The 68,233-nt window shown below is 34.3% G+C and overlaps 5 protein-coding genes across 8 annotated transcripts in view; 2 read left to right on the top strand and 3 right to left on the bottom strand.

Annotated features, from left to right (window-relative positions):
- Positions 1-13,872: 13,872 nt before the first annotated feature.
- On the top strand, positions 13,873-14,535 carry LOC142628693 (uncharacterized protein At4g02000-like). The gene has a single exon (XM_075802739.1). It carries the CDS (start codon positions 13,873-13,875, stop codon positions 14,533-14,535), a length of 663 nt encoding a protein of 220 aa, XP_075658854.1.
- Positions 14,536-15,784: 1,249 nt separating this feature from the next.
- On the top strand, positions 15,785-16,474 carry LOC142628694 (uncharacterized). Its single transcript, XM_075802740.1, has one exon. It carries the CDS (start codon positions 15,785-15,787, stop codon positions 16,472-16,474), a length of 690 nt encoding a protein of 229 aa, XP_075658855.1.
- Positions 16,475-24,367: 7,893 nt separating this feature from the next.
- LOC142629305 (uncharacterized) lies at positions 24,368-25,037 on the bottom strand. Its single transcript, XM_075803265.1, has one exon. The coding sequence runs from the start codon at positions 24,913-24,915 to the stop codon at positions 24,520-24,522; it is 396 nt and encodes a 131-aa protein (XP_075659380.1). The 5' UTR covers positions 24,916-25,037; the 3' UTR covers positions 24,368-24,519.
- Positions 25,038-35,941: 10,904 nt separating this feature from the next.
- Positions 35,942-38,887, bottom strand: LOC142629874 (plasmodesmata-located protein 6-like). Its single transcript, XM_075803920.1, has 3 exons — positions 37,956-38,887; positions 36,585-36,710; positions 35,942-36,462 (listed from the first exon to the last, which is right to left on the bottom strand). Exons 1-3 carry the CDS (start codon positions 38,713-38,715, stop codon positions 36,452-36,454), a joined length of 897 nt encoding a protein of 298 aa, XP_075660035.1. The 5' UTR covers positions 38,716-38,887; the 3' UTR covers positions 35,942-36,451.
- A 23,249-nt stretch (positions 38,888-62,136) lies between these two features.
- Positions 62,137-68,233, bottom strand: part of LOC142627990 (putative peroxygenase 4) — a 6,384-nt gene continuing 287 nt past the window's right edge. Inside the window, exons 1-7 of one of the 4 annotated variants that reach the window (XM_075801904.1) lie at positions 67,977-68,233; positions 67,768-67,875; positions 67,583-67,668; positions 64,678-64,772; positions 62,970-63,095; positions 62,738-62,884; positions 62,137-62,598 (exon numbers count right to left, since the gene is read on the bottom strand). The exon at positions 67,977-68,233 is cut by the window's right edge and continues 287 nt beyond it. In XM_075801904.1, coding sequence (XP_075658019.1) covers positions 62,589-62,598; positions 62,738-62,884; positions 62,970-63,095; positions 64,678-64,772; positions 67,583-67,668; positions 67,768-67,875; positions 67,977-68,016 — 612 coding nt within the window. In that variant the 5' untranslated portion in view covers positions 68,017-68,233 and the 3' untranslated portion in view covers positions 62,137-62,588. Of the gene's footprint in view, positions 62,599-62,695; positions 62,885-62,969; positions 63,096-64,677; positions 64,773-67,582; positions 67,669-67,767; positions 67,876-67,976 lie in introns of all 4 variants that reach the window. The other 3 variants (XM_075801906.1, XM_075801907.1, XM_075801905.1) reach the window with 3 other exon arrangements.

Here is a 68,233-nt window from a genome sequence, read left to right on the forward strand (position 1 = left end):
TTTAATATTGTCCCATTGGGCCTAAAGCCCATCCTTTCCCTGATTGTCTAAACCATCCTTGAAATCTAGATTACAAACCCATCCTCTACAAATTTATTGTAAAGAAAGGCCTTTCAAGCCCATCTCCCACCAGTCAGAGTTTGGGAATTTGAATTGTGTCCTTACAATGGGAAAGTGTAGTTTTTTGAAAAAAAGAAAAAGAAAAAGAAAACCAATAATGATGATGTTAGCTTGCCTACTCTAGCGTTGATATCCCAATTTCTAAAAATCCTTAAATAAAAGACTTTGGTCAAAAATCCTCAAACAAAAGACTATGCTCCCCCCCTCCTCCCTTGAAGTTCGAATCATGTTTACGTCCCTACAAAGAATTGATAATGAAAGACATGGTGAATATGTGTGTGATGTGTGATAAACCCAAACCTAGAATATGTTAATTGAATTGAAAACCCAAATTCTAAGAGCAACCTAGATCTAACCATGTTAACAGTCAAAAACATGAGAAGAACTAGAAAAAAAAAATAATGCTTGAATCTAATATTGAATCAATGAACCAAAATTCAATATTAAAAAAAATCCTAGATGATGCAAGAACATTTGATTCTAGTATTATAAATCAAAATTATGGAAACATATTTACAATTATGAGAAACCCTAATTCTAAACATGTGAACATACTATTTGAATGAAAAACCCTAGAAACATAGAAAATACGAAAACCTAACCAAAACCTAGATCCAGCATGATAAATAAATAAGAACTAGCTAAGGACATGAAAATAAACCATGCTTGAATCTAAAAGCTAAGGCATAATTAAAAGGAGAAGGTTAGATCTCTAGGAATATGTGACATCAGAAATTTAGGTTTTATGAGCAAAAAATAGGCAAAGTCAAACTGAGTAAGAAGCAAGCTGAACTTTAAATGGAAGGAATTCTGGAAGGTTCTAACCTAAGTGCAGATCGACACTTGATTCCAAATCCTCTAGATTCTTCCCTTCTTCGTTTTGACTATTTCCGTTTTCAAATCAAACCTAATTTCCTCCAAATTTTTATTTTTATTTATGATTTTCTTGGTCATCAAGTTTAGCAAAGTAATTCCAAATATGTCTAATCAATTAATTAATTAATTAATTAATCAATTTTTACTTATTTTGCGACGAATCAATAAATGCTTAGACTTAGATTAGATTTAGTGCATGCAACCGTATCAATCCTGTTCTCAGCCAATAGGATCACGACGCATCACCTAATTAAATTGGACTAAAAATAGGACAATTATTCTAGGATAATAGCCAAATGCTCAAACAACTCTAGACTTGTTAGCTAATGAAAAAAAGAAAAGAAAAAAGGATAGCAATGTTTCAAAATTAGTAAAAACTATGCACAAATCCACGTAATGCGTGGGATAGTCACAATTTTTCTATGGTTATTTTTATTCAAAAATAATAAAATATAATTCAAAAATTTATATTATTTTATCGAAGTTACATCCATCACATTCATGATTAGTTTATAACAATTTCGATGTAATATGGATAATAATTTACATACTTTTATGTTTTTTAAAGTACAGTGGTTCTTTCAATCAGAATACCTCCTGTCTCTGGTATAAAGAGATAGATGGCAAAAAGGACCACAATATGCTAGATAGCTAACTTGACATGCTTGAATTACATTTTACAAGTCTTCCAAATTTAGAGGATAGAACTCTACATTTTGAAGTTATTGTTGTTATAACAATAACAATTACAATTACAATGACAATAATTAAGTGGAAATTTTTTATTTGCAATATATTTATATTACTTGTATTCATTGAGCAAACAAAACAAATTTTATTATATAAATTTGATGAAAATTTTTCTTAAAGAATAAAACTTCCTTTAAATAAACATGAAATGTTCCAAAATACTTTAAAAAAAATATGTATGTTACCTTAAATTGATCGATCTATTTTGATTTGAGTGTCTTTTATTTGTTCAGTAGTAACTGGTCTTTTAAGGTAAAATATCTTTGTAAATAATACTAGTCTCATATCAATGGGATTCTTACTTGTAAGTTTTACAACTTTTATATTTTAATATACACATTTGGTATGAAGATCATGTTGACAATAGTAAATGTAGAGTTTACCCAGTAAAATATAGGAGTCTTCGAATATGTATTGTAGCCTGTTAAGTTAGCTATCTAACATAAAAGTGAGGCAAACCACTGACTTATTCAGGCCAAATAGTTGTTTTTGAAAGTTGATAAAAGGATCTACACAAATTGTTACAACTATATAATCAAATAACACTATTTAACTTTGATCTAAATTTAATTCAATCTCCTAACTTCATTTTTGTTAGTTGAATCCTTTAAGTTTTAAATTTATTAAATTAAAGCCCTTCATTTCTTGAAAAAAAAAATTTTCCAATTGAAAAGAACTCATTAATCATAAATAAAAAAAAAAGGAAAAAAAAAATAGTTATGCTCCCAACAAATAGATACACAGATGTATTTGAACTATGCAAAAATATTCTACAAAAATTCAATCAATAAATAAAAAATTTCTTTAAAGTTGATTTTTTTCAAAAACAAATTAAGGAAAGAACACAAGATTTCAAATCAACCTCAAAACCACCAAACGAAGAGAGATATCCCATATTAGATCAAACAAAGAGCTCAAAACCACAGAACTCAACCTCAGATCCACAAAAATCCGAACTTGACAACCTAGAGAGAGAGAGAGAGAGAGAGAGAGAGAGAGAATACCCAAAATGTAGACCATTTTAGCATCGAAACCCAACACAACACAATGGACAGCCACTTGATTTTATTTCACAACTAATCCTTGGACTAATGAGGTCGAATCACTAAGATGGATGTGGATCTTCATCGTCAAGGGGTGGAAATCGGTGAAGGAAAATGATAGATCTTCATTCTTTCTTAAGCAAATTGAGGTTTTTAATTGAGTAAAACTAGGTTTTTCTTTTTTGACTGAAGGAGGCAGAATTTTATTAAATAACAGAAAAAGTACAAAAGTATAAAGAAGTAAAAAAAGGCCTAGGCCATACAGGCCTACACCTGACCGGGCTCTAGAACAAGGACAAGCTAGCCAATATAAAAAACCCCTGAAGAGGTAAACTACAATACTGATGCAAGGGCAGGAAAAAGCTGCCAAAACAAAGAAGTCATATCCTTTGGTCGGCCACCAGTGTTTGATATCCATGCAGTAGAGATTTTGCACCGCGTAAAATAGCCTCTGGATGAGTTTGTATATTCTCAAAGCAGTGCTTGTTACGTGCATTCCATATAGCCCACGTTAACATGCCCCACTGTTCCAGCTCATCCCGAGTCAAGCGTCGCATCACGGTCCGAGTTAGCGCGAAGAAGTCTGAGGCAGCAGCGGGGCTCTTCTGCGTTTTTCCCTTTACTAAGGCCCATACATTGCGTGCTAAAGGGCATTCCTAGAGGATATGCACCCCCGTTTCTCGCTGCTGGTAACACACGGTACATGACGGATCCACCTGCGTTCTTTTCAAGTGAAGGTTGTCGTGAGTGGGAAGGATATTTGAGCACGCCCGCCACAGGAAAGTACGCACTTTTGATGGGACGTTGAGGGACCACACTGTTTTCCACAATTTCCCATCCATACCTGCGTTTGAGTGATTACCCGTTGAAGGGTGTAGCATACCCAGTGCTACTGAATACGCTGACTTGACCGAGAACGAGTTGGCTTTGTTCTCCTTCCATACTAGCACATCGTTGGTCAGTATATTTGGCAACGGTATGCTTAGGATATCAGTGCATGTGTGGGGTTCGAACCAGTAGGCCACCTTAGCTCTATCCCACTGCCTCGTTTCAACATCAATCAGCTCTCTTACTTTCACCGGTCCAGGTCCTTCCCTACGAAGGCGTGGGGGTCTTGGCAACCACTGGTGATCAACAACGTGTATTAGGTCTCCACTTCCTACTTTCCACTTCGACCGAGCAAGTATGACGTCCCTAGCCCTCAGGAGGCTTCGCCACACGTAAGACGGGCTACTCCCAACTCAGCATCCAAGAAGGAGACATTTGGGAAATACCTTGTTTTATAAACCCGAAATAACAGCGATGATTGATGATTGGTCAACCTCCAAGCTTGCTTTGACAGCATTGCCAGCAGGGACGGAGCCAAGACTTGGAGTTAGGGGACGACTTTGCTGTTAGCTGTGTATGGTGGCTCCGACCCTTGAGTCTATTTTTTTACTACTAAGAATTTTTGTTAAAATTTTTTTAAATGGCCAAGTAGTTTGTTATGGGTAAAATATATTGATTGGACTTAATTTTTTTAGTTTTATTATATTGGTAATTTTTGTTGTTGAACTAATTTTTTTGAGTTTTTATATTTTGTTTTAGATTTAATCTATTAATTTTTTATGTCCTTTAAAAGGTGAAAAATGCTAAAACTACAAATTTTTTACAAATTGCTAATGTGATAAGTGGTTATTGATATATAAAAAGTTATGTAAGTGTACGAACTAATAAAAATTTACTACCTTAATAGTTTGTATAAATATTGTAAAAACGTTTTTGGCTATAAGATTACTCTCAAAAGAATTAATGGCATTATTAAGGGGGGCAAAGTGTAATTTTATTGAACAAAATTGTTAAACTTAGTACCTATTAATATAATAATATTTTAAAAAAAAAAATTAGGGGGGGCCATTGCCCCCCCTAGTCCAATAATAGCTCCGCCCATGATTGCCAGGTTAAAGGTGTGGATGTCTCGAAAGCCAATAACACCCACCTTCTTCGGATTACACAGCTACTTCCAGTTGATCCAGTGAATTTTTTTCTCGTTGCTCGTCTGCCCCCACCAGTATTTGAACATGATAGAGTTGACGTCGCTGCACAGTGTTTTGGCAGCTGGAATAAGCTCATTGAGTATGTCGGTATCGCTTGTGCTACGATTTTGATCAAGATCTCCCTACCCGCTTTCGAGATGAACTTTTCCTTCCACCTGGTGACTTGCTTTGCAATCCGTTCCCGGAGGTCTTTGAATGTACTCGTTTTGCTTTTACCTCCCACCATCAGCAATCCCAGGTATTTTTCAAATTCTGTCACAACCTGGGCATCAAACATTCTACGGATTTCCTCCCTCACTGCAGGTACGGTGTTAGGGTTGAAGAATAAGGCTGTTTTCTGCCGATTAATGGCCTGACCAGAGGCGTGCTCATATTTAGACAGAATGTTCAAAAGGCTAGTGCATTCTAGTGGGGTGGCTGGGCTAAATAAGAGGTTGTCGTCAGCAAAAAGGAGGTGGGAGATGTTCACACCATTACGGCAGAACTTTACTCCTTGGATCCGATTTGTTTCAATGGCTTTGCATAGTAGCGCCGATAAGCCCTCCACACAGAATAGGAATAAGTAAGGTGATAACGGATCGTCCTGTTTAATACCTCGGGATGGGGAGATGAAGCCTCTAGGTTCGCCATTAATCAGTACTGAGTAGCTTGACGACGATACACATTGCATGGCTAGCTCCACCCACCTGTCCGAGAAACCCATCTTCACCATTATGCTTTGTAGGAATTCCCACTCCACACGATCGTAGGCTTTACTGATGTCTAGTTTAACCGCCATATAACCCACTTTTTCTTGTCTTCTATTTCGCAGCCTATGTAGCATCTCGTAAGCCACTGCGGTGTTATTGGTGATAAGCCTGCTAGGGATGAACGCGCTTTGCGCATCCGAAATAATGTTTGGGAGGAAGCCTTTTACCCTATTTGCTAGCACCTTTGAAACCATCCTACTGACCACATTACTGAGGCTGATGGGGCGGTAGTTTGGCATGGCTTGGGGGTCTTTCTTCTTAGGTATAGGCAAGATATGGGTGAAGTTCATCTTGGTTAATATCTGGCCTGAGTTTAGTACCGATAATACCGCCTCCGTGGCATCACCACCTACTATGTGCCAAAATTTTTGAAAGAAGAACGGAGACATACCGTCGGGGCCCGGTGACTTTGACGGGTGCATTTGGAACAGGGCTTGCCGAACCTCTTCGCCTACAAAAGGTTTGAGGAGGGACTGATTCATTTCCTCCGTCACTACTCTGTCCACCGCATTTAGAACGTTCTCCATATTCCTCGGATTGGACGTAGTAAAAATGTCGTTAAAATACTCCTCTGCTATAACCCCAATGCCCTGCTCATCTGCTTTCCGAATCCCATTCCTATCCATCAGCCCGTCTATTTCATTTTTTCTTCGCCGCTGGGTAGCTCTTTTATGGAAGAACTTCGTGTTTTTATTGCCTGCGGGAAGCCATATAGCCCTAGACCACTGCCTCCAAAACACCTCTTCTTGGTGTAACAATGCATTTATTTCATCCCTTAAGGTATTAATTTGTGTTAGGTTAGTTCCATACCTTGTGGTGGACAAGGCCTTGAGTGCAGCTTGTTTATCCTCCAGACGAGTTCTAGTGTTGCCGAACACATCTCGTCTCCATGCCACCAGCTTCATCCGGCAACGCTTAATCTTTTCAAACAGCTTAAACATAGGGCTTCCACTAGGTGGGTGGAGGTTCCATGCTTCCCTGATCACCTCCTCACAACCCTAGTGCGCAGCCCATCGCTCCTCAAATCGGTGGAGCTTCTTGCGTCTCCCCCTAGCATGCTGGTCATTGCATAGAGTATCTAATAGAATAGGGTCATGGTCAGAGTAAGGTACCTGCAAATGCGAGACTTTTGCCGATGGGAAGTGTCCCTGCCATTCCATGGAAGCACAAACTCTATCCAACCTTAGTTCGATGAAAGCGTCACCCTGTCAGCCGTTGCGCCAAGTGCAAGGATAGCTGTGGTAGCCTATGTCCTCCAAGCCACAGTGTAGCAGAGCCTCCTTAAAAGCCAGCATGGGAGCCAAGGGCTTCGGGGTGCCCCCTTGCTTTTCCTCAAAAGTGTAGAATTTCATTGTAGTCCCCTAGGCAAACCCAGGGTAAAGAAGCTCTTGCATGTAGGTGTCTAGCATTCTCCATGATTCATGCTTCCTATGCCCTTCTGGTCGCCCGTAAAAACCTGTTTACCTCCACGGTGGTTTATTTGCATGCATGATGTGGGCGTCAATATGGTTAGGCAAGAACGTTTGAATTTGGAGGCCACATTCTACCTTCCAAAGTAAACCCAAACCTCCACTTTGGCCGTCACTCGGGACAGCCAAGACTGATTGAAAATTTAGATCATAGCAAAGTTTTCGCATTTCTGAGATAGACCGCTTTGTCTCCATAAGAAATAAAACGGTGGGTCCTTTACTTCTCACCATGCTAGTGAGTACGTCCACTGCACGTTGGTTCCCAAGCCCCAACAGTTTCAACTTATAATGATAATTGTGGTCAGTGGGGCTGCACCGCAGCCTCCACCGTTGGTATGTTTGGTACGCCAAGCTTAGCCCTTTTCTCATTCCTTAAGCTTACTGGTTTTTCTTATATGTCGTTTTGATTACTATTATCTTTTGTCCAACATGATGGTGATGTGGCAATTTTTTGACAACGCCAGACATGCCAAAGGAGTTTGAATTGGGTTTGAAGAAGGAGGAGTGAAGGACCCAATTGGTCCGAATTGGGTTAGAAGAGCGGTGGTAATCAAGGCCTATCTCTTGGAGCTTATCTTAGGTGAAATTGTCGAAGAGTGGGGGATATGTGAGAGACCACGTCCCCGACCCAAACCTTAAAGAATTAGGTTTTGGCACTTGGCCCATGCGAATGGGGTGGGGTTGTGTTATTTTCTCTCAAGAGCCAGTGGAGAGAATCCTACTGTTATTATTCTCCCTCCTAAGTCAAGGAATAATGGATTTGTCACTTGTTTGATTGGAAAAATAAGAAAACCTAATTGAAAAAGTGAATCGTTTTATTGATAAATTGAAATTGTACATCTATTTGATAATAACTAAAAAATTATATTGCTTTGGTCCTCTACTATAAAATACAATGCTTTGTTTCCTAGTTACCATTCTAAAAGAGAAAATTACAAGGATAAGTCTAATCCACTAACCCTTGATGTAAGTTTGGAGTGTTAGGCACCCAAACTACTTGGTAAAACCATTTTTCAATATCTTTTTTTTTTTTTTGATGAATTGATGGCCAATAGCATATCATATCATTCAAGAAGTTTATATCATTCAAGAATTAGTGATTGAAGAGTGAAACATACATCGATAAGTATGATAAAACCATATTCTAGACATGCAAGGAATCAGAGACGAACCTTCCTTAATGCTTGGGGGAGGGGTGGGGGACATTACACCCCTTGGTTTTTGGAAAAAAAAAATTAGTATATAAATTTAAAAATTTAAGATCTTGACCCTTAATAAATTTACACACTAGCAAAAAAATCACAAATCTGGATAATAATGAAAACCTTTAGACAAACCCAAATTACCAACAAACAAACAAACAAATCATTTATCTGGTCTATAACCAAAAAAAAAAAAACCAATAAAGCATTCAAAAATCACAAATCACAAATCCCTAACCAAACAAATCACAAAACCCTAAAAAACAATTACCAAAACATTCTCTCTGTCAAGAGCTCTCCATCTCCCCCAACGCTCCACCCTTCTTCCTTGGGTCCATTAGTGACTCCACAATCGACTGAGGAATGGTTTCTTGATCTCTGTCTTCTCTATTTTGATCTCTCTCTCTCTCTCTCTCTCTCTCTCTCTCTGTCAATGCGTGAGTGTGTGTGCGCACGCAATTATTGGGTTTTTAGGCTTGTATTATTTTCTTTGATGAGTTCTCTCTATTTTATCATTATTTTGAAGTTGTTGTGGGCCTTGTGGCGTTTATACTTGTCTTTGATCCCTATATGTGATAAGCACATAAAAAGGAAAATAAAATGATGCTAAAAATTTTATTTGTGGTTGTTACTTAATTGATGAAAAATATTTATTATGTATTTATTTAGTATAACTTAGCCATTATCATTTGATTGCTTGCGAGCTATCATCATTATCATTAGATTTTTAGACATGTATATCTCCTCTAATGCTATTAATTAGCCAATATTTCAGCGGATGTACTGATTTAGTAGTAGTTAACTCAATTAGTAAAGTCTTTGATAATTGAATAAGAAATCTGGAGTTTAATCTCTGTCTATACAAAAAACCGATTGGTATCTTGGTCTGATGATAATGAACACAATCATAAGAAACATGCAACATAGGTTGAAACTTTATAAAAAATAATCATATTTTTTGTCAAAAAATAATCATATTTTTTGTCAAAAAATTGACATGGGTTTAAACTTTGAATTGTAGTTATTAATATATAGAATTATAAAAGGTTGGTTACAGAATAATGCAAAAAGAATAAGGCTGAATTTTTATGTTTAAAATATTAATTGCATGATTATAATAGTTAATATGATGTCACTGTTTCGACTATCTATTCCATTTGAAAGAATTACTCATTTTCAATTCCTATAATTACTATGATTTTTATTTGATTCATAAATTATGGGAAAGTGTAGTTTTTTCAAAAGAAAAAATTTTGAAAACCAATAATGAGTAAAGATATTTAGATATTAAATAACAAAGTAGATGTTAAAATAATTTGCTTACACTTACAGCAAAGTTAAAAACATATATTTAAAATTGTAAACATATATGAGAAACATTTGTAAGTGTGAAAAGAGTGAAGCCAAAATATTAATGAAATTAGCATAAATTATGAATACTTAGACTTAATTTTTAACAATTCATGTCCAAAATAAATAACTTTTCAAAATAAATTATGATATTTTCTAGAGTGTGTGCTATTTAACAATGACATGATATTCATAAAATAGACCATGTATAAATAAGTAAACAATTAAACTTTAATGTATATTTTCAGTTTGAAATAAAGCACCAACCACAATTGCTAATAGGTTATAAAATTAGTTTTCAAGATTGTAAATTTCATATATGTTTTTATTTTTTGTCAAATTAGTTATTTAGTAAGGCATTAGTGATTTTGTTTTATGTTTTGGGATGTTGATATTGTGTAAAAATGAAACTTGTTTATTTGTTTTACTTATCATTTGTGCAATTTTTTTTTTGGTTAGTAACGTTGGGATTTATATAATTTTAAAATTATTGAACAAGTATTAATTTGTTTAGCTGAACTCATTTTTGATATAAATGACGAATTCAAAGTAATACATTTTATATTAAGTAATTTGCTGTGCGACTTTCCAAATGGCAAATACATGTTATTTTCTTTAAAAAAATATATGTGAAAAATATGGGTAAACCTAACTCTACCTAACTCACTTGCAATTTGATTATCTCGGCTCATTTCTAACTCGCTTAAAATAATCCATTTTTATCTGCAACTCAATCCGACCAACCCATTTGCGACGTCTACTCAATGGGGCACACTCTTTTTTTCTTTTCTTTTTTTTCTTTGGAGGTTTCTATTTGTTTTTAATAAATAGAATAGAATTTCAGCATATACATTGAACACATTTCAAAATCCACTGGTCTCCATCCTCCCCTTTACCTAGCAAAAAAAAAAAAAAAACCTCTTCACACGCACTTCGTGCATTCAATGAGGGTTTTTTTTTTGGGGGGGGGGGGTTTAGTGTTATAATTTCTCATGTGGCTAGTTTTTAAAAAATGAACAAATTAAAATGAGAGTAATTTGTAATATGAGAAATTTAAGATGCAGTGCCTACTTTTATGAAAGCGGTAGAATAGATAAAGAAAGAGAGATAAAGAGAAAGAACGAAGAGAAATAAAGCAATATAATGAAATTTATTATTAAAAACAAACCTGCTAGTTAGTATAAAGTTAGTGAGAATGTGAGAGTAAATATAATCAAGAGAAAAAAGAAAAAATTGTAGGTAACTTTTATTAAAAAGAAAAATCTTTTTTTGGTAAATTTCTTTTTAAATTTATAAAATTTAAAAAAAAAATAAAAAGCTTTTTGAGAGTGTTTTGGGCATAAAAAAAAAAAAAATACAATCAGAAAAAACCTCTTAAATAGTATAGATATAGATGAGTAAAGTTTAAAAACACATGTTTATCTTTCACAAATTCTTTAAGTTGTAACTTGTGAGCACTGCAAATGCATTTCATACTTTTGCGTATAAATGTTGTGAGCACTACAAATGCTTTTTGTTGAATGAGAAGATTTCCTAATTTAGTAGTGATGACTGACGAGCACTGCAAATGCGCTTCATACTTCGCTATAAACACTATCAGCATTGCCAAGGGCTTCCTACTCTGGCTTTATAGGTAGAAGTTGAGAATGTAGAAAGTTATAGTATGAATATGGATAAGGAGAAGATCATGAGACAGTCCAATTTGGCTACAAAAGTTGCTTAGAAATTGGTTAACCTTTTTCAAATTGAATGTCTGGTTCTATCTTATTTTGACGAGTAAATAACGTCATTGAAAGGAGGTGAAAACAACAAAACAATGAAAAAAAACCCACACGGGCAGTGTGCTATAGAAACAGAAGAATATCTAGGGCCAGCTAGGGCTGTAGATGAACCAAACCGATCATGAACAACTTGGGCTCGGCTTGATAAAAAGCTTGTTTATGTTTGTTTGTTTATAAATAAGCCAAGTTTGAGCCTTAGTTTTAGACTCATTTAATAAACAAGCCGAGCCCAAGCAAAAAAATTTGTTCAGCTCGTGAGCTATTAGGCTTGATACACAACAATTCAAGTATAGACTCATTTATAAGTTTATATGTGTTAGCTAAATACACTAATTACACATATCTTAATAATGATATGGCCAACATGAGACAACTACTTATATTACCTTAATTTTTTTCTTCTCTTTAAACTGATCAAGAACCACTTTAGACTATAGTTACATTTAAAAATAAATAAATAATTAAGTAGGCCACATATAATCATTCCCTATCAATCATCTAAAGCAAAGTTATGAAACATGTTAGTATTTTCTCATTCATAATAGTTACAAACATGTATTTTTCTAGTCCTTCACCATCTAACGTGAATGTAAAAATTGTATTTTGAACATGATGAATGAATGAATTTAATTATGTAAATTATTAATTTGAATAATAGTTAATCATAAGTAAGACTAGATGCATGATAAAATGAGTATATTATTTTCTTTTCTTTTTTTCTTAATTTTAGAGATTTAAGCATTTAATGATGTAATTTGTTTAGATCTCAAGCTCAAAAACATGACCTAAACTTGAGTTTGAGTTTGATATTAAGCTTGAGTTTGGCTTGACTAATTAATCAATTCAAGCCAAGCCAAGCTCAAGCTTTTTGGCTTTCCCACGAGTTCAAGTTCAAACACTATTTTTAGGCTTGTCACAAGTTCAAGCCAAGTTCGAGTTTTTGATTTTTTATGACGAGCCAAGCTTGAACATGCACTACTTGACAAAGTTTGACTCGTTTATAACCCTAGGCCCGGCTCTCTCTGTTACAAAACCTCCTGTCTTCTCAATTTTTTAAACAGACGAAAGACACGTGTTAAGTGAAAGATCTAAGGGCAGAAAATAAAGCCACCTAAAAACCCAATTTATTTCTGTCAACCAAACCTTTTAGCAACCCATCTCCCTTGGTAAGCCCATCGGACCACCGACAACTTCCCATGGCAAACCCACTGCCGTCCATACACCAATATTGCAAACAGATTCCAAATGTTTCTTTTAAAAGTTTGGAAACCTATAATTTTGGAATTGACAAACCCTTCGACACCAAATTTACAAACCCATTATTTGTGTTTCTTTCTTCATTCATTTCGTCTTCGTTGTCTTTAAAATTTTCGTACATTAGGTTTTTTCTTCTTGTCCACTTTCTATGACTCTCATAATTGCCACTCAACCTTTCATCCTATAGTACTGTTTATTGTCTATTTGTATTAATTTAGTACAAACCCACAAAAAAAGCAATTGAAGCTAAAGAGAATGTGGGTTACAAAAACAAACCAAACGAACCCAACAAACAATTTTAAAGCCGAAGGAAAGAAATTGAGAAATGGGAAAAGAAAAGCAGAAAATTACGTGGAGGGAGGAAACAAATCCTGGAGAAGTTTTGGTACTTGGTAACAGGGGATTGTCCTTGAAAGTGGTGAAGCAATTTGAGAGAAATTTGGTGAGGTCTAACCTAGAGCCTTCCTTCAAAGTGATGAAACAGTCTTGCCAGTGTACATCAACGACATTGGTGTATGGGCGGCAGTGGGTCTGCTATGGGAAGTTGTCGGTGGTCCGATGGGCTTACCAAGGGAGATGGGTTGCTAAAAGGTTTGGTTAAGACAGAGATAAATTGGGTTTTGGGGTGGCTTTGGTTTCTGCCCTTTGATCTTTCACTTAACACGTGCCTTTCATCCATTTAAAAAATGGAGAGAACGGGAGGTTTTGTAACGGGAGGGGAGCTAGGCCCGAATATCTAAACTAACTAACAATGAAAGTACAAAGGTCAATTAATTAATCATGCAAAGAATTAAAAATAAAAACATCCAAAGCATTTAGCCACCCAAACACAATCTAAAAAAATCAAAGCTTTAAATCGTGAATCGATTTTTCATTCTCTTCTCTTCAAAATTCTGCGCGATTGGGTTTCTGATTTTATAAGATTTTCTCTCCGTACTAGTATAGTACCTCTTCCCCTTTTCCCCTCTCATTGGAGCTAGTCTCCTCACCGTCCCTACCCTCCGCCCTGCTTTTCTCCCCTCACCTTCTGCATCCTTAGATCTGAAACAATCATATATAACCATACCCATACTTGAGTTTAGAGTCTCCATTATGGAGGTCTCAGAACTAGTGGCCAAGACAGAAAAATGTTCATGCCAAGAAAATAGATTAGAGCTCCCTCCAGACCAAGATACCAACCTACCTCCGGATCTTATCCTTCTAGCCAAAATTATAACCTCCAAAAATATTAGCTACGATATGGTAAAAGATGTCACTATAAAGGCTTGGAAGCCTGTGTTCCCAATGGAAATCAAAAGACTCAGCAAAGAAGTATTTATGTTCATTTTTCACCATGAAGTAGACCTTCACAAATTCTACATGAAAAGACCATGGTCCATCAGAGGGGGCCATCTAGTGCTTAAGAGGTGGAGTCCAGACCTTACATGGCAGGAAGTAGATTTCTCGACATCCTCAATTTGGGTCCAAGTTCATGGACTACCTCCTCTCTGGAGAATAGAGGAAAACCTAAGAAGACTTGGGTCTAGAGTGGGCGCTGTCCTGGAAGTTGACTTGATAGGTGAACCTGGTAGTGCATGGAGAAAATTCATCAAACTCAGAGTTGAAGTGGACATAGCCAATCCATTATCCCCAAGAGTTTTCCTTCCGCACCCAAACAGAAGTGATTTATGGATTGGATTAAAATATGAGAAAATTGCAGATCTTTGCTATCGCTGTGGTATCATTGGGCATGACCAAAAGAATTGCTTCGCTGAAGTGTTCAAACTCAATTACCAATCTGGAAAAAGGTTTAAGGCTGCTGGTCCTTGGCTCAGAGTGGAAAACAAAGATATTCCTAAAGAAATCGCCGCAACAAGCTTAACCTCAAACCCAGCTAGCTCATCAAATCCAAGTTGTCAATAGGCCAACGGCAACAATAGCTGGCAAAAGGCCAAGAGCAACCACGATAGTGGTCCTAGCCAAGAAAGTGACACTTGCACACCTGAGGATAACGTGAATATTGTTAGCAAGGACGATACAAGGACTAATTCTAGAAATCCAGGGATGGAGCTCTCACAGCTTGCAGCTGACATGCAAAACTTATCCTTCCAAGATGAGGTGGGCCTAGACAGCTACGTGACGAGGAATCTAATTCTGTTGACATTGGTAAAAATTGGGCTTCAAAAAGGACCCACCACTGTTGAGCTTTACCCTTCACAACAACATGGCCCATCTAATGACCCAATTAGTAACCATCCGTCAAACCCACCTCCAAGCAAGGAACAATTAATTTAAGGCCCAAACCCAATCAACCCAAAAATAGCTTTTCACTTGTGGCAACCTCCTAATATCGATCACTCCGACCTAATCACTCAAAATCTCCAAAACCAAAATTCCCTCACCGTCACCACTAAAAATGTTTCTCTCGAAACACAAACCTTGCATACCACAAAGCCTTCCCAAATCTTTCCAGAAGCTTAAACCACACATCTAAAGAGGAAAACATCAAAACCGGTGCTAGATCACTTCTCAAAGAGGCTAAGGATAGCAGTCAATGGATCATAACTGACATACTTCGACCCAATCTCGGCATCTTTCATTCCGTGTTCTAGATTGGAATCCTTTATGTTGGAAGAGAGGAAGGAAGCTGAAAATCATGGTGAGCTCCATCTTAAACCAATTCTCCCTTTCACCCCCATGGTATTTGATTGTGTTTTCTCTAACTCTGTTACTACGGCCGAAGAGGCAAGCCTTATCATGCCCCCAATATCGCTATGAGGATCCTGGGTTGGAACTATCGAGGTATCTGCAACGCCTCGACAGTTCAAGCCCTCGGGGTTCAAATAAAAGGGTAAGGCCTGAGGTGGTCTTCCTCTCTAAAACTAAAGCTGATGTAAATAGGATGGAGTTTGTTAAAAAGTTTTTAAAGTTTGATTTTTCTTGTGTTGTTGAGGCTAAAGGCAATGCAGGTGGTTTATGTATTATGTGGAAAAATTGCGTGGACTGAAAAGAAGTGGAGTTTAATAAAAATTTGATTGCAGTTAAGGTCTTTGACTAGCGTGTCGAATGGATGTTAGTGGACTTCTATGGTCCATCATACCATTCAAAGAAGAAGAAAGCATGGGGAAATCTTTTAACCCTTCTTGAATCTCACTAGGGACCGTGGGATGTTATGGGAGAACAATTGGGTGGTAACAAGGGTGGTCCTTCATCTACAAATTACCTTAAAGAACTACTTTTCAAGCTCAATGTAATGGATTTGGGGTACTCGGGGAACAAGTTCACATGGGCCAGAGGTAGATGGGATAAAGCCTCAATCAAAAGCAGGCTAGACAGGGGAGTGGCAAACATATCATGGCAGCTAGCTTACCCAAGGGCAACCATCACGCATTTAGGTGCTATCAAGTCAGACCATGCCCTAATCCTGATGGATACAAACCCAAGTGATAGTTTTGCTCACATTCCTTTTAGGTTTGAGATAGTTTGGCTTAGAGACGATAGATGCAGTGCTGTCATTGAAGATGCTTGGAAAGGAAAGGTCTCAGGCTCAGAGTTTATTAAATTGTACGAAAAGAAAGCTGCAACTAGAGAGGCACTTCGCAAATGGAATAAGGAGGTTTTTGGTCACTGCCAGGACAAGATAAACTCTCTTCTCAAGAAAATCAAGGAAGTCCAAGACAGGCAGCCTTCACATGAAAATGGACTTCTGGAAAATGATCTTCAAGCCGAGCTCTCAGAATGGCTCCTCAGAAGCGAAGTGGTTTGGAGACAAAAGTCCAGGGAATTGTGGCTTAAACTAGGTGATAAAAACTCAAACATTTTAATCTGTCCACCATCATTCACAGGAGAAGAAATAATATAGATGCCATAAAAAATAAGGAAGGAGCATGGATCCATGAGTTTGGCCAAATCAGAGCCCAATTTCGTGATAATTTCATAGATCTTTACAAAGAAGAAGAAGTTTGTTTCCCTGAACACCTTAATCATTTGGTGCTGCCTTGCATCACTGATGAAGAAAATGAGGGATTACAATGCATCCCAACCCCGGAGGAGATCAAAGATGTCATGTTCCAGATGCAAGACCTAAAGCCCTAGGCCCTGACGTTTACCCGGCTCTGTTCTACAAACAACTCCAGCTGACACTGGGAAACGATGTTGTAAAGGCAGTGACATCCTTCTTCACTGTGGGTTCAATGCCAAAAGAGGTAAATAGCTCCTTAATTTTTCTCATCCCTAAATTATCTAACCCCACTTTTGTCAATCATTTCAAAACTCAAAACTCAAAATAGCCTATGTAACGTGATCTACAAAATCATTTCAAAACTCTTGGTGGAAAAGCTTCGGCCTCTACTGGATAAATTAATCTCCCCCTCTCAATCGGCTTTTATTCCAAATAGGTGGATAGCAGAAAACCAAATAATTGTCCAGGAAATACTCCAAAACTTCAAGACTCACAAGAAAAAGCCAGGACTCATGGCGATCAAGCTTGACCTTCAAAAGGCATATGATAGGGTAAATTGGAAATTCTTGACTGTCATCCTTCTCACTTTGGATTCAATGAAACTTTCACAAAATGGATCATGTCTTGTGTATCATTAGTCTCATTTGAAATGGTTGTAAATAAGGGCAAATCCAAGTGCTTCAAACCAGGTAGGGGGCTTAGGCAAGGGGATCCACTATCCCCTTATCTTTTTATCTTGGTGTTATCCATACTTATAAAGCATGATCTCAGGCTTAAAAAGGTTGCTAGCATAAAGACTAGTATTAGTGGTCCTACTATTTCTCATGTTATGTATGCTAATGACATCGTTTTGTTCTCTAAAGCGATGATCACAACCAAAAGAGATAACCTTTGTATGAGGATTCTCAGAGCAAAATACAAGGTAAAAGATGATTGGCTAAGGTCGGAAGCAGCTAGACATGCATCCCCCATTTGGAAAGCTATAGAGAAAGCAAGGGAAGTGGTTCGGAAGGGAGCATGTTTCATTATTGGAGACGGGGAATCACTTGATGTATGGTTGGACCTGTGGGTACCCTGGATTAAAGGTTTCATCCCCTCCCCAAAAGATGGATCAATTGTTCAATCGGAAATGAAGGTATCTCAACTTATTGACCATGAGTTGCACACCTGGAGAACATCCATGGACTGGAATATCTCCAACCCCATATCGACCCAAGCTATTCTCCCCATCCCCATCCCTTCTAGGCCGAGCCCAGACAAGCTCATGTTGATTCCGAACTCAAAAGGTTTTTTCTCAGTTAAATCAACCTATAAAGAGATGCTGCCAAGCACCCCTTCCCAGGTGACCGTAGTAGTAAATTGGTATAAACTCTGGAAGATAAGGGGTCCCGAAAGAATCAAAATGTTTCTTTAGAGAGTTGCTGCCAATACTCCCCACGAGAGAAAATTTCCGAATGGACATTCCTGTGCCATGGTGTGTTCTCTGTAATCAGGAGGTCGAATTTGCCTCTCACCTATTCCTCAAATGCCCTGCTGCAAAGGCACTATGGTTCGCAGCATGTTAGGGATTCAAGTCAAAGGAAGTTCATTTAGTACATCCATGTGACATCATTAAGCTTATCTTGGAACCACCAGAAACCATTTGTCAAGCGCATGATCTTTGGCTGATATCACTAAAAATGGCACTCACTTTGGAGGAGATATGGTGTATCTGTAACGCTGTCATCCACCAAAAATGCCCTATCAACCTTCAGGCATCCATTGGCAGGGGAAAAGTTTGAGGAATATGCTAAAGTATTTTCTAATTCTCAAGCCTCTATAATGGTACAACCTATGATTCAATGGTCCTCACCTCCTCTGGGATTTATCAAGCTCAATGTGGATGTGGCTATCGCTCAAAACATCTCAGCTCTAGCGGTGGTTGCCAGAATGAACAAGGATCTATACTGAAAGCTTGGTCCAAGATTATGCCAAAGAGATCACCAATTTCAGCTGAAACTGAAGCTATCTTGTGGGCTCTGCACCTAGCCAAAGGGGAAAACTGGAGGATGATCATTGTGAAAAGTGACTCAAAAATCACTATTGATTCTATCCTTGACCACACGAGTTGCCCCCAATGGGCTATCTCCTCTCTAGTGTCTGACATTTGGTTGTTGGGAAAATCTTTTGTTTCGTGCTTGTTTTTTTGGGTAAAAAGAAGTGGAAACGTTGCTGCTTACACACTAGAGTCTTTTTCTTCCTTTTATTTTTGTTCGGACAATCTCCCAGCCTCTATGGCTTCTGTTTGTATGGGAGATGTCCAGGCTTTGTCTCTTTCTGGTTGTTTTTTTTTTTGAGAATCGTCTCTTTCTGGTTGTTGATGAAATATATTGAAGTTTATAAATAAAAAATAAAAAAATAAAAAATAAAAATAATTCTGCGCGGTCCCTTCAAGAGTTTGGTTCCATCTTTCAATCAAAAGAAAGTTTCTGGTTGAATTTTTGTGTTTTAAAAGTTGCATTCTAAATCCGTGTTTTATTTATAAAAAAAAAAAACAATAAATTGTTTGATAAAAATTGTGTAAGTGTTGTTTCTATAAAAACCTGCAGCTTAAAAACAAGTCCTCCCTTACATGGCAAAACCAAATATACTATTTGATAAGTAAGAGCAATGTTAGAGGCAAATTTTCATCACCTTTGTTAGCGCTGGTACTTGTTAAGGTAGTCAATTATTATTATAACAACACCAAATTCATGTGTATTCAATATATATACAAATTTTAATGTTGTACTTAAAAAAAAAATAGAACTTTAGAAGTTGTATCTAACTAATAAATAAAATAAACTAATGCAAATCGACTCCTGATAACTAGTTGCCACATCAATAGTTATGAAAGATACAAAAAGGCTTGCAAAATATTTTGTCATTAAATTTATTGATTTGGTAAAGTTTGTCATACTACTTGTTGCAATTGTAATCACTCTCTTTTCTTTCTCAATGGGAGGTTAATTGGGTTACACTTCCACACATGTATACAACATGAAGCATTTCTCTCTAAATAGCCTAATAGTTGAGGGAAATTTTAAAATTTTCAATGTCACGGAATTTGTTGATAATAAATTGTAGTAGTCAATAACCATCCATTCTAACAAAGCAACTAAATTAGAGGGCAACAACTAGAAATCTATTAAACAAAGCAAGTAAAATAAAGGGCATCCAACTAGAAATCTTGAATGTAATGGCCGCCTTAATCAAAATGTCTTTGAATTCTCCAATATTAACCCAACATAACAACATGTAACTTGGGGTTCCAGTTAGCTAAACAGGCAAAGTCTCTAGTTGATGAAAAGAGATCTGCTCATGTACTAGAAGTATAGAACTTAGTTAAAGAAAAGGTGGAGGAAGAGATTGGGATTGGTTAATAAATAAAGCTTCTCATATTGTAATTTGGGCTGAGCTAATTCAAGCTCATTGACCAGATTTAAAAGCATAGCTAAAAAAATGGACAAAAGATCAGTTCTCTACAAGTTAATCCCAATACACCAAAATTGGATACTAGGCTCTAAACCAAAAGATCAGAAGCAGCAAAAAAAAAAAAAAAAAAAAAAAAAAAAACAGATGGAATGCAATAAGGTAGGGGACTTCGTCGTCAGATAAATAAAACTACATTTTTTATTATGAAGAACCTTGGAGATCATACAGAGCATCATGTCTTTTTATCCGGATGAATCCCAGACCCATGTCATGCGCCCACATCACATAGATTAGGTAAGTCGTTGGCTTCACCAATGGGACGTGGCCCCTAGAAATTGATTGCACCCAAGGGGATTCGAACGTTAGTCTTGGAGGCAAGGTTGTCAAAATCGGGATCCTACGTAGGATCGTGAGAGATAGGTAAGATCGGAGATCGTAGGATCGGATCGTGGATCGTAAGATCCTACCTATTTTTAGATTTTAAACAGAAAACCTATTGATAGTGACTTTGTATGTTATATAATTACTTAAAATATGAATCCATCCATTAAAAAAAAATTGCATCATAAAATGTAATTTGCACGCACTACATCGTTCTTATGTCATTCTAACGAAACAAAATATATTTAACTTTTGACATAATGTATCTAAAAAGTTTAGTACATGTTTAATTAGCAACTAAGTACCAAAATATCATCTACATATATGAAAAATGTTTTCCAAATTCTAAGTTCCAAATCCAAAATAAGTAAGGCTAGTTAGCATATAAAAACTAACTACAATTTTACAATATGTAATCTAAAAGAGAATTCTCAATCTAAGGTAAACTAGCTAATTAAATAATGAAGATCATGTTTCATAATTTTTCAAATTTTAATTAATTTAGTTAACAAAATAGAAAAATAAAAACCTTAAAAGCTTTGTCAAAATCATATACACAACACAACAATATTGAATCAAGCTATCAAAGTACAAATAAATGATAAACTATTAAGTACTAACTACCAAAACAAATTACCAGAAACTTTAAAGGCAACAATGGCTCATAGCAACATTATTGAGAGGGCTAAGAGGTGCTGGGTTTTTTACTGAGTTTTTTTTTTTTTTTTAAATGTTAAACTTAAGTTAAGAAAGCTTAAAGACAGTGATGGCTCACCATTAACAGGGCTGAAAGGTGCTAGGTTTTTGACAAAGGGCTGAGGAGGCACGAGACAGAGGTGCGTGTTGGAGCTTTATATTTCTAAATAGTTTAGGTTTTATTTTTGAAAACGTTAAACTTATACCATAGGTTTTTTTGAGATTTTATGTTGACATAAGGGTAAATTTGAGACTTCAATTTATTATTGAGCTTCTAAAACCTGTTGGGCTTGTGGGTTTAGGTTTACCCAAATGAATCCCACTTAAAAAAAAAAAAAAATCAAGCCAAATGGTAGGATCGGTAGGATCCCATACGATCCTACACGATCCTAACATTTTTGCGATCCTGCTACGATTTAAAACTATTTGGTGAGGTGGAATCGTAAAATCGTGCGATTTTACGATCTGGATCACGATTTTGACAACCATGCTTGGAGGGAAATTTTTTATTTTTGATAGATAACAAATAAATTTTATTAACAATTACATTGGCGATGTACTGTAGGGGCAAAAAATCAAGACCCAAAATTACAAAGATTAAGTAAAAGAGTAAGAGAAAAACAAGAAAAATGCGACAAGGCTACACTCCAAACAAGGAGAATGTGTAAGAAAAAGGACTTAATCTCTAGCAATGACCGTTCACATCCCTCAAAACAGCGAGCATTTCTTTTCCTCCAAATACACCACATCAAACAGTGCGGCACAAGTCTCCAAAAATCTATATTGCAATGCCGCCCAAAGTTACCTTGCCAAGATTCAAACAACTCAATAACCTTAAGTGGCATAACCCAATGCAGCCCAAACAAACACAACACCAACGACCACAACTCACAAGCTAAGGGACAATGAAGTAAAAGATGATCCACCAACTCTCCACACCTCTTACACATGTAACACCAATCAAGAACAACAATACACTTTTTGCGAAGGTTATCAATTATAAGAATCTAACCTAAAGAGGTAGACCATGAAAAGAAAGCCACCCTTGGAGAAACTTTGATTGCCACACCAACCTCCAAGGGAAAGAAATGGAAGGAGGGTAGAAAGAAAGATAAAAACTACTAACCTCAAACCCTCTACTCCTAGTTAGCTTGTAACAAACCTTATCAGGACCAACTCCTAACACTTTCGAAGAGTAAACAATGTCCATGAACCGATCAAAAGATTCTTCCTCCCAATCTTGTGGTAAGTGACAAAAATGAAAATTCCAATGCAACTGCCCACCAAACCAGCCCATAACCTTTGCCACCGAAGAATCCCTTGCCCTGCTAAGACTGTAAAACTCTGGAAAGGCCTCTTTAAGGGAACAATCTCCACACTACACGTGTTTCCAAAATTTCACTCTAGTACCATCACCCACATCATACCATAACAGTTTAGAGAAGTTCACCCAACCACTTCTAATAAACCTCCAGAGGCTAACATCATACAGACTAGTCACCTTTTTCAAGCACCAACCACCCCAAATGTTTCCATATTTTGCCTCTACGACCCTCTTCCATAGTGCATCTGTCTCTAAAGCATAACTCCACAACCACTTGCCCAACAAAGCAATTTTAAAACTTCTCAATCATCTGATACCTAGCCCCCCAACCTGCATTGGCTTGCAAACCTTCGCCCATTTCACCAAGTGAAATTTAGAATCACCATTCATACCACTCCAAAGAAAATCTCTTTGTAGCTTCTCCATATAATTAGCAACCTTCCCAGGTACAAGAAGAATGGAAAGGAAATAAGTAGGTAAGGAAGTTAAGGTACTTTTAATAAGAGTGACCCTACCTCCCTTAGATAAATAAAGCCTCTTCCAACATGCTAATCTTCGTTCCATCTTCTCTAAAATAGGATTCCATATTGATACCTCCTTGAATTTGGCGCCCAAAGGAAGTCCCAAATATTTCAAAGGAAGGGAAGAATGCCTACAACCCAACAACCCCACCAGCATATCCAGGTTATCCTTAACCTACACTCACATTCATGAAATTATTCAGCAAGCTAAGAGTAAAGTCATAGTTCATATCCCGAATTAATTGAAGCCAAATAACTCAAATTCTATAAAATAGGTCCATTGACAGGGAAGGAATAACATGCAATTAATAAGAACAAGGAGGGGTTGGGAAGAATTGGTGTATAGGGTGTCTTGGGTAGTCAAGAAAAAAAGAGCTGCTCAAATGGTAGTTTGCTCTTATCTCATTTTGAGACCTGAATTTTCCTTTGCTACATGACTTGAGTCTGAAAAAAATCCAGATTCGGAGACATTTTCTCACCGGCAATAAGCAAAGAAGCAGATTACCCCTTTTGCAAACTATTCCGCTTAATACCTCAATGTTCAAACCCCAAACCCAAGCTCAAGCTTAAAATTGCATCAAGCCTTAACAAAAATTTTAGTTTGCAGAAAGCAAGCTTAAGCAACCGTAAAGCTTGAAGATAAGTACTTTGTAGTGACAATTAATAGATACTTTAAGAACATTAGGGAAAACAATAATCCCATATTCCTGGTAGCTGAGGGATAAGCCTTCTTTTTTAACACAAGGCATTCTGATGCAAGCATTTCAAGTAGCCATATCCTAATCCTCTTGTAAATAATTAGTTAGTTAGTTAAGACGATTTTATTAAACATAAGCCAATAGGATTTGGACACTTGTCAACCATCTAGAGGCCGCCAATGCCAAACAATTAGTATAGTTAGGCTATCAATTTGTTCTAAGAAACTCTCATTCCATCTAGTTCTAATACACCATTAGCCCAATGCATATCAGGCAATACAGAATAAACATTCTTCCACAATAAAACCCCCAACATTACCCAAAATCAATACAACAAACATGAAAAAGCAAGGCCTCAGTTTGTTCTTAGGAACAAAATCCCTAAAACATAAAACCCAAAGCCCCAAATCCATTTGCTATATTTGTCATCCACACACATCACAGAATCAATAAAGAATCCAAACAAAAATTAGGAACATAATCTGAACACTAAAAAGACTAATACAAGTTTTTAACCACTTCCATTTTCCATAATTAAACCCCAACACTATCCAAACTCAATGCAACAAACAGGAGAAGCAAAGCCACAATTTGTTCTTAGAATCAAAATCCCTAAAAACTATAACCAAAAAGCCCCAAATCCATTTGCTATTCTCATCAACCATTCATTCTTTATTTTGACCCACACCAAAAAAAAAAAAATGATCACAGAATCAAGAAATAATCCAAATGAAAACAACTGTAATTTGCATTAAATGAAAAAAAAAGTCCAAACCAGAGCAAGATCTGATTTTGTGAAACAAAACATTACATAACAGCGGTTAACTTATCTGTAGGACACGGACACGGACACGGACACGGCGAAATCGGAAATCAGTCGCGACTCTTGAGGCGTTCGACGCGTTGGCTGAGCTGGTCGATGCGAGTAACGAGATGGGTGACGGAGTAGAGGAGCCAGTAGAAGACGAGAGCGGCGGCGATGAGGAGGGCGTTGCGCTGGCTCTTCATGACGGACTTCTGGTGGCGGATGTGCTCGGTGGGAGTGCAAGACTCGGGGGTCTCGCAACTCGGGCGAGTCTCGTATTTCCAGTATATGTCCATCAACAGGAAGAGGCAGAATGGGACTATGGAGAGGAACGGTTTCAGGAGGTTGCGGGTCACCGCGACCAGGCCTTTACGGAGGCCTTCCAAGCCTGGGAGCGTCAGGAGTAGGACCATTATGGCCTCTGCGGCCGCCGCGTAGCCTAGAACAACCCATTCTAGTGCCATTTTCGATACTTGGAGTTGGATCTGTGGATGGGTTTTGGGATTTTTGGGGAATTTTGAGTTTTCTTCGAGAGCAAGTAGTTTTGGAACGTGTGATGTGTTTGTGTGTGTGTGTGAGGAAGTGAAACCTGTTCTATTCTATTTGGGAGAGTGATGACGATTGGGGCCTAGTGTGACACGTGACGATTGGATTTTACTTTTTAAAATTCTATTCTATTCTATTTTCTATCTATATTTTTGTAGAAATGATATTTTCACAACATTTTTTCAACAAATTCTAAGTGGCAGGTTATTAGTGATTGTTATTGTTGGGAAAAAAAAGTAATTTTCGTGTTAGGTTCAAATTTGAACCAATAACAACTAACCACCTATAATTTGTTGTGAAAATATTGTAAAAATATTGTGAACGTAACATCTCTCATATTTTTGTTAAGTGTTACTTACATTTGCCACGCGTGTTTACTTAATACAATAAAATATGTCACGTCATTTAAATGGAAAATATGGATAGAGGAGATGATGCAAACGGAATAAAACTTCAGTGGGTAAAATCTGAATTTTGTAATTTTAAGATGTAATATCAAAATACTCACAAATTTTAGATGTATAGTTTGCAATTTAATCCATTTTTTATTTATTTATGAAACAAAACATAGCTGCACACATTTTTGTGCCACTACTCTTGTACACATGATGTTAATGGTAAGGAAAAATGATGGATTTATGGGTAAATGACATATAACCAATTACATTCTCCTATATAGGATCATTATGAAAAATATGAGCAGTAAAAGGTGTAATCCTAAAACTAGCCTCATCATACGCACTTCGCGGTGCAATGAGACATTTTTTTAGTGGTCCTATTTTGTAAAAAAAACTGTTTTTTCATTTTTTATATATAATTTTTATTTTGAAAATCTAATTTATAAATGTATAAAGCAATTTGAAAATTAACAAGAAAGTTGTCCTATTTTTTAGGCAATATTTTAGTGGGAGTTAGAGTTGCATTTTTACCGGAGTGTCTTTTAGTTTTGTCTCTACTTAAACATAGAGGTGTAGGGACATTTTTAAACAAAAAAAAATGAGGAATCCAAACATGTGAAGCTTTTTAAATAATAGTATAGATAACTAGCCTCATCACACGCGCTTCGCGCGTGCGATGAGGCTTTTTTTTTTTTAGTGGTCCTATTTTTTAAAAAAAAAACTGTATTTAATTATTTTATATATATAATTTTTATTTTAAAATTTTAATTTATAAATGAATAAATCAATTTGAAAATTAATGGGAGAATGGTCCTATTTTTTAGGTAATGTTTTAGTGGGAGTTAAAATTACATTTTTACCAGATTGTCCTTTAGTCTACTTAAACATAGGACAGGTTGTTTAACTTATTTTTCTATTTAAAAAAAAATAAAATAAATGTATAGTTACTTTGAAGAAGTGGGTTAGTGGAAGAGTGTTCCTATTTTGTAGGCAATATTTTAGTGCAAGTTAGACATGTATTTTTATAAGATTGTCCTTTAATTTTGTCTCTACTTAAACATAGGACTGTAGGAGCATTTTTGAATTAAAAAATGAAGAATTCAAATAGGGAAACCCCTTAAATAATAGTATAGATAAGATATTGATAAATAACTTCAGGTAAAGTAAAGTAACGTTAAAGACCTAAAGCAATGGAGCACATCTCTTCCTAAACTTATGGCCACGATGGCCGTACTCCTAAAACTAAGACACCACTAACACTAATAACACAATCCAAATACAAATCAAATACTAACAACTTCCTACTCGCACAAATCCCTATCTTAACAAATACCTATAAACATGATAATTCTCGATAAACATGAAACAACTAATAAATAAACATTAATATTATTTCCTAACAAATTAACATACGTAACATTCCTTCGCCACTGAAATCAGCCTTTGTCCTCAAGGGCTTAATCTAAAATTTATTGTTTGATCTTTCCGGGTTGCTTCTCACACGCTAGATAACTTCTTGGATGAGAAAAGTCGAGGTGGTACAACTTTTGGTTCAACAAAAATGTCTTCAACCTGATCAAAATATTGCTCCATGAAAACTAAAACTCCAACAATTAGTCTAATGGACCCATAATTCTAAATACATGTACGTCTCATTCCTCCCCCATTAAAAAAGACCCTTGTCCATAAGTAATTGATCATTTATATTTTGATCTTTAATCGAATTTTCAAAATTACATTTAAAAAAAAAAAGAAAAAAAAAAGAGTTAACGTGATACATATAAAAAAAAGTAGAGCTCAAAGAAAGTCATTCATAAACCAAAGAAAAGAAAACAAAGAGGAACTTGCAAAAGATAGAACTTGAAAATTTGTTGGAGTCTCTGACAATAAATGTCTTTAATTGAAGAAAAAGAAAGGAGGATGTAGAGCTAAACTAAATATCTTCAATCTGAAGAAGAATGAGAGATAGAAAGTGAGATAGAAACTACAAAACGTACGTGAGTTTGTGGGTTTTAAAATGTAGGAGTTTTAATTTACATATTTATTCTCGTTAGTTGAAAACTTGTAAGTAGATATGATGAGGGTACTTTAAGTATCCAAAATGTGGAATCCAAACAGGGGAAGCCCCTTAAATAGTAGTATAGATAATACTAGTGTCATGCATTTTTTTATAATATTTTTTAGCAATAATTATTATATATGACAAAATGTGACTAACATTTTATCACTGTCACATAAATCAATTAATTTTTCTCTTAGTCAAAAAAAAAAATTTAATTTTTCTCCACCACTAAATTTGTTGCTTGCTTATGGCTTGCAGCAAGCAAAGTGTGTGTGAAATTACATAATCCTAACATTATTGGTCCTAGAATTACTTTCTTCTTTTTTTTTTCTTCTTTCCTGTTTTGGTATCAGATTCCTTAATTAATTATCGAAGCAAAGTTTGGCCAAGCGTACTCTCAAAAAATAGAATTAGGCCAGTTGGGTTTTTTGCTTTTTGCGCATTACTTTTGACCTTTTTAGGCTTTAAATTTGAATGTGGCGGGCTTGTGATTTCGATCCAATCTAAGCCCAATCGAACATGTGCTTCTGACATCCTATGCAGCTATAGTCCTATTCTTTAAAAAAAAAAATATTCCTTTGGGTCAGTCTGAGTGGGTTTAGTTGGACCAAAGTGTTTGGGTCCATTCAATTTGATTTTGGGCTCATGTTAGTTTCTGGATATACTCCTAAAATAGAAACTCCTGGTTTCCATTAGAGATAGGCCTTCCTAATTAACAGTGCACAACATTTAAAAGAAAGGAGAGCTTTGTTCCCCTTTTGAAGATAATAGCAAGGCACTGAATTTCATCCCCTAGATTAAAAAAATATCAGCTTCTCCTCATTGATCTACAGAAAATAACCAATATCACTACTACAACTATACTGTTCTTAAACTCATTTACTAGTTGATTTGTAAATCACACTTTTAGGAAGTTAATTTTGTGGCCCATCATATAACTAAATGTATCATTTGTGTTAGCAACTTTGCATCCCCATCACCTCTATCTTAGATGGTCTTATTTACCCACAAGCTTGTAGTTTATTTTTATTTTTCTTTTTTTTCTCTTTTTCTCCTTCAGGATCATTTTTATTCATTATAAAAAGGGCCCATTGACTTCTTGTTGAGGGCCAAAATTTCACAAAGAAAGCCCATTCCATGAAAAGTAAGGAAAGACCATGAGTCTTACCAAAGAAGATCCAATTTATGAAGCTAAGAAGGACAATGAAGGCCCAAAATCCCAAAAAGAAGAAAAAAGAAAGAAATAATAATAATAATAATAATAATAATAATAATAATAATAATAATAATAATAATAAAGAAAAAAGAAGAGGATCTCGAGAAGACCAAAGGACATGCAGCAAGGATCTCGGGAAGACTGAAAGACATGCAGCAAGGATCTCGGTCAGGCCAGAGGATATGCAGCAAGAAGAATCAACATCAAGGCCCTATGTATGTTTAGATTTCCAGCAAAGAACAAGCCATTAACAATCTAGCAAAAAAAATCAGGTATTATCTTTGTAACCCATGGTCCAAGCCCGTGGGATCCCGAGTGGATAGTAAGGAAGGAATGGTTTGGTCGGTAGGAGAGTAATTTCCGGTGAAAGGAGGATCCCGAAACTTTCTCTTGGTTCATATATTTGCTTGGAATGCATGAACTAATGAAAAACTCAGTTCCTCCATGTGCATGACACCTCCCCACAATTTCCTCTCAATTGTCATTTTCAACAAAGCTGTTACAATACACCGAGCAACCCAGCCATTCCATTTAACTTTCCAAGAAGGAATCTTTCATTTATAGCTAAAGCCAAATGCCACTTTTGAGTTATAATTGCCTAAATAAGCTAAACTTTTGCCCAATGCATCTTTTCAGGTCACAGAGGACATAGTTTTATCCAGCAGACTTGACACGTTCTCCCCCGGGGTTCCAGACCAAGTCTGCTATGTCATTTTCAACAAAGCTGTGATAATACGTTGAGCAGCCCACCCATTTCTTTGACTTTCTCAGAAGGAATCTTGCATTTATAGATAAAGTCAAATGCCCATTTTGAGTTACAATTGTCTAAATAACCTAAACCTCTGCCCAATGCACCTTTTCAGGTCACATAGGACGTAGTTTTACCCAGCAAACCTGGCACGTCCTCTCTCGGGGTCCCAGACCAGATCTGCTATAAAAAGAACACAACGCATCGCAGAAAAAAAAGGGATTTGGATGGGAAAAAAATAGGTATTCAGGGGAAAATTTCAGAGGTTTAAAACACATATTCTTAGAGTTTTAAAAGCCTAGCAATGGAGAAAAAGAAATAAACAAAAAAGAGAGTCAAGGAGTAGGAATTTGTCCCATATCAATGAGATTATTCGAAACATCACTTAGTCTCCAAAGAAATATAAGCCAAAAACATGCACACATCAGATATCATTCTCTCCCACAAAAATCCTCCTCACCTAACTATCTTGGAAGGCAATGTCCAAGCAAAGTCACTTGGACTTGAGTTCCAAATCCAACAAGTCTTGTGCAAAAGTACTAAGTCTGTGAGAATTGGGGCCAAGATCCTCATGGCTGAATCATTCTCATGAAATTCATATATATATATATATATATATATATATATATATATATATATATATATATATATATATATGTTTATGTATTAAAAATGTATATCTTAATCTAAGAAACTAACAATTACTTAAAGATATGTGTATTGTGTAGTGTGTTCTAATATAGGACCTATGAAAGTAAAGGAAAAGGAAAAATACTACATTGCATAACAAGAAGGAAATCAAACAGAATCATTAAGAAAAAGCTCTGTAAAATTCAAAGAAAACAGGGGAATATCTCCCGGTATCCCAGAAACAGCCACTACAGTACATACTTGGATTTAAAAGGATTCAAATTTTGCAAGTCTTAGAGGTTTAAATAGTCATCTAAGTCTGTAATTTTTTAGCTTATTTAGATCTTGTATTACGTCTTAGTGAGCGCATTTGTAATCCATAACTAAGAAAAATTAATGGATTAGTTCTTATTAATTTGAGGATCCCGAACAATTACTCTGTGTTTTATTGTTATAATCTTGTCTTCCTTTGTTGTTTTCTTGTTGCTCAATACATATTCTCGCTTGCTAGTGTGTACGTATTGCAGGAGTCTTGCCTAGTGCACCACTTGGTTTTGTAAACAGCCTATTTAGCTGCGGTGAACCAAGCCCAGTCCCTTCAAACTACAACAAGATGGCTCGGCATCCTTGTTTAAACTTAGGCCTAGATACCGTACAAAAAATTGACCTTCACACTTCTTTCTTTATTACAAAATTACAAAGAATAAGATTTGACAATAGTATTCGATATTCACTCCTTGACAATAAATGCATTATAAAATTAGCACCAGTCTGCTATTTTTTAGTTAGTTGATTTATTAAATGACTAGTTTCAATGAAGTGCTAGTAGGATTGTTCCAATTTGGACTTTGACTATCACTCGAAAAGTTTGAACTAGTGAACCCATTGCTATTTCACCTCCTTCAAAATCTTAGAATACTAAGATGAACAAATATAATAGCATAAGCAACCTACTCTCTACCAAACTTCCATTTTGCCTTAATTGTTACTGTCACATACTTTACTTATTCTTACTTGGCACTTCACGAGGTAGAAACGCTAGAGATGTAACTCTTTTCTAATTTTATCACAAGTTGTTAAGTTAGCAAATTGCAATCAAGTGAGGTTCATATGATAATTTTATGTTTTATTTGTTTTGTATAAGCTGGATTTCAGATTTCAAAAATGGGCCATATTTATGGGCTTTTAGAAAACATAATATATGTGCTTTTAGAAAACATAATATTTTTTAAAAGGAAAAATTTTTGAGTGTTAAGGCAGGGCCCACAAGGTCATGTTTGGGGCAATTATAAAAAAAATAAACTGTTTAGTTAATGGGTCGGGTTTGGGTTATGAGAGGCGGGTTTCAGGTCGGATTCGAGTATAAAGAAACCCACTCTAAACTTGACCTATTGTCATTTTTAATGATAATTTAATGGTAACAACATCATATCTATATTTTAACAATTCAACTTACCCCCTTCTTCCCTGCAATTTTCCTATCAAAAGAAGGAAAAAAAAAGTTTTGATCAAGTTGTGCTTGGTGCAATCAAGGCTTTTAAAATTGGTATTTTAACTCCAATCGAAAAGAGGGCCTACAAGATTAAATGAGAAGATTTTATTGGGATTGTAAGAATTTGTGGAATTTAAAAATTAAGTATGATATATAAAGAATTGAAGGATCATTTGACATGGTCAAATTAGACAAGTCATAAAAATACTTAAACACAGATAATGCGAAAAAAAAAAAGAAAAAAAGAAAAGAAAAGAAGAATGATCGATCCTTCATCCTTGTCTTTTAGTTAAATGTGAAATCAAGCCCCTAGCATGAAGTTCTATGAATTTGGTACTGTGTTTAGACTTTAGAGTCAAGTAATTAAAGCTAGCTAGAGTCATATTCACCACTAGATTCCAATTCCACACTTGTCCCAAGTCTTCCTAACTCTTGATAGACTCTCACGTCTCCATTTAACAACCAGAAGACCAAGAAGAATACATATAAACTTATTCACCTACTCCCTTCTATACGTTCATTATTTTTTTGGTCTTCATTGTCAGTATCCTTGCCTTAACTTTTTAAATTACACTATAGAATCGCATTGTAAAGAAGTGTAATATACTATAGCTGGAAGCTTCCTGCCTATTTTAATAAGCACAATTTCTAAAATAAAGAAAAAGTTAGTGCAGTGTTGGCTTGGCTGTGGAGCGTGCTAGCTGCTATGTATGTTTCTATGCAAGTCATATTCTACTGCCCAGAATACCTTTCTCTTTTTGAAGTTCAGCCTTAGAAAAGCCTACCTTTTCTTTTCTTTCTTAATAAAGCCAATTAGCTTAGCTATTCAGGGATTAGGTTAGCACATGCAAGAGCAAGAATGCTATTATAACTGTTAAGAACTTTTTTTTTTTAAAGTTATCAGAGGTCTTGGCCCAGTGGTATTAGAAATAAGTTTGTGCTTCTGGGATATTGTTTAGCACAAGTGAACAAATTTAGAATCTAAATACGTGTATGTTAGGTTTGTTTGTTTGTTTTATTTAACCCTATTAAATAATTGTGTTTTACATATGATTATTAATTAAGCTTGTTATGCAGTGATAGAATACACAAAGTGTCAAATCAATTCTAAGATTTAGGGATAGACAACAATTTTATAGAAAGACAGGAGGAAATTGGTGAGGAATCTTCCACGAGGAAGATTTTGTAATTCATTATACCTTTACCTACCCTGGATATGTAACTGTGTTATTGGCTAATGATGCTGTAATATATGTACGATTTTTGGGAGATATCAATGATAATGATAGTCTTGGTTAAAACAATTCCACATTACCCAAAAACAACGAAATCGATTTGATAAATAATGCCCAATGAAATTGGTCAAGAAGTTTCCTAGGACTTGACGAGAGAGAAATAACAAAAAACTGAACGATCCAAATCCCTGGATAATTCTATCAACCTATACTTTTATTTTTATTTTTTATTTTATCAAAAGGTTGTAAGTTGTTTAGTAAGGGATGGAGTGAAGATTTAGAGTTAGGGGATGATTTTACTATTTGCTGTGTGCAATAATTCTGGCTTTTGATACTATTGTTTTACCAGATTTTTATTTAAAACTATTTAAAGGACCAAGTTGTTTGTTTTGGTAAAATAAGTCGATTGAGCTTGTATTGTTCTTTTTTTAGTTTTATTATTGGTAATTTTTGTTGTTAGGCTAATTTTTTGGGTTTTTATATTTTGTTTTAGATTTAATCTATTAATTTTTTATGGCCTTTAAAATTTGAAAATTTCTAAAACTACAAAATTTATATAAATTGCTAATGTGGTGAATGATTATTGGTAAGTAAAAGTGATGCAATTGTGCAATAATTTGTAAAACGTTGTAAAAAAATTTGTGACTATAACATTACTCTTAAAAGAATTGATGACATTGTTAAGGGGAAAAAAAATGTAATTTTATTGAATAAAATTGCTAAAATTTGTACCTATTAATATACTAATATTTTTTTTTTTAAATGTTTAGGGGAGACCATTGCCCCCTTAGTCCATATATAGAGCTCTGTCCATGTGTTTCGCAATTAGGTGGATCAAGAAACTTTACATGCTAAAAATAAAACAATTTTTATTTTTTGTGAATATATTACTATTTACTATATTTTGCTACGTGGATAATATAACCTCTTTTTTTTTTCTTTTTTTTTTTTTTTTGGAAACCGGATAATATAACCTCTTTAATCGCTGAAGATATATACAAGCTTGTGAGCACATCACTATCAATTCTCCAACTACTAAAGAAAAAATATTAACAAAATATAAAACCCCTTTCTTATAAGAAAAACATACATTCAATTTTGTGAAATATTAAGAAAGAATGAAATTATGATTTTTTTAAGTAATTTTTTAGAAATATTTACAGGTCGTGTTAAGGTTGAGGATTTTTGACACGTTTACTCAACAAGTCAAGTTCGAGTCAACTCGTATAATTTAATACTCATAGTTTTTTTTTTTTTTTGTGGAGAAAGTAATACTCATAGTTTAACACAACACAACTTGACATGTACAAATTGCCACCCCTACTATCCAATTATTACTTATTTTGAATTTCATGAGCAGATTTAAAAGCTTAAGCCATCATTTCAATGTTATTGAATCCAATTGTATTTGGAAGAATTACGAAGGCAAGTGAAGTGGTGAACTTCTAGAACCATATTACTTTCAAAGTGGAACGATGTCCCATCATTTTGTTTTTTGTTTTTTTTTTTAAATGAAGGAACTATTGTGGAACTTATCCTTGAATCTCCTCCTCATCAAAGCCTAATCGTCTAGAAGACTATATATATCTTTGAATTAATTAATTATGGTAAACGGGCACATCGATGATTGAACTTCTTTTCTTTTTGGTGAAAAAAGGTTAGAAACTTAGAAACATTAATGATTGAAGTATTGACCCTTAAACTCCTATAAAAATTTAACACACATAGATGGGAAGAGAAGGAAATTTTACGCAAGTAAGATCCCCTGGTTTATATATAAATTCTATTATCAATCTGCCCCGTTCGATATGTCATGCCTGTCGTCACTTCTTTATGGCCCATTTGTTAAAGGTTGATCATAATTAATTTCTACTCTTTAGTTGCTTGGTCAATCATAAACTATATGGGGCTTTTGAGTACATTAGCCACAACAAACACATTCTAGAGACTTCAAAATCATGATTGAGAAAATAGTTTTTTTATTATTTTGTTTTAATTATTCTTCTTTGCAGCAGGCTGATGATAGAGGATTATAGCAATGGTGTGTGATACAAAGCACTGAATTGGGACAGACAAGAAATTGATAAATTAGAAAGCAAAACCAAAAGCAATGGATAATGGATGAGAGAGAAGATTCTATGAGGGACACCAAATCACCAATATCATATTGTCTTAATTATTGACTGCTAAATCCATCTTAATTGCCGCTTTTAAAAACTAAGTAGTCGTTGGTAATGTAAGCATATAATGATAGTACTAGATAGAGTATTGTTCTAATTATTGTGGGAATCATCATCATTAGACGTCTCTATATACTAGTGTAAATTCAAAAACGTTGTTCTTAGACAAAAGAAGCCTTTGGTCAAACATAAGTCGGCATATACAATCGCACTTAGAAAGTAAGGTTGATTTGCTTGCCGGTAAAATAATCTTATGACCGACCTTAGAGCTTAGACTGACCGACCTTAGAGCTTAGACACAACAATTTTATCACTTTTCTAAGTTTGTGTAAGCAGTAAGCTAGGAAAGGTATAATTGGAATAACAACACTTTTTATATGAGTTTAATGTCTATCACCAATGTCACTTTTATTATACACTAATTAAAACAATAGTAATCTTAGACTTATTGTAATCTTATGGAAGTGAAAATTTAGGCTAGTAAAAGAAATGCAGCAACATAATCAAGCTACTAAGTAGTACTTTAGCTAATCTGACTTAAGTGCAGCATGATAGTTTCATAAGAATTTCATACAAAGGAGAATGAGATCTTGTTTATGAAAAAATAGCTTGATAAATAATAAATAACCATTTTTTTGCTACATTTGAAAAAACAATTAAAAAAAAATCATATGCATTAGAGGAGAGAATTATATTTCCCAATTTTCCTAGAATTTCTATTTCATAGTCTCATCTTTTTTTTTTTTCCCTAAATAAGAGAAGTATTATTAATGCAAAAGAGTAAGCCTCAGAGCATGCCTATTTATCATATCGGAGACCAAAACATGGGCAAGAAGATTGGAGATATATAGGAAAGGACCCAAGACTTCAGGGTCCCTTCATGTACCAAAATATCATCCAATTCTTTTGTGCTTCAAATGAAAAACATACCCAGTTGATATGAACCACACAAGTGGAAAGCCAAATAGACACAAACAATACCATTAGACTGTAAATATAAAACAAACTGAACATTGAATTGAAAAGAGAATGAACAAATCTGTCAAAATCTAACTTTAAGGATGAAATAAAAGCTAAAGCACTCTAACAGTACCCAACAGAGGCACTAACTACAGCATCAACAAATGCACTTTTCGCTAAAGTGTTCATCAATAATCATTTTATACACATTAGCAGAAAAGCTAACGCAGCTATGACTAATAAGTGGTAGTGGGGAGTGTCGAATCTTTGAGCTTTTCTTCTTATTGCAACTTTTCTTTTTCACCAATTTCAAGGTACCTTTTCTCATACACATCTTTCTATCTACCCTCTCGGGTATTCTTTTAATCTTTAGAGGAAATACCAGAGAAATTTCAAAAAGGTAGGGACCATGACTAATATAGAATTGAAATAGGTAAAGACTCCAAAAGAGCCACCGAAAGCCAAATTATTTACCAGAGGAAACAAAGGATGGTGGTGATAGTAGCAATTCAGAATTATCCCCAAATTGTAACTTATTTACCACCTGCAAAAGAAATACAACAAAAGGGTATTGAGATTTTCAATGTAATGTAATAGAAAGAACAAATTTTCAAACAAAGAAAAAGCACAAAAGGCAGAAAAGAGAGATGGAGACGATTATAATACCTTTTTCATTGTCGCACAGTTTGTTTAAGAAGGAAATGAATACTATGATCAATGCGACCGCTGCTATGAGTCCAATTATTATTGCAAGAGTCTTCTCGATCTCATCATCATTATTATTAGAATCATCTACACGCATTGATCAACAACATCAAATAATTAGAATGCATCTCACATTGTCCATATTCACAACTAATGGTATAGTTACCAGCCACAAAAATCACTCATCATTATACTAATTTGGGATAGTGTTGAAATTAGCATTGAACATTACTTGTGGGGTCGAAGATTTCTCATGTATCTCTTTCCCTTTACAACTTCACTTCATTTTTCACTCAAGGAAAATAATGCATTGACTTCGAGATTGTGTATCAATTCCCCCCATTAAGTTGGAATGTTGGTTTTTAAATTTTGAACCCCACAAAGTTTCAAACATGTAGAAGAACATTAACACATTGATTTGGGACCAATATCAAACCCATCAGCATCGGATTCTTTCTTAGTTCCTTAGTGGGGCCTATCTCTCGCGGCATAAAAATTTAGAATTAAGTTCTTTACAGAAAGCCTTTCTTGTTCATACTTTAATACAAGAAAGTCTAGGTACTTTGGCACTGTTAATCTCTTCTCAAATACCAACCAGTCAAACATAAGATGTTTGAACAAAATCATAAACTAAACCCAAGGCTCATTAAGGTTCGCCTTTTCACTGTATTTCATAATATGGAAAGAGCAAAACAAAAAGAGAGTATATAATCATCATATTAGTATTTGGCACAAGAATATTTGAAACTTCAAACACAAACATGTCCGTAGGAACTTGTTTTTAGGATTCTTTATGCGATAAGACGCAAAGTGCTCAATTCTTCCGAGCCACAACAGCAAAATTACAGCCGCCCCAAGAATCAACATATTCGGAACAATAATTTAGTGACCTTACTGAATTTTTGTCTAAATCCCATCAATCATTCCTTAAGTAAAGGAAATGTGTATCACAAAGCAAATTGGCACTAATCTAATCTCATTACATTAGTACTTCAAATTAACAAAGTCAATTTCATACAAAAACAACTCCTTCCACTTCCAATCTCCCTCACTCATTACTCAAAGTCATAACACACAAACCAATATTTTTTTTTCTTTTTTTTTAGAATAATTTGTGGAACTTACCCAAACCACCATGCAAACTCATAATTCACCACGCAGTAATTTACATTTCCATGAAGTGAAAAGTAAAAGTAAATTGAGAAATGATCCAAGAGGGGTCTTTAGTAAAATTAATATACTCAAAACCATAATTTATTAGACTAATTAACTAAAGAACCAAAAACCCAAAAATGAGAAACCACCATCCGTGGTGGTGGCGAAACCGCTTACCCTGTCCTCCGGTGGCGTGCGAGCGAACGCCACCTGTCGCGTAGCGCACGTAACACTTGGCCAAGTACACATCGCCCCACGCGGTGGCCCCACACTCGGTCCTCAGCCGTCCGATCGCGTCCGAAAGACAATCCTGACACTCGCTCGGACTCAAATCCCCAACACACTGCGCCACACCCTGTACAGCCCCAGAGGTACTAGTCCTGTAGCTCTTGTAGGCCCCACCATCACCGGTCCCCAAATAGGCCAGCACAGCATCTCTCCGAGTCAACGCATCAGAGTCATAGCCAAACGACGGTCCACATTTCTTGACAACCTCAGTCTTGTCTTCCACACCTAGGAAGTTCGAGTTATCGTATTTTACCAAACAGCCTTCGAGTTGCAACGCGCCGCCGAGCGAGTCAACACAGAGGGTGCCGAGTTGGCTCACTGCGAGGCTTATGCAGTGAGAGCAGTCGGTGTTTTGGAGGTCACCGCGGCATTGGAAGAGGCCGTAGAGGGTGTTTGGCTGGTTGGAGTTTGGGGTGGAGATGGTGTAGTTGTTGTAGGTGTTGAACATGGCTGAGTTTACTAGGGAGGTGAGTAGCGAGTTGACGTTGTTTTCATAAGGTGAGCCTGGTGTGTACTTCAGCTGAGAACAACCACCGAAGACGAAGGTTTCTGTGGCGGAGTTTGATGGGGTTGTGAGAGTTGATGAGATTGTGATGAGGAAAACGCAGAGAGAAGAGAAAGAAAGAGCTCTGTTATTAGTCACAGACATGTTTGTGAGGGAGAGAGAGAGAGAGAGAAAGAGAGAGAATTTGGAGAGGTTGTTGAAGAAGGAGAGGTAATGAGTAGTGTGTGTGTGTGAGTGAGAGATGAAATGAGAGAGCTTTTGGCCTTTGGTGAAGAGTATGGTTGGTTGCTTTGAGGAGAATTTACGTAAGGGAGTGAGAAACTTCATATATGGAGCATGAGAGAGTGTATATAATTATTTTGTGGGTCTATGTGTGTGTGTGTTTTTTTTTTTTTTTTTTTTGAAAACGGGTCTATGTGTGTTTAAGACAATTGGTAATAAATATTTTTTTTTTAAATTGAAATTACTTTCATACAAAATATTAAAAAATTTGTCAAAGAATTAATTATTTTTTTATATATATATATAAAGTTTTTAAAAATATTTCTTAAACCAAAACTTTTAAGATATTTGTTAACTATTTTATTATTTTGCAGCAAAAAAAAAAAAAATTTTAAAAAGTTAGGACCACAATACACAATAATTAAGATTTATTATTATGGATACCATCATACAGTTTGGTTTCACTAAAAAAGAATACTCGTATGACTAAAAAAATAGTATAAGAGTAAATGATATTTCCTCTGTCATCCCATTATAGATCTCAACTAAAGTTACATCTAGAGGGATTTTAACAAAAAGTTCAACGACTCAATAATTTTATAATTTATATTAATGTAATACTATGTCAATCTCAATTCAACAATTATATTTTATGCACTATGCATATTTATTATGCATATGGTTAGAGATGGTGACTTGTATTCTAAAGTATCAACGGTCTTTAAAGGTCTCATAGGTGAGTATAGTATTGGAGCAAGCTAGGGAAAAAAACATATGCACCACTTAAAATTTCTATGTTAATTTTTCTCTCATTTTCTCTCTATTTGAATAATATTGTTAGATTTGAATTTCACCAAATGTATAAAATTTTGTATCATATATAGATTCATAAAAATGAGGAAATTAAATGCTTTCTTTAATGAACCACAATATAGAATTTTAATGTAAAAATGACTTGGGTTTGTTTGGGATCTGCTTATTTTGTTGAAATTGAAAATTTTGTTGTTGTAAATACGGTAGATAAATGTAAAAGTTAGCTGAAATAGTATAGTGAGACCCATGAATAGTACTACAATGAGACTTATAAATAATAGTAAAAATAAACTGAATAGTAAAATAAGCTGATTTTTTAATAGGTCATGCTAACGAATGCCCTTAGGGCATTGATTAACAATCTATTTTAAGAAAGTTTTAGCACTACTTTTATGGGAAATGAAAAAAACTGTCAAAACATTAATTATTTCATTTCCTTTTCCAGTAAAAACTTTCTTTAAATGGATTATTAATGAATGTCTTAAGGGCATTCATTAGCATTTTCCTTTTTTAATTTTTACCAAACACACTTAGAAAGTTTTTCTATCAATAGTCAAGACATATATCGATCACAAGTCAATTCCATTTTTGTGCATTTTGATAATAAACACATTATTAAACATAAGTACCATAAGTAATCATAAACTAGAAGTACAATAAATTTACCATAATGGCAATTGGATCAATGTGATAGAGCTCAAAGTCAATAACGTACGGTTGACCACCGCAGCACCAAAACGTGGCCGTGACATTACCTACTCCTACGACAATGGGGTCCCGTTGTAAGGCTCCTAGTGTACGTATACCAAATTAATTGTGGTCATTTCAATTGGCTGGAAGATTAGTTAAGTTTTAGGGGGTTAGATTCTTGAGGATGGACTTGTCGCCTATAATAGGTTTTTCAGTCACCATCGGTTGGACATTGAACCAATAAAGGAAGCTAGCAGCTAATCTAACTTTAAAAAGAAAGGAAAAAAAAAGAAAAAAAAAAGGGTAACCCACCTCTCTCTCTCTCTCTCTCTCTCTCTCCACTTTATGTATAGTGTTACAGTAGATCATGGCTTTATAATTGATATTTTGAAAATTCACGGCTAAATTATATATTTTCATTACTAGGTATGCCAAACTTTATATTAATCAAATGTTTATATTGGATCTATAACCTCATGTTTTGTATGTAATTTAAAAAAATAAGTTGACAGATTATAATGAGATAATTATAAATCTTTCATCATTTCAAGATCTTATAATCACCAAGGGTATATAAGGATAACGTAATTGAATGATTGATTCATCAAAATTTCTTTTAATGAAGAGTTATCAAGTGGTATAGTATTATATAAAATTATGATAGGTGTAACGTGAACCAGATCTTATATATTTGTGTGTGTGTGCACTCTCTCTTATGTTGTGTTGAAGTGGCAAGGGTATGAGACTTGAATTATCACAAACCCAAGTCAATCACAATTGTGACCAAATACGAATTGTAAAAGGATTTTCCATATGCCAACTCCTATTAACCAAAAAATATATTGAAGAAAACTAGAAGACTTTTGGCTTGTTCCTTTTGTGAGAGAGAGAGAGAGAGCCTAGAGTATATTTGGATTTAGGTCTCTTGACAGAATCTTTGTGCCACTATTTTAGTTTTCCTATTTTTATTATGAAATTTTCTTCATGTCGTTGCCTATACACATAGGCATCTTGCCAAATCACGTAAACTCTTATGTTATTATATGTGTGCTTGTAAATTCATTTTGTCTTTATTGTAATTGGTTTGAATCATAGGGTACTATTTGCACAACAAGTGGTATTAGAGTAACGTTAAGATTCAATCTCTTGGTTATATTAAAGATGTCAAGCACCAGTATGAAATGGAGAATTTTTGTGGTTAGGGACACTTCTCTCTCCAGTAAAAGTGAATGAAGGAAATAGTGTTGTAAACAAGCCAGGTATTAAAAGTTTATACTTGTTTAGTTAATTTTATTTTGAACAATAGCTGAACTCAAGCTCATTACTAAATAAGATTACATGTTCGCGCTTAGTTTATTTTCTTGTTGAATAAGCTCGAGCTTATTCACAAACTATTTGATTAACTTATTATTTTGTCAAATATAATAAAACCGTGACTATTTTTATCCCTTCACAAATCTATGAATTTTTTCTATGAATGGACTGTTTATATAACTACAAATTATACTTTTATATAATATGAACCTATTTACAAGGTCATACAATCAAATTTCAAGTTTATATATATATATATATATATATATATAAAAGTATATATTTAGGCAACTAGACATAATTTAATAATGCTTATAGTTAAATTAAGCTTCATGTTCAATAATTTGTTCACAAACACATTATTATGTTTAAACTTAACTTGTTTACTAAACAAATGAACATAAATAAGTTTTTTCTTGAGCTAAGCTTAAGTTATTCATAAAGAACTTGGTTCGTTTACAGCCTTAAGAAGGATCTCTTGATCCAAAAAAGTGTTCATAAGGCCTTACATGGAAAGGCAAATAAACTTGAAAAGATGAGTGACGAAGTTTGGGAAGACATGGATGACATAGTAGTTAGTGCAATTTGTCTTAACCAATGTAATATAAGTGTGAGGCACATTAAGCACAAAAACCTCTTGAAGCTTGAGCGCAAAATGTGTACTTGATTGAAAAAAAGTGCACATTTTTATAAATATAATTTAATAAATTTGAAGATAATTAATAGTTGCCTATACAATAATCAAGTGATCAAATCATATAAGTTAAAATATAATAATTTTATTTAATTCATGTAACATTTTATATCATTCTCATAATCACTTACTAGCTTCATCGCATGAGTTTTGTGTGTGCATGCGGTTTTTTTATTTATTTAGTGTCACAATTTTATATTTATTCTACATTGAAGTTTAAGTGTATATTTGATTATATTAATATTGATACAGCCAGAAGTGTTATGACTTATGAGGCTAGCCACAAAAAATAAATATATAAAAAAAAATTCATTGAAATCATATATTTGTGTGTGAATGTGTTCATTTTTTTGATGTAGCCTTATAATACTTGTGGTTGTATTAGTAGTTCTCAGATGCATAATATAATCAAACATACACTTAAACCTTAAATTGAGATGAATAGAAAATTATGACACCAAACCCAAAAAGAAGGAGCCTCATGAGGATAGTTTACTCTATGAGTTCATTAAAATATTGTGGTTATGTTAGTGAACAAAAGCATATGTTTCAATGTTATTTTGGTGTTCATTTTTTGTGGTTAGCCTCATGACACTCCTAATTGTATTAGTTGTTTGCAACTGTATAAAATTAGTGGACAAATGTGTAAACTTCAAATGGAGATATATGGAAAATTATGACACTAAACCCAAAATAAAAAGATCTTCATGCATGTGTGGAGTGTGTACAATGAGGCTAGTACACGATTACTATAATTGCAAGATAGTGTCATTTATTTTGAATAATTTCTTTAGTAATTGGTTGGCTAGTTAGCTTTTGTCCTTTTCAACACTAAGCACTAATCCATGGCTCACAAGGATATTTAGAGTTTTTTGTTTCGATGCACTCACAATGAGCATGACAATTTGGAGATGGTGAAGGTATAGAGACTAAAATGTGTTTTCTCTCTAAGTAATTGATAGTCTCTACCTTCTCTCTATGATTTTAGGGTAGAGTTTCGTAGATATATGAGTCACTAAAGAGGCTTAATTGGATAAGGTAACTGTTGTAAAAATATAGTTTGTATCGCATACAAAACACACACAGCAAAAAATTAACGGATCTACTTCATTCGCAATTGATAACATGTACTATGTAAATTTCAAAATTCAAGAATATGAGAGCGTACCTTGGTATGGTGAAATTCAAAACCAAATATTAGAAGTACTTGGAAATACTTTTAATCTTCACTCCAATTCCACTTAAGCTTAAGAAGTGTGACCTTTCAATCAGTTTACACATATGTGTTCAAGGGAGAATAAGAGAGTGGCTTACACTCACATATATACCATTTCATTCGACACAAAATTATGTATGTTTCTCTCCTTATATCTAACTGATTATCTAATTGGACTAGCTTTTTGGGCCATTCCAATTGGGTTTTAGTATGTGGCTTGGAGTGGGACCAAAAGGGAACAAATAAGTCTCTACCTCCAATAGGCATTGGGCTTATCTGTCAACTCTTGACAAATCTAAAGTTATCATTAATTATATTTAATATCACTATTAAATATAATTGCACTTTAGGCCTTATTAATAAATTTTATCCCAGGACTTTATTATACATGCAACCCCTTTATTAAAATATTTGTAGTAATATAAAGTCATGAATGTTAACTGTCACTTTGAAGATTACTGCATCTTAATCCTTGAGTACCCAGTTTAATCCTTTAAATTATTCATCATATATTTATGAAATCCAATTTCATAAATATATACTTTAGTAACTTCCTTACTAAAGTAATTAGACCTAACATTCTGAATAACTAAACCCATTAAACTTATTTCAAAGGAATATTTTATATCTCTGTTAAGAAATTATTAATTCCATCTTGAGAATATATGTTTTTTCAACATTAAATGTGGCTGCCCAACATACTGAGATTTTGATCATGACTTTAGATCTCACTCCTGATACATCAAAATAACCTATACTTCATGATCAGGTTCATTATTCTCTCAAGATTGAGAGTTTATGTAAATAGAAGTCGTGAGATTTATTATTCATTTGACAGTCTTTTGTAGAATAATAAATCTCATACTGGTCCAGCTCAATATGTCTTAACACTTAAAACATATCAATTAGGAATCTCCACTTCCATGATCAAGACAAATCATCTTAGTTGACATGCTATAGTTTTCACAGATGAAATGCTCAATTTCATTACCGATTATAAACTAAAATTCTGAGTTTACAAAGAACTTATGATTTATATCTTCTGTGACTAAATCACATACTATGCATCTCATGGACTATATGATAATGTCCAAATATTCATGTTACCATTATTTTAGATAATAATAAAATAACCTTATTAATCATAACATAATGTCATACATAACATCATACAATAGGATTTAAAGAGCACATATCCTAACAGTTATAACAAAGGGAAAAAAAGAATCTCGCAGGTGCCAACTTGCTCCAACGAGTTTAGTTTTGAGTGAAAGTATTTGTGATAACTGAATTTCAAAGTCTATTGAACTTTGCCTTTTGATTACATTTTCTTTGTCAAAGCATTACAAATTTAAAATTGAATGGAATTCAAATACAAGGAAAATTTTGCAATTTACAAATGAAATTTTTGGCACGAAATTAGCTAACACAAACAATCGTAACAAAAAAAATCATTAAAAAATTTAGCCATTAATTAGATTATAGCTAAATACCTATTTTTCCACTATGTTTTATTTCATACACTAATTTCAATCCTTTCTTTAGATTTTTTATTTTTATTTTTATATTAGATAGAATTCATCTCTAGCCTAATCTAAGTGTATATGTGTGTGAAACTCCCTCTTGGAAACTTGATTAATTATAATTCTTTTCAAGAACCAATTACAATTAATTTCTCATTTTATTTTAAATTATAATTACTTCTTTTTAAGAACCAATAACAATTAATTTCTCATTTTATTTATCAAACATTTCTCATTTTCATACTTCATTAATTATAATTACTTCTTTTTAAGAATCAATTACAATTAATTTCTCATTTTATTTTAAAAGATACTTTTCAGCCGTTAAATTTTATTTTGCATGATCTTTCAATCCATACTCTAATGTTTGTGCAAAAAGTGACCATTTGATAGTTAAAACTTAAAAGTTTTGATCATATCATATATTTGGTTTTTAGTCTTCTAGTGGAACAAAAAGACCTTTTTACCCTCAAGCCTATAAAGTAATCATTTTATATACTTCAAAGTGAAACACTAGAATTTTCACTAGTTGTAAAATAAGGGGTCTAAAGATCACTCACATAAGTGAGTCTAAAATAGAAAAAGTAGTAAGATATACATATTTTGGCCCAAAATTGCCCATATCAGAGTATTAGCATTAGTATGTGTAAAAGTTCCTTCTATTTTAGTTTAAAAGCTTACTTTTTCTATTTTACACAACTAATTTGCAAAACAATAGATTATCTATAATACACCCTCTTTTATTTAAATAATATTTTCTCACTTTTTTTTTTAATATTATTTCACACCTACCCATCCTTAGCCCCACCATCTTACCACACACTCCAATAATCACGTCTTTGAACACTCTTTCTCTTTCTTTTTCTCCTTCTTCTTCTTTCTTCTTTGTTCTTTCCTCTTGTCCTTCTCCTTCTTTCTTCTTCTTTGAAAACTCTCTTTTTTCTGTTGCTATTTGAGTTTGATTATGAGCTTTTTGGGTTTGCAATTTGGGTGGTGATTTTGGGCAAATTTTTCCACTACAGTGGACGGTGATTTTGGGGTTCTCCACTAGACTGTTGTTGCTTCTTCTTCTTCTACTACTATTTCTGCATTTTCTTCTTCTCTTGTAATTTAGGTTTGATTATTTATATGGGTTTGATTTTTTTTTAGGAGAGGGTTTGATGAATGTAGGATCTAGATTTAGATTAAGTTTGAAGAATTCGATGATTTGTTGTTAAGAAGAGAAAGAGACTAAAGGAAGAGAGAGAATCGAATGAGAGAGGAGAGATAATCAAATGAGAGATGAGAGAGAAAAAATAATATAAAAAATCAAATAGAAAGCTACAATTGTTAATGCCCAAGCCTCGAACGGCTGGAAAACTGTTGGGCCTTCGTTCGACCACCCGCCATGGCGATGCTCTCGCGCGCGCGGTGCCTGTAGGAGGCCCTTCTCGATAATTGTGTGATTTGCGCAGTGCTTCAAGTGCTCTCTCTTAGTGGAGGAAGGTATCTGTCTACCTTTGGAGGTACGGTAGGAATCTTGGCCAAATTTTAAGGGAATTGCCAAAGGATAGTGAAGTCGCCATCAATCATTGGATTTTTCTAAGATGTGATTGATCACCTGTTTCTAGTTGATTTTATTACTGGTCTTAGGCTAAGAAGGTCTTTTTTCCTAATCTAATGTGGATGGTAAAAAATCTTGATTCTTGAGTCCGGAAGTTTGGTTACATGTGGGGAGGGTGTTAGGTACCCCACAACGCCTGTCCAAAGACAGTCCTTTATTTTGATAAAACCTAATTTTTAGACATTGGTAGTAAAAACGTGATTTTGACATTGGCTTTCGGGGCTTTGCATACATGGGGGTTTTTGAGATTTGGCTTTTGAATGTGTATGGTCCCAATTTATGCTTTCCTAAGGAATTAGGGCAAATACCGAATTCCCACGGCAAAAATCCAGTGACATGTCACCTTACTTTCACAGCGGAAATTAGGCATTGCTTTGCCTCAAGTGACATGGATTGTGACAATCACACCGAGAGGGGGCGAGCAAGTATATATATACATACGTCATGCACAATGCTAGCACACAGAGCAAGAAAGTAAATGTCTACATCCCTAGAGCATGGCCCAAAATATAGAGCAAGAAAGTAAACAGGAGTCGTCATACCCTAGAGATGAGGACGAATAGTACATGATATGATATATCTAATACAACCCATCTAAGAAAGAAATGAGGAAGGAAGAAAGGAGGTTTAAAAGAGTACATAACCAAATGGGAGAAACTAGACCCCTAAATCTACTAAACATTGCCGCTTGGCTTATATCTACATGCTTGCATTCTCGCCCTTTTTGCTTGCGCCTAGGAGACCGTGCCCTAACTCCATGCGTCCTCGCTCCATGTGTATACATGCAAAGGCAAAAACAAGAAACTAGTAGACAAGCAATGGAAGAAATAAGGTGCAAAGAGCATGTGAAAAAGGCATAAAGCAGACAAGCATGATAGACATGGCAAGCATACCATAAGGCAGGAGACATGACGAGCCACAAGATAAACAAACAAACAAGAAAGCAAGAAGGAACATACGCAAGCAAGTAAATAAGAAAGAAGACAAACAAGCAAAAGGCAAACAACCCTACAAGGGACAAATGTAGGTTTGGATCGGATGCTCATAACTTCATTGTGTTGAAGTATGGGCGACACACTAGCAAGCAAGATTCATGCATGGACATGTAAGCAAGCGTGTAAAGATGCATAAAAGGCCAACGGATGGCACAAACAAGTATGACAAACATAACATCGCATAGAATAGAAAGGGAAAAGGTATGCGCGGAGCAACCGGCATCACGAAGATGCGTCCCAAGCGATTACATCCAAACAAGGCCTTATGGGCGTTAGATGTAACCAAACAAGATCAAGCCGACAGAAGGCGCCAAGCATGGCACAATCTAGAACTAGAGAGGCTAACAAAAAGCATAAAGTATAGAAGCAAGCAAGCATAGACATGCAAATAGGGGTGATCCAAAACCTTTTATATGGGGCTTGGTGTATGGACGATGACAAAGACCATAGGGTCTAGATCGGGTCCGAACCAATAGGCCAAAATGCAAGAAAATGTGATAAATGGAACAAAGTGGTTACAATAGCACATGGCATGACAAACAAGGTCTAGACCCAAGCACATAAACATGGCATAGAGCTAACATAGGAGATGGCACAAGGCATGTAGCAAGGAAGATCCAAACACCAAAGCACACGGAGGCGTAAATCTAAACATATAAGCATGTGGATGTACATCTAAGCATGTGGATATGGTCATAAAGACATGGAAGAACACAAATCTGAGCATTGACATAGGCATAGAAGCATAGGATATGCATACAAACATGTAGATCTAAGCAAGGCATAACCATAGACATGATATAAAGCATGTGGGCATGTAGACCCAAACATCAACACATAAGAAAGAATGATCTAAACATGGCATAAAGCACAAAGCATGAAGAAAAGGTAACTAGCACATGAACAATCAAGGAAGCATATGGAAATAAACCAAAAACATGCTAGAAGAAAAATAAAGCAAAAAGCATGCTAGGTAAAGCAATAAATCCTATTATTAAGGCAAGAGAAAGCAAGATGAAAGCTAGATGAAGCTTTGAAAAAAAAAAGGGTATGGATAATAGCTAAAAAGCTCCATCCATACCCCTTAAACCTCAAATCCAAGGTATAGAACCAAGGAGAGGAAGATGGAGGGTATGAACACTATCTCGTATTTTTGGTGAAGAGAAGAATCAAGAGGATTTGATTTTTTTGGGGGGTGTTTTTGTGTGTAGAAATGTGTTTGGAGGAGAGAGGAAGCATGCAGAAAACGTCCAAGCAAAGAGCAGGACCCAAGAAAGTCTCTCTTTTTTTTTTTTTTTTTGTCTGAAGGTGCTTGGGGCCTTTTATAACCCCAGAACACTTTATGAGGCAGCGCACCTTGTAAGGCCGCCGACGGCCCTTCAAGGGTTGCCACCTATGAAGCTGCTCAAATGTGGTTGATCTTGACACCCCTGAAAATATCTTGACTTCCAATTTCTAAAAAGGTATGGAACTTAAAAATCTAACGGTCAAATCAGAAGTTATGGCTCTGGGAAGTTAGCGGTACATCGATTAGTGCATTAACTAGTTTTCGTGATATTTCGACCGTTTTAACTCCAATTTCGAGCCATGAGTAGTCTTTGGAATGAGAATTTGATGATCTTCGCAATGGCGTAGGGTTTAACCCATTCTGACTACCGAATCAAAATTAGGGTTATTAGGGCCTACCAAGAGTCAACTCTGAGTCAAACTTGGTCAAAATTGCAAAAAATCTCCGAGAAACTCGAGTTTGATGTAAAACTATGAAAAGTGATATTTTGAGGGCATTTTGACCTTTTTTGAACTTCAACCAACCTAGGGTTGACTAGGGGCGTTTTGGTTATTTTGGCTAAAAGAGGCACTTTGAGTACTTTGGTATCCAAATGGGTTATGCCACGTCATTCTAGATATTCTCGCGGCCCCATGAAGAGAAGATGATATTTTTGGATTTTTCGGGGTCCGACACGCAAATTGAAGGCGGACAAAATACAGTATCAACAACAATAACCGTGTAAATATATACAATTACTACAGGAATTGTGGAAATGCACAGTATTATAGAAGGACTGATGTGGGTAAATTTTGAGCAAAATTTTGTAAAATGATGCACTTTTTCTATTATAGAGGGACTGATGCAATTGATCTCAGCGGGTGTATAGATGTGTAAATATACAATTTTGCTACAGTGTATCCATTGTCACTATTCATGTGTAAATGATTTATTAATCTTTTTTTTTTCTTTTTCTTCCTAACAAACCTCTTCCCCTTCGTCTTTCTCTTCCCTTTTGTCTTCTTCAAACAACAAAACCACCCATGCCCCAGCCTCAACCACCGATCAAGGCAGAACCACCCAAATACAAAAACCCAAAAACTAAAATTAGCAATAACCCATCATAGAACTAGCAAGAACAAGATGAAATAAAACTCAAAATTAACCAAAACCTAGATGAAATTAAGTGAGGACCATGGCGGCGCAGCATCAAGATTGGAGGTGGCAGTGGTGGGTTGCTACGATTGGGGCTTGCTTGGGTTGTTGGCAGCGGTGTGATAATAGCGATAGCGTGATGATGGCAGTGGTGAGGTTGGTTTGTATTTGAAGAAGAAGAAGAAGAGCGGCACCAACAATAGAGAGTAGTGGCGATGGTGGCTAAGAGAAAGGTGAGAGGAGAGAGAGGTTTGGGATGAGAGAGAGGTCATGCATGAGTTTTAGTTCTAAGAGGGGGGAGAAAATAAAGGAAAATATTAATAAAAAAGAATAAAACTAATTATTTGAATAAAATAAGGTGTATAATAGATAAATTGATGTGGATGGTTTTGAGAAGTGAGTGTGTAAAATAGAAAAAGTGAGTTCCTAAGCAAAAATAAACATAAAATTTTAGAAAGATTGATGCAAATGCTTAAAAGCTCCATTTGGTTAAGCTGTGTCCACGTCCAGCGTGTTAACGTTTGCGCTTTTGGCCTTTTTTTTATTTTTAAGTCTAGCGCCTAGTGCACTGTTCATAAGACATGGACAGCGCATCAAGGCAAATGCACATTACGTTTATTAATGAACAGTAAATAAAAAATATATTTTTTTATTATTTTCAATTTTCAGCAAAATAAGCGGTATCCAAATGCACACAAAGACTTTGAACAAAACTTTATAGGAAAGTCTTTCTTGTAGTGTTTGTTTGATTGCAAGCATTGTTAATGGCAAAAACCTATTTTTTTTAATTAAAAAAAACTAGAAAATGATATATTTTTACCTCACTCACTTATTCAATTCTTCCATGTATGATATAATCCATCATTAATGACACAATTCATTTTAATCTACTTAGGCCAATCTATAGCCATTAATTTCTCACAAACTCAAACTTTATCACTAATAATATTAAAAATATAATTTTTAAACTTTTATTAAAATAAAAATACATAAGTTGATTAAAGTTCCTTAGAATTACTTTAGAAGTAACGGACTCATTACTATCATGTTTGAAAGCTTTAATAAAAACACACAAACTTGTTTAGACCTCAAATTAAAATGAAAGGTTAAAGAGTAGGGAAGAGAGATGCATACACAAAATAACACCAAGATGTGTTATCGGAGAGGAAACCAAATAACTTGGCAAAAAACCTCTCCGCAACCCTCCAAGTCGAAATCAATCCACTAGTGAATAAAATTGGAGTACACAAATAACAAAAGACTCTCCAAGTGTAGTCTACCCCAATAACTTGAGCCTTCCAAGCTCCTGCTACCAACAAACTTCTTAGAGTCTTGTCTTCACTAGCTTTCTAGATCCCGCAATTCAGCCCGATTGCATCCATCACTTAATGGCTCATTCTAATGCTTTCCAATAGCACCAAAATCTTACTTAACACTCAAATTGGGTGTGGTAAGTGTTTGGGCTAAGAACCTCTCAAGGATGTTGAAATGGAGAGGTAGGAGTAGAGGAAAACCAAGAGGAAATGTGTAGATGATTGTGGGTATAACAATCTCTAACTCTCAAGTGTATTTTCTAGGGTTTTTTCTTTTTGAAAAACACTCCTCACAATTCATGATCAATGAGGGTATTTATAGTGTGGGTAAAGAATTTGGTAAATAATTTTACCTTTTTGCTAAATAAACAGAATGTTTCGCTGGTACCTCATGAGATGGCCCTTCTCGCGAAGTACTCACGAACTTGACAATCTGGCATGACTCTTCAGCTTCTAGTCATGTGCTTCACACGTGGCCTTTTGCAAGTTACTCTTCTTGTAAGCTAGTCGTGAACTGCACTGATTTATCTTTGAAGCTTGATTATTCACCAATCTTTTACACTCATCCCTTACAAATAAACCAACATAAATACAAGGAAATGATTAAAGGAGTTACAATAAAATTTGACACGGAATTAAAGCCAACAAAGGCTAGTTGGAAATCACAACTTTACAATCTCCCCCTTTGACTATTCCATGACAAAGCCCCTAAACAGACTCTAGACTTAAACGTGAGTTTGGGAACATAGGTAAAACTCATTCACACCTGAATCTAGAAGCTGTGAAGCACTTGAACTATATACACCTGTATCTTGAAACACTTGCACATAACAAATAAATTTCATTAAGTACGAGACAAGTAGAATACTAGGCATGTATAGAGAACAAGTAAAATGCGATCAAGATAAACCACATGATGCATTAAAGAAACTAAAGCGAGAAACAATAGATAACTAAAAGCATCAAGAAATGGCTATAAAAACAAAAATACACAAAGTACTAAAGAAAAACTACATTTTAAACTAAAGTACTGAAAACTTTAAATAAAGCACTATAAATAAACATAAACTATAAAAATATATGCTAGACTATCCAAAAAATTGTGTGTGGTTGTAGGTTAGCTTCCTTCTTTGAGCCCACTACACTCCCCCTTTCAATATGCACTCCCTCCCTACTCTGTGATGCTCTCCCCCTTACTCTATGCTATAATTATAGTATTCACAGTAAGTGTTCTCCCCCTTTTTGGCACGAATAGCTAAAGGCACTCCTCGAACTTGCACTGAATCTCATCCAATTGTGTCTCACTAGTGGTTAAGCGAATCTGAACATGATTGTTGGGAGAGTATATGACATTTGCAAGTCCAAAAATGTGATCATGCAACCTTTCAATCAAAGTCGTCAACCTATCTGGTTGAAAGATAGACGGTCCTGGCTGAGTACTAGACGAGTGAGGCTCAAGAATGTGAGGAAAGGTTGTCTCGTGGTGTTCGGAGACACCAGGAGTAGCTAAGCTCTTCCTAATGGGAGATGATGGGAGGATTCGCTCTTTAGAGGCTTAGAAGGACACTTCTTTGCCCTTTTGACAGATTAATGACCTTGCTCTTTTGGAGAGAATGCAAGAAAATGAATCCTTAATGAGGCAAGACCATTCTATCTTTTGGAGGACGGATTCCCTTGAGAGTCATGATCTTCATAATAAGGCTGCAGAAGGGTAGACATGTCCTTGCAACTGATCTCCTCGTTATTTTTCCCATGGTCTGAAATATGTGAGCACAAATGTCTATTTGAGCTCTATTGATAAGATCACATATGAATTTTGCTCTTCCAAGGTTAATGAAACTTGTGTTGGACAAAGGGTACAAGTTGGAGCGCATAATCAAAGTGAGAGTCTTCATCTTAAGAAATTTCCAGAAGTTCTTTGCAAGAAATGCCACCTCTTTTTCAACATCATCTTCATCGAAGGAATCATCGGTTCTCTCATTTATGGTTTTGAGAGCAAGTGATTTGCTAGACTTGTGAGAGGGCAGTCCGAGCTCACAAGTTTGAAGAGAGCCAATGAGCTCTTGAATCTTGATCTTGTTCAAATCTTTGCTCTTCTCAATAGCGGTGACCTTAGCTCGGAAACTTTAGGGTAAGGATCCAAGATCTTCCTCACCACTTTGGCGTCTTCATCCTTCTCTCCAAGATTGAGCTTGGCAACCACAATCTCATTGAGTCTCCCATAAAATGAATCAAATGACTCATCATCACTCATCTTCACTTCCTCAAATCGAGTAGTGAACATTTAAAGCTTGGTGTCCTTGACCTTCTTGGTTCCCTCGTAGGTTGTCTTAAGAATGGTCTACGCCTCTTTGGTAGTCTTCACATGAGATATCCTATGAAATTTATCAGTAGAAACACCACAAAAAATAACATTAATAGGTTTGCTATTGGCATTTGCCAAAGCAAGAGTAGCCTTATCCCATTCGGACTTGGCTGTTGTGGGTCTCACCCAACCATTCTCAACAGAATCTCAAACGGTCTCATCAGTAGCACATAGAAAAGTACGCATACGTACCTTCCAAAAAGCATAGTTACTCCCATCAAATTAGGGAGGTGCGTTGAGGGATTGAAATCTATCTATCTTAAACGGGGTCTAGGATCACACAAGGATAATGAAATCCAACAAGTGTACCCGCTTTGATACCAATTGAAAGCTCTAATTAATGTGAAAACACACGAGCTTGTTTAGACCCTAAATTAAAAATTACAGCTAAATTGCTTTTACTCTAACTTAACAAAGTGTGGAATAAGACTAAATGTGCGCAATAAACCGATAGCACTACTCTAAGCCATATCCATCCACAATGAACAATAGAATGAAAGCTTAAAGAGTAGGGAAGCGAGATGAAAACATAAAATAACACCAAGACATGTTATTGAAGAGGAAACCAAAAAACTGGGCGAAAAACTACTTTGCGACCCTCCAAGTCAAAATGAACACTAGTGAATAAATTTGGAGTATACGAATAATAAAAGACCCTCCAAAACTAGTCTATCCCATGTACTTGAGTCCTTCAAGCTCTTGTTACCAACAGACTTCTCGGAATTTTGTCTTCACTAACTTTCCGGATCCCACAATTCAGCCCAATTGTTTCTGCCACTTAATAGCTCCTTCCAATACTTCCTAACAGCACAAAAACCTCATTTAACACTCAGATTGGGTGTGGTAAGTGTTTAAGTTAAGAACCCCTCAAGGATGTAGAGATGGAAAGGTAGGAGTAGAGGAAAACTAAGAGAAAATGTGTAGATGATTGTGGTTATAACATTCTCTAACTCTCAAATGTATTTTCTAGGGTTTTCTCTCTGAAAAGCAGTCCTTACAATTTGTGGGTAATGAGGGTATTTATAGTGTGGGTAAAGAATTTGGTAAAACACTTTATATTTTTGCTAAACAGAATGTTTTGCGAGTACCTCATGAGCTGCCTCTTCTCGCGAAGTATTCACAAACTTGACAGCTTGGCGTGATTCTTCAGCTTCTAGTCATGTGCTTCACACGTGGCCTTTCGCGGGTTACTCTTCTCACGAGCTAGTCGCAAACTACACTAATTCATCTTTGAAGTTTGATTCTTCATCAATCTCTCACACTCATTCCTTACAAATAAACCCACATAAATACAAGGAAATGATTGAAGAAATTACAATCAAATTTGGCATGAAATTAAAGCCAACAAATTTTAGTTGGTAATTACAACTTACAATGTCAGTACTAAACAAATTGAGATAAAGAATATATTATGCAAGATATCATAATTAAATTATTTTTTTATATAAAGTATAATAATTTAAAAGTGTTAACTAGGAATCTTGTGTGGTTTAGTTGGCACCTCCATGGGTTAATTTCCAATTGTACTGTATCTAGGTTCAAACTTCTCATCTTTTATTATAACTAGTAAGTTACCCATGCAATGCACGGATAATATTGTAATATATTTATGTAAATGATTTTGAAAAATGTTGTATATGTATTATAGCATAATTGTTATAGAACTTTTTTGGTAATAAGTTCATCATAAAAAACAACAATTATAAATTGTACACACATATCCATTATAATTATTCAATTGAAGTAATGAGAAAAAAAAAGTTTGGAGGAATATTATAGAATAAAAGTTGATATATAATTTATCTTTCTCTTTCTCTTTAATTCTAAAAAAAAAAATAATAATTCAAACACCCACAGTCAATCACATCTATATCATTTACAAAGCCTACAAATCTACAATTTCCAACCTTAACATCAAAATCGTAATTGCTGTTATTACTCAATATAGAATGCAAGCCCCCCTTCTTTGGTTGTAACTAACTCATTCGGGTTAGGATTAGATGAAACAACAATGTTAGATCTAGGTAGGTGTTGTCGAAAAATTAAAGGTAAATGACATCGTTTTTTGTCTATGTGTATTTGACATGGTATAGCATGAAGGGCTATGGGTAGGTATATATAAAGGGGTAGAAGTGCAAGAGGTGAAAATGATGCATATATTAAAATGCAAAGAGTTTTGTGTGTATGTGCAAGAAATGAAAAGTTTTAAAACATGGAACCAAATGATACAAAAATATTTATTTTTTAATTAGAAAAGTCTTGAAACAATAAACCAAAATGAAATAAAAGGTTAATATTTAATTTGTTATTATCTCTAATGTGACACTCGAAAATATTTCAATTTTCTTTACATAGAATACGCCACTTGGTAGAGCCTTATGCTTTCCCACATGAGGTATTTGCTTTATATATATATATTCATTGATTTAATTTGACAAAAACAAATATGTCTTGAAATATTGAATCAAATGATACAAAAAATATTTATTTTTTAATTAAGAAAATCTTGAAACAATAAACCAAAATAAAATAAAAAAATCAATATTTAATTTGTTCTTATTTTTAATGTGACATTTGAGAAAGTTTTAATTTTTTTTTTTTTTTTTTGCATAGAATACGTCACTTGGCAAAATTTCATGTTTTTCCATATGAAGTCTTTGCTTTTATATATATTGATTATCGAATTAATATTAAAAACAATTAAAAGTGTTCTCCCAATCAATTGAATATATATGTAACATTTCTACTGGTACAAATCATCTTCAACCATTTCAATAAATGCAAAAGCAAAGTGGGTCTCTTTAGTTTACTTTGACCCTTCATACATCTTGAAGTCTGAAAAGGTCGGATAGATGAGGAGTCAATTCCCCACTTGCAGAACTCTATTACTCCAGAGGAATTGTAACCAACTTTATATTAGAAAAAAAATTGTTTAACTACTTTATTTTAATTATTTATCCCAATAATTTTTTTAGATTCATTTAAGTGTGTGTGGCATTAAATAACTATCATTTATATTAGTAAAAAAAATAAGACGTTGTATGCCTGGATCTTTTGTAAGAAAAAGTAGTAGTTAGGTTGTTAATTATTTTTGTACCAACCAGGTATTCTCTACTTGTGTATACATTTAGAATGCGTTTGGATAGGAGGCTGCGTCCACGTCTGGGCAGTTTTTTTTTTTTTTTTTTTTTTTCCACGCGCATGTGTCACTGTTCATTGGCCATGAACAGTGATTTTAGGCCAATGAACAGTACTTTTTGGGATGAACAGTAATTTTTACACATTAAAAAATTATTTTTGTACAGTATTTTCAGTTTTCAGTTTTCAGTTTTCAGCAATAAGTTCTATCCAAACGGACTCTTAGTGTCCCAAGAATAATGAAAAAGAAATGTTATGTTTGGTGTAACATTGGATGACAAAGCTGTGGCATGAGCAATTTAGAAGCCCGTCAATTATTTCATTCATCAGCAACATATATGCGTACAAGTACCAACGTGTGTGTGGGTGTGAAGTTCTTCTTTGAAAGAATTTCACTTTAAATTTGTTGATTCTCCTTTAACTTGTGTTTCAATTTATGACGTTTATTTCTAATGATTGCTTTTTATTATCAAACTAAAATATTAATTGGTTTTTAATGTACGCGATAATTGAATCTCAAATTTTTTATTCGATAACAAAGAACTTTACCATATCTCTTATGTGGTTTAATTGTGACATCAAGGTAACTCTCTCATATCCAAAAAAAAACCTCACGGGTGGTGATGAAAGGAGAATCAATCTATCCCTAGTCTAAATTTTTTTCAGCAGGATAGATCTTTACCTTCCATCCCATGTCCTCACAATGTTTGATATTGGAAGCATATGAAATGAAAGTATTTGATGTCCACATTTTGGAAAAGAGGATTCCACTCGTCATCTATGTGACACTGCTAGGCTGCTAGCTAGTCCATATATGCATGAGTATATACTATATAGTAGAAGACATGCATACAGAATTGACTGATTATTCCAAGTCTTAGACAAACCGACTAGTTCTCTTTGAGTCTTTGTATGATTGACTATAACCTTTTTTTTTTTTTTTTGCTGACTATGATTGGCTATAACACACCTTAAAGCACGCAAACATGAATGTAACAATTAACTTTTCCTCTCTCTCTCACTATCTCCTTGTTGAAGACATGGGTCATGGATCATGTTATGTTGTAGAAGAGCAAAAGTGGATGTTCCATCATAAGAGAAAAAGAAAGGGAAAGTAATGGAAGAGGAAAAGGAAGAGGGAAGACAAGTCACATTCAATTATTAATGGTTATGGTTTAATTATCCAAGTCTTGAGAACTTGTCTTTCTATAATGATGTACCCATAACCTCATTGTAGGGCTCTCTGCCTATACTTCCAAACAAACCATTGTCAGTTTGCCCTGTGGATATCGCTTCTCACGAACACCGCAAAGCTTCATACCTCCAAAACCCATTTTCTAATATTCTTGTTGGATTTGTGTCTGTACTAGTAGTGAAGCTAGCCAACCTTCATGTCGTAATTCTGGTTGTTAAAATAGTTTCAAGCTGACCAACCTTCATTTCATTGTTATTCAAAAAATTTGGCCAAAGTGAAAATAAAATTTCCCAACAATTATTGCTTCAATGGTCTGATATAATTTATATATGATACATTCCGGTTATGCTAGATTAATTAACCGGATTTGACTTTAATAGATTCGATTGCTACGCTTATGTATATACCATATACCATATGACATATGTACTGTGTTACATAGAAATGTGAATATTTAAAATTCTTAAAGAATATTGGATAAATAATTGATGCTAAATAATTTCATCAATTCGATGGTATCATTTAAAGAGATGGAAACGCATGTACTCTTATAGTCTTACTTTCATTGTGGAAAAAAAGGAAAATCACTTTCAGAGAAGTCATTTAAAGAGATGGAAATGCATGTGCTCTTATAGTCTTTCTTTCATTGTGGAAAAAAAAGAAAATCACTTTCATAGAAGTCGCATTTAATAAACCCAAAATCCTTGAGTCAAGAAGACCAAGACTATAATAATAATAATAATAATAATAATAATAATAATAATAATAGTGGTAATGATTATATGTGGACACTACTTACCATGTGTTGTCGAACACAACAACAAAGTGGATATATTCAAGTTAATGGGCTCACAAATCTCTCAATTGATTTGGTAGTAGAATTGTTGAGGAGCTAATGGCCAGATTATGAATTTCCAATGAGTTCTATAACGCATTACAAAATTACATTATAATATGTATTTTAGATCTGGTAAGTAGTAACTGTGCGAAAACCCTCTCAATCAATCTAAATTGTCTGGCCTACACCACCACCACATAAATATCAAAATATGATACTAATTTTCAAGTTGATTATGCGGGTTCAACTATAAAAGTAACAGGTTGAGTTACACATATTAATCTGAAAAATTAATAATACTTTTTCAACATATTTGTAAATATACTTGTTCCTTAAGAGGTATATATTTAGATTTATAAGAAAGTTGGTCACTTCCAAAATGGATTTTAGGATTTAGAGAAAATACAACTTAAATCTATACATGAATGGTAAAATAAACTTTTAAGTTTAGTATATAACATATAATTAAAACTAACCCTCCCAATGTGCTTGTTTTTGGAAGTTAGTGGGTGGTGGTTTGTAATTTTTTCAACCCGCCAATGTTAAAATGATTGAAATTTTTTTACGTCAACCCATCCAATCCAACCCGCACGCAACCCTTTACCTTTTTTTATTTATTTTTTATTAGGGAATCCACAACCCTTTCTCTAGATTTCTAGACTTTTCTTTTCTTCGGTGAGAACTCTCCATTTGGATATGGATGGACTGGGCCCAGAACCTCCTTTGTAAAGCTTTTGTTGTGGGCTTGGTCCCCCTTAATAGAAATCTGTATTTAGCAAAGAAAAAAACACGAATATGGTGTAAATTATTGACTAATGAGTCCACTTTTATTTTTCTGGGCCTAGGTCCATGTTTTGTTTGATTAAGTAGTTGAGTATTTTCAAGAGCTACTTAACTGTAGGCCTACCTGATTGAAAAGCTTATGTTATCTCATGGCCCAGCCCGGTTTTAGAAACATGCAAGTTAATAAGAGCTCGGAATTTTTTTTAGGTGGTCACTAACGAGAATTCACGACAGTGTATTTTTTTTGGTGCTTTTTATTAAGAAAAAAAAAATGAAATTATAGATTACATCTATGTAACGGGCTGAATGAAATGCAAATTTGAATGATTAAGGATTTTTATTTTTATTGTTTTCGAATAAGCTTTTTGTTGAATAATTATGTTCACTTGTTATTTGGTTTAGTCTTATTTTTATTTTGACTAATTTTTATTGTTATTATTAAGCCTTTTTTTTTTTTTTTTTTTTTTTCTTTTTTGGGTTTAAGAGGTTAAAGATTATGTTTGGGGGACAATTATTTTTGGGGTAATGCTACGTCTATACATTTCACAACAAATCTTTTACAATAAGTTGTTATTGATAGATTTAAAAATGAAGTCAATGTAGGGCGCAAATTAGAATTGGTAACTACTTACTACATTTACATAGAATTCATTGTGAAATTGTTATAGATTTATCATTACTCTTATTTATTGAACTCAAATTCTTGTGATTTTTAAATCAAGGTGTTCAACATTTTTATCAGAGTGACCACAATAGATTAGTTTAGTATATAATTTTTTTTTTGGTCAAATATACATATACATTTTTTTGTAAGGTAGAGCCGCCAATGGTCCCAGGGAAAAAAATTGAAAATTTCATGTCTAACGAGAGACTTGGGGTTTGTATAGGGTTTGTGTATTAAACTAAAAAATTAAGAATAACTTAACATCTTTAGCATGGTTACATCTACTATTATAACTTGTAAGCACTCTTTTATTTCTTTTTTGTTGCAGAAAAGAAAATCAAATACTCCGAGAAACATGGACTATTAGACTCTTCTAATCTTGTGTCTTTTTTTTTTTTTTTTAATACAAAATAAAATTCTACTCTAATCTAATCTAAATGTAAATGTGTGTGAAACTTCCTCTTGAAGACTTGAACTCCAGTCCTTACCTCTCACACTCTACAAGTTTTTATACTTGTGGAATGACCGCCGCACCAAGGGTGCGCAGTGGTTCTTGCGTCTCTATCTAACAAGAAGATTAGATCCAAAAGAGTTTATTAATCATGTAAGTTGGTTAGATTAGGGTTAAATTTATTGCACACATGTTATTTTATGTAGTTAATTTTACACACGATAAAAAACAACTGAAATTGTGACTTTCAATTGCTTTTTCGCATGTGTGTAAAATTGTGTAAAATAAATCCTGCTCATTAGATTACATGCGAGTTTAGCCAAAATATTAGTACTTAATTATTAGTAATCTGTATAAAATGGCTTGTGGAACATCTGTCAATCTAATTTCCTGTTTGAATACCAAATTGGATCCACTTGTGGCCCTCATTGTTGAGAGTGTTTAAGAGGAATTAGATTTACAACCAAAACCAGTGTCTCTTTGGACAGATAACTAATGTAGTGGTATTTTGGCTAACTTAAACCTAATTAATCTTGAATCCATAAATGATTTCACCATATAAGAATCTCCTGCATGCGCTATAATTAGGTCCATAGGTATCTGTCCACATGAGTCACCGACAGCCATTGAACATCATTTGGCAAAAGTATCGAGCATTGTTAATCAAGACAAAGAAAAAAAAAATATTCATAAATGACTTGCCAAAACCCCTCCTCCCACGCCAAAAGTAGGCCTTGTCCAATTGGAGCCAATTATCCAATTTTAAAAGTTAATAGTCAATAATTACACATTGTGTATGAGAAACACAGATGAAATCATGTTTTAAAATTACGATTTTAGTTATAATTGTGAAATAGTGTGCAATAGTAATTAACTTTTGGATTATAGAGCAGGTGTACCATGAGGGCCAACTAAATTGCAAACATTTTGGCAAATAGGAGAAAAGTATAAGAAGGGCACTTGAATTTTATATTTGCTGTTCTAATTTTGTATTTGGTACTTTTGTTTAGAACTTGTCGAGAATGGCCTTTTGTCATTATATTCCCACTCTCCCCAGATTTTGTAACCATGTTATTTAGTCTTTAATAGTTTAATGCATATCCCTTTGCATAATTTTTTTTAAGCTTCCTTTATTTCCTGAGCGTAAAAGAAATAGTTAAACTGAGTTGAACCATCAATTTCAAGTTTCAACTTGATTGCCTTTGCTTGCACTTGTTCAAGATATAAATGCATGTGCCAAGAACATTGAGAAATGCCTAAGACTAGAAAGTTAACCAATATTAATCTGATAACAACTATGAATATCCATGAATTGGCACACAACAATTTAGGAAGACAAATTTTGAAGTTATTTTGAACCTTACAAGTTACAACTAAGAACTTTACAATATCAAACCCTATTCAACTTGAACTCATGAGCTTGTACTTGGAAAGTCTTCTGGAATGTCCAAAGCTTGTGCACACATACTCCCAACTTTTTCTTTCATCTGTTCAGACTTTTCTCCAAATTGTCCACAACGTATAACACCATAAGTACTCCCCCAGTAATTCAAATCATCCTTGGACATGTTACTTTTAGCATACACAATAAGTATTCTATTGGCTTATTGCATCATATTAAAGAACATGAACCAAATCGAACTAAATTTCCATTCAATAATTCATCAAACACTTTCACAATTTGAAACAGTCACAAATTCAAACTACATTCTTGAATCAATAGAGCATCCACCCAGCAATCCCTAGAAGACCCAGCGAGCATACCAGTATGCATTTATTTACACAACACTGCATCAAAAGAATTTAAAAAAATAAAATCCCAATATAACTTTATTTAATTTCACACAATTCATATACAAGTGTAATATAAAAATAAAATAAATACATTGGTTTATAATTCCTTGTTGTTAAATGCTAGAAAGATTACGCTTTCTTTTTAGTCGATGATCTTTCCTTCTCCAGCCTTTCAAACAAGCTTCCATCATAAGCACCTTTAACTGTTTCTTTCTGCAGTAAACCATTCTTGTCCTTGCAGAGAACATATAGGGTCTTCCATTCTATATAGCTAGCAAACCTACAATAAATTTTAAAAAGTTCATTAAATTTCTTTGGAGGACAAAAGTTCTTAGTTAATCAAAAAATTAGATATAGATATCTACCATCCTCTGTAGTCCTTGGGGTTCCTGTTTGCCTTAAGCATTTTCATGAGTTCATTCGATGTTAAAGCACTGGGGTAAGTAAGAGCATGCTTGCTGAAAATCTCTTCAAACTTCGAATGAACAAACCTAAAAGATTGATTTAAAAAGAAAATTTAGACAAATCCCACAAGAGGACCAAAATATGCTGAAGTATAGCCATGGATTAAGAAGAACTATGCTCATCAATAAGATCCATTAGAGATTAGAGTTTAGGTTTCGCATGGATTCATCCCAACCGAGATGTGACCAACCAGTGAACACACCTTACAACGATGTCAATTCTAGTTGATTAATCTCAATGAACAATGATAAAGATGCACAAATTTTCACAAATTTCTTTATTTCGCTTGCTAAGGTGATATATAAGTTGTTACTTTTACAAAAACACACCACTGACAACACCATTTATATTGTATATATTAATCACAACATATCACTTCAATAATTGTGAAAATAGTTGCAAGTGTTGTGTGTGTGCGCTTTTGTTCTCGCTAGACTTACTTAATCTCAATATGGGGTTTTCCTTGGTAATTTGATTTAAGTGAAATAGACTTACACCATGATCACTTAATTAGTTTTACATATTGTCTGGCTTTACTTTGAAAGCGACCCTGATTAGGGGTTTTCTTTGGCAACTAAATTAGGTGAAATGGACCGCACCATGATCACTTTAATTAGTTTTACATATTGTCAGGCTTTACTTTGAAAACGACCCTGATTATGGGGTTTTCTTTGGCAACTAAATTAGGTGAAATGGACCACACCATGATCACTTGATTAGTTCAATTAAGTTTCTCAAAAAAAAAAAAAAAAGATTAGTTCAATTAATATATTGTCAGGCTTTAATTTGTAAATAACCTTGACCTGATGTTGCCTAGGATCAGAATTAAGGGAAACTTCAAAATGGCCCAAAAATAATAAATACTGTGTTCCAAATCAGCTCTAGCTTAATATGATATAAATTGGGTTGTGCTGAAAGCACATGGACATTAATTGATTATAAGATTGAGAAAGTTTGGTCTTTACGTACAAATATATTTCATAAGAGCCGCTATAGGTTGATGCTTTATAGCGGCATTAGCAAAATACGCGATAATAGCTCACATATAGCAGCGCTTTTCAAAAATGCCAAAAAAAAAGCCGGTATAAACTATAAAGAGGTTTTTTTAGTAGTGATAGGTTCGGCTGGTTAGCAGGTTCTTCAAAATCAACTCAATCTAGAATTGATGTAAGCCTAAAACACTAATGTAACATAACATTTTTCATAATTGCTGAGTTGGTAATTTGTTATTGATTCTCATATGAGCACACCACTAATTCTATTTTATTTTCTACCATAAACAACTTACCATACCAATAATTGTGAGAAAAGTTCTGACCATAGAATTAATGTCACAACAAAAAAGTCTAAAGACCAACCCGTTTAGGAATCTAAGAGAAAGCAAGTTGCTCTTTTTTAAAGGTCTCGAAACAAGTTATGCTTGGGAAGGACAAAGTAAAACAAAAGCAAAATTAAAGAAACAGATTTGCCTATTAAAACATGACAAAAAACAGATTATTAGGCCACTAAACTAATAACATATAAGACACACCAATGGAGTACTTCAACTCGATCAAAACACCAGTCAACATGAGTAAGAAATTTATGGCATATACATAGAGCATATACCTTCCCTCGGAGTCATAGGTTCCAGAGTCACTCCCATGTTTGGCTTTTTGAATATTCTTAATCTCAATTGGAAATAGCAAAGAAGGGAATTTTCCCTGCACCATATCAATATGGAAGCCAGATTAATTAAAACAACAACAATAATAAATGAAAAATGTAAAAACAAACTGGCCTTCAAAATGCTAGATTAAGCCATGGAACTTCCTCAAAGTAATGTTTGTAACATACAAAACAAGTATACAACCTCCTTGAAGTAAGGTTATTTGAAATGTAAAATTAACCTGTCTAGTTTTCAATCAATCACATTTATGAGAACATCTTATTTCTAGTAACTTATTTGCAAAGTATTTAAATATATATATATATATATATAATTTTTAGTAATTTTTATGTTAACCCCACAATAAAAGGCTAAAATCTTGTTCGTTAAAAAAAAAAAAAAAAAAACTAGATGTTAGATTATTTATGAAAAAAAGCTTTAAAAAAAAGTGAAAGAACAAATAAGGTGTGGACAAACGACAAAGGCACCCATATCACATTATAAATTAACTATAGACCTACCGACAATGATCATGACAACATGATGATTACTTATTGTAATTTATTTTTTTTTTTAATTACAAATGAAAGAGAGAGAATAGGGGATTGAGATATATAGTTAGACGACATTTTTAAAAGAGAGGTGCTACGTCCACAACATTTTTACAATATTTTTACAACAAATCATAAGTGGTTAATTGTTATTGGTTCAAATTTGAACCTAACACTAAGATTACTTTTTTGCCCCAACAATAACAACCAGTAATATCCTCCCACTTAGGATTTGTTGTAAAAATGTTGTAAAAATGTTGTGGACATATCATTTCTCTTTTTAAAACAAATATTTATTGTTAGGAAGTAACGTTTAACTTATTATCAATGATCAAGAGAAAGAATTAAGAATGCATGATATTTTATTTAAACTTCTGTCAACTTAATTACCACAATAATATATATAAGAAAGCTTTTCTTCTCATTGGTTGAATTGCCTCGATTATGTTTTCTTGAATATTTAATTTGCAGCAGGAATCACCAATTGGTCCTATTTATTTTCGTACTAGGAGTTTTAAGAGTCCTGTCAAGTGTGGACTTGTGGTCAACATGGGCCTCCCCGAATTATTTTATAGTAACATTAGGAACGCAACTTTTTTTTTTTTTTATAATTGTTGACATAATTTTTAGAAATTGGAAAAATATACTTTAACTTGAAATCCATCATTGGTATTATTAACTAATCACAACAAGAAATTTCAACAGTTATGTTTTTCAAATAATAATAAATAAATAAAAATCAGCAGTTTTGAAAAAAAAATTATAAAACATTTTATCCCTAGAATTTCTCTAAAATTATATTTAGGGGCGGCGTAGACATATTGATAATTTTATGTCAAAGTCTCAAAGACATTTTAAGCATTCTTCGTTGTTTTATCAACCTACTCTATTTGACTAACTCTAGTATATGACAAGAAACAGTTAGATTTTCAATCATATAATGTGTTCCTCAATTATTTTTGTAATGTATTTAGGATTATGGTTTTTATATAAAAAATAAATTGTCCACCATTTGTTACAAAATTTTCACAATAAAAATTAAGTGACAATTTATTACTGGTTTTTATTTAGGCTCATTAGTGACATTATTTTTTTTTACTCACCATTGACAATTTACCATCTATATTTTGTTATGAAAATATTATGCATTCTTTTATATATAAAGTGCAGATTTATTCATATTAAATAAGTGACTAAAAAAAAAGTGAGTTAGCAAGTACCATTGCGACACATGCAATAATAGTAAAGTTTATATTAGTTTCCTGGAATCAAACTCTGCCCAAGGTAACTTGTCAGGTATATATCTAAACTGTTTAGCAAAAAAAGAGTATATATCTAAATTTATATGTACTACCTATATTCTTTTTTCTGAATTATTTAAGTATAATATACGATTACATACAATGTGATGACTTTGTGTTTTTTAAAAAACAAAGCCCTCACATTCTATGTATTTTATCTATATAAAAAAAAATAATAGGACATTAAATACGTTCCTATCCCTAAAATTTTTTCATATTCCTTACTGAGTCAAATAAGTTGGTCAGTGGTATTTGTCTTAAAAAACTAACAATTTATGAACAAGTTTGTTTTTTCTTCATATAAAAAAAGATTATTTGAATATTCCTAAAACATATAGATTTTCGGGCTATTAGGTACTTTTGAGAGCTACACATGAAAGAGGTACTTTGAGAGCTATACATGGAAGAAGACTGAATGGTTAGGGTATTTAAATAACATTTTTCAGTATTTAAACAACAATATCCCTTTTGACACTTAATTTTTATAACATTCAAATACATATTTTTAAAATAATAAAAATTAAACAATAATATTTAAACACTATTACCAAACTGACCCTAGAGTTGTATGAATCATTTGAATTGAAATTTGATCCCAGTAATTGTTGGAATTTGGAAAATAAAAATGACTATATAGGCACGTGAGAAAGTGTGAACAATGTAGTGGTCCTCACTGCTCAACCATGGTCAACAATGTGTTGACTAGCCAGAGTAGCATATACAGGCACCACATGAAAAAGCCATTACTTTTCCTTTAATCATAATTATTTCTCTCTTTGGTAATCATGGTTTTTTTTTTTCCTTTTATAAGCGAATTATATTCGATAATCTAAATATAAAAATATTAAAAATAACAAAGGTGCAAAAGCTTCTCCACCACAGAACAAGGTATATCTTGTTGGAGCAGTTTTCCTTTTTCTCTTTTCTATTTTTTCTTAATAAGAAAATTCATTCCAATAGAAGAAAAGCTAAGAGAGAGAGAGAGAGAGAGAGAGAGAGAGAGAGAGTATTACTGGACGGGTTTTTTGGCTGAGACTGAGGTTGATGAAGAAGGCACTGACAGCGGAGAAAAAGACACCAAATCCAATGGCACGAAAACCTGTAATTAATTAACATAGTGATAAAATTTTAGTGAACCCCACAAAAAGTTATAGGAAAAACACAAAGATAAATCATAAGATGTTGAAGGGTTTGGAACCTTGAAAAGTTTCCAAAGGATAAACTAAGCCGTCTTGATTTCTATCAAAGAATGCTACATGTTTCTGCAGAATGTTTTGATCAAGTGGAATGATATGTCCACCTCCTACTGCAAGCCAAAAATATTCAACACAAACATGTCAAACACTTAATTCATCTATATATATATATCAATTAGAGACATGGGAAAGAGAGAAATATTTAATATACCTTCTTGATTATAATTTGAAGATGGAGATGAGGAAGCCATAACTTTAAAGTTCTAGGTATCAAACTGTGCCGAGAGCGAGAGAGAGAGGATATGTGTGTTTGGATGGAAAACTTTTGATGAAGGGTTTGAGTTGAGAGTGGGAACAGAAAGGTGAGAAAGAAAAGGAAATTGAAGCTAACGTACTAAAACTTTAATGGATTCTCTGGTTTTAACATTATGATTAACATCTATATATAAAGGGGAGTTGTAGAATTCT

This window comes from Castanea sativa, chromosome 3, assembly GCF_040712315.1.
Source record: "Castanea sativa cultivar Marrone di Chiusa Pesio chromosome 3, ASM4071231v1".
NCBI classification, from domain to species: domain Eukaryota; kingdom Viridiplantae; phylum Streptophyta; class Magnoliopsida; order Fagales; family Fagaceae; genus Castanea; species Castanea sativa.

What these genes read in the sequence shown, in the direction of transcription:
- LOC142629874 (XM_075803920.1), bottom strand. Translation starts at nt 38,715, where the DNA reads ATGTCTGTGACTAATAACAGAGCTCTTTCTTTCTCTTCTCTCTGCGTT. An exon ending in GCACGCCACCGGAGGACAGG is followed by an intron (nt 36,711 to 37,955) that starts GTAAGCGGTTTC and finishes CAATGCGTGTAG; the next exon opens with ATGATTCTAATAATAATGAT.
- LOC142628693 (XM_075802739.1), top strand. Translation starts at nt 13,873, where the DNA reads ATGGTAAAAGATGTCACTATAAAGGCTTGGAAGCCTGTGTTCCCAATG.
- LOC142628694 (XM_075802740.1), top strand. Translation starts at nt 15,785, where the DNA reads ATGGGAGAACAATTGGGTGGTAACAAGGGTGGTCCTTCATCTACAAAT.
- LOC142629305 (XM_075803265.1), bottom strand. Translation starts at nt 24,915, where the DNA reads ATGGCACTAGAATGGGTTGTTCTAGGCTACGCGGCGGCCGCAGAGGCC.